The sequence below is a fragment of the Berghia stephanieae genome, chromosome 1 (assembly GCF_034508935.2).
Source record: "Berghia stephanieae isolate SIO BIC M18660-M18661 chromosome 1, UCSD_Bste_1.3, whole genome shotgun sequence".
In the NCBI taxonomy this organism is placed as follows: Eukaryota; Metazoa; Mollusca; class Gastropoda; order Nudibranchia; family Aeolidiidae; genus Berghia; species Berghia stephanieae.
In genome coordinates, this window is record NC_088360.1 from 131,531,078 (window position 1) to 131,603,166 (window position 72,089).

The 72,089-nt window shown below is 35.4% G+C and overlaps 4 protein-coding genes across 11 annotated transcripts in view; 2 read left to right on the forward strand and 2 right to left on the reverse strand.

The window, feature by feature from the left end:
- LOC144962926 (peripherin-2-like) overlaps window positions 1-1,074 on the forward strand; it is a 35,152-nt gene extending 34,078 nt beyond the window's left edge. The window contains exon 8 of the mRNA XM_078896337.1: window positions 1,032-1,074. Coding sequence (XP_078752463.1) covers window positions 1,032-1,074 — 43 coding nt within the window. The remainder of the gene's footprint in view (window positions 1-1,031) is intronic.
- LOC144963191 (signal recognition particle 14 kDa protein-like) overlaps window positions 1-11,201 on the reverse strand; it is a 12,165-nt gene extending 964 nt beyond the window's left edge. The window contains exons 1-5 of the mRNA XM_078896921.1: window positions 11,051-11,201; window positions 8,077-8,149; window positions 3,444-3,550; window positions 2,181-2,213; window positions 1-1,435 (exon numbers count right to left, since the gene is read on the reverse strand). The exon at window positions 1-1,435 is cut by the window's left edge and continues 964 nt beyond it. Of these exons, the coding sequence (XP_078753047.1) occupies window positions 1,340-1,435; window positions 2,181-2,213; window positions 3,444-3,550; window positions 8,077-8,149; window positions 11,051-11,071 (330 nt within the window). The 5' untranslated portion in view covers window positions 11,072-11,201 and the 3' untranslated portion in view covers window positions 1-1,339. The remainder of the gene's footprint in view (window positions 1,436-2,180; window positions 2,214-3,443; window positions 3,551-8,076; window positions 8,150-11,050) is intronic.
- Window positions 11,202-23,243: 12,042 nt separating this feature from the next.
- On the reverse strand, window positions 23,244-54,214 carry LOC144963192 (cytochrome P450 2D9-like). Of its 3 annotated transcripts, none has more exons than XM_078896924.1 (11): window positions 54,195-54,214; window positions 38,307-38,640; window positions 37,511-37,674; window positions 35,383-35,495; window positions 33,085-33,252; window positions 31,629-31,750; window positions 29,270-29,382; window positions 28,119-28,234; window positions 27,055-27,182; window positions 24,971-25,167; window positions 23,244-24,107 (listed from the first exon to the last, which is right to left on the reverse strand). In XM_078896924.1, exons 2-11 carry the CDS (start codon window positions 38,519-38,521, stop codon window positions 23,908-23,910), a joined length of 1,536 nt encoding a protein of 511 aa, XP_078753050.1. In that variant the 5' UTR covers window positions 38,522-38,640; window positions 54,195-54,214; the 3' UTR covers window positions 23,244-23,907. The 3 variants fall into 3 exon arrangements, with proteins under 3 accessions (XP_078753050.1, XP_078753049.1, XP_078753048.1); XM_078896923.1 differs by having other exon boundaries at window positions 53,680-54,208; XM_078896922.1 differs by lacking the exon at window positions 54,195-54,214 and adding an exon at window positions 40,661-41,141.
- Window positions 54,215-70,500: 16,286 nt separating this feature from the next.
- The window catches only part of LOC144963193 (cytochrome P450 2D15-like), a 19,826-nt gene continuing 18,237 nt past the window's right edge, over window positions 70,501-72,089 (forward strand). Inside the window, exon 1 of one of the 6 annotated variants that reach the window (XM_078896929.1) lies at window positions 70,501-70,603. The gene's annotated coding sequence lies outside the window, so the exon portion shown is untranslated. Of the gene's footprint in view, window positions 70,710-72,089 lie in introns of all 6 variants that reach the window. The other 5 variants (XM_078896926.1, XM_078896932.1, XM_078896928.1 and 2 more) reach the window with 5 other exon arrangements.

The following is a 72,089-nucleotide window of genomic DNA, read 5'->3' on the forward strand; positions in this document are numbered from 1 at the left end:
ACCATTTGATTGTAGGAAAAAGGCAGGGAAAATATAAATTCCTAGAAATTTCAAATAGAATTTAAAGATGAACAAATAGCACAGAGGTAAGTCAATCGCAAATGGATTGATAGTTTGTTGGAATGGAACTCCATGGAGACACAAGGTTTTCTCATGACTTCCCATGTTAAAGACAAGCCCCAAACAAACCTACTGAAATTGGAGGTGCTATCAATAAAACCAAACACTTAGAACTAATCTTTAAAAACATATGAAGGAGAAGATTCACCTTTTAATAGAAGAATAATGAAAAAAAAGAAATATCATAAATGCATAAAACACAAAAGACATGAGAGGCTGGCTTTACACTTCAGAAAAATTAATGGCTCTCCAAAATCAACAATGCAATTCATATGATTGAAAAAATATAAGTTGAAAAAAGAAAAAGAATAGAAAATAGTTCAATCAGATACATTTCATGAATGTCATAAGCTTACACAAAAACAAAAAACTTGTGTTGTAAAATCATAATAATCTGACGAAGTTAACTCTCTCGAGTTCACCACAGTTGGAAATTGAACGAATCTGTTTGATTTTCCATTCATATGAACTCGAGAGAGTTAATAGAGAAAAATGCTCTATCCCGACGGATTCCAGTTGCATAATTTTATGATTAGACCCATTAATCATATTATTTCCAGTCTCTTCCTATTAAATGTAAAGAATTTTTTTAAAAAATAATTCTTTTCATGACAGTCATTTCTTTCCTGGAGCAAATTTGATAAAGCAGTAAAATCGACTTTACAAAAGAATTGAGCAGAAATTGCCTTGGTGCTTGTTTGAAAGTAATATGTTTCCATACGATGGTGGTTAGAAATTACATTAATAATTGAAAGATAGCACCGAGCTGCAGGTCAGTAGATAAAGTAAATCAAGCATTATAAAATGCTGTCAACAGAGCTGCCTACTTGAAATTTCAAATATTCAGTTTCCAAGGAAAACAATGAAAAGGTCACAATAAACAGCATTACTAATCAATTATTTGCCCTCAGAATGATCACAGATGCTCCAAAGTCCAAAATGTACAGTTTCTAAGCAACTAAAATCTCCTTTTCAACAAGATTTATTGAATCAAAAACGTCTATGCAGTTCTGTAGATGAGACCAAAAATTCATAATTCTACAAGTCTGGCTGTCAATATCAAAGAATGCCATTATCAAGTTGACTATCAATTTCACATCCTGAGTCTTACAAGTCCTGAGTATCGTATAAATAGTGTAAGCAAAGATTTATTTTAAGTTCAGAAGTCTAAATAAAATATTTAAAATTTGAACAGCACATTGCATGTCATGGGAATATTCTATTGAGTTGCTTTGGCCTTCTTCCGTGCACTTGTACCTTTTTTGTCTTTTTTCTTGAGGCCGTCCATCCTTGCTTTCAAAAGGTTACCGTAGGCCTGCAAAATAACACAATACATGTGTCAATGAATGACATAATCAGTCAGAAGGTGAACATTTTGGATTTGCATTCTTTTGCATTTTCTGAAAGAACTTGCTACCCAGAGCATTTTAATCTTTATTTGAAGTAAATCGGGTGATTTTTCATGAAGTTATGGTCAGAGCATACAATTGATATGATTGGTTTGAGATCACGTAAAAGTCTCATCCAGACACAAGCACAGGATCCCACAAAGGGGAATATATTCAAATGTTTATAAAATACATTCCAAACACAAACTTGGGGAACAGTACACAACAGCAGGGTTGCCAACCTTAAAAGAAAGAAAAAGTGTTAGACTGCCTGTCAAAAAAAAAGTAAGATTTGGATTCACGATGCTGGGTAACATTGGAGATAATTAATTCTTGTATCAATTTTGTGAGAGTGAAAAAAAATGTCAGGAACTTCAGGAAAACTTGAAAATAAAATCATGAAGCAATGAAAATAAATCCCTAAATTGATCAAAGAACAATTAATTGTTGGATAGGACGCTAGTCAATTGAAAAGTACTTTCCACCAGATCTAACAGACCCAGCTAACCAATCATTGTTGGATGGACAGAGGGGTAAGAAAAAAAATATTGACTGCACCAGTCCCATTGCATGTGAAGCGAGTGCTCTACCAACTGAGCGATCGGGACCCCCACCTTGACAGTAAGATCTATAAGTATAGATAGATGATATCCATCAACATTTTCAACTCACCATTTGAAACTTTGTCACGTCTTTATGATTAACCTGCAAAACAAAAGTGTCAAAATAATTAATTGAAATTGTCTGTGTGTTTTAAGTTTTAAGGGTTTTACAGTGCTTTTTACTACACATTGAGGTCATATCAGCGCCAGTAAAAAGGAAGGAAATTGGATAATAAAACATACTAGAGGTACAATTAAAAGAACTTGAAGAAAAAGTAAGACAAAGGGAAATTAGTTTAAATAGAGAACAGATGTAGATTCCAGTGTACTGAGTTTGAGATCACCCAAAAATCTCACATAGACACCAGCACAAGATCCCACTTTGAGTTAGAGGAATACACTGAAATGGTTACAAATCATATGTTAAAAAAAAAAAAAACATAACAGAGAGATGACCTACAAGGAAAAAAATATCATCTCCCAAAACCATACTATACATTCGACTGTTTCCCTCCCAGCCAAGGACTCAGGATAAAACTAAGTAATCTCATTCCAAGACAAAGACAGAAAGCAACTGGAAAACATGTATAGTGGTATACAAGACACAGCAAGTACCTCCCTGCCCACTATGGGAGGTCAGGAACCCAACCCAGGAAATTATCTGTTTAAAAGGAAAGTAAGTCGCATCCCAAATGTTAAAAAAAGGGAACATTGGCAGTGATGAGATCCAAAACTGCTATAAAGCAAATCATACATTGTTAGAATTATATTGTATAAATTATACCCACAATGCAAACTGACACCAGCTGACAAATTAGTAAGGCGCTAACCAGCAGCTTAATAAGCTTGTCAATTGACAGAGGTAAAAATATGTGTAGCATTATTATTGTAGTTGTAGATAAGATTGTAGTTACAGAAGAAGAAAAGATGAAAGAATACTAGAAACAACACTTTTCTTTGTGTGTCAGTGGCTATGTGACCCGAGATTGCTTCCCCTGGGCAGTAGAAACACATAATTAAAAAGAAAAACTTATTGCCTTACTCTACAGTTTTCAGATGCGAACCGACACCTTCATGTGATTTCATTTTGTTATATTTTTATATCTTAAGTTATTAATTAATTTTTTTTTAAGGTAGCATCAAATAGCACAAGCTCATCTACTTTAGATAAGACTAGCCTCCGGTCCATAAGGTAACGAGCAAATGTTGATGGTTGTTTCACACGAACCAAAGCTGGATAAAGTCTGGCTCCATGAGCCTTATGGCTTGGAAAGACTTTTTTTTCTTCATATACCTTTTAAAAAAGGCAAAATAAAAGACGAAATGATCGTACCACTGTTGATATTTTTCTGTTTCCTAGAGAAGCTCTAATCAAGCATTTGTATTCATTTGGCTCAGGGACTTTTCCTGTTCTTGGTTTGGGTTTAGTTCTTCCATCATCTGAAAATTTGTAAAAACAAAACCAGAAAAAGATGTTAAAGTTAAAGTTAAAGACTATTTAATTTGGCCTTTGAAAAATATAGATAATTGTTAATTAATATTAAAAAAAAAAAAAGATTACCCATTCAGCATTAAACAGCCAACAACAACAACAACAACAATATAAATCAATATAAATAATAATAATAATAATAATAATAATAATAAATAATAATAATAATAATAATAATAATAATAATAATAATAATGAAAAAAATACTATACAACTACTAATAATAAAAATAATATATATCTAAAAGGCCACTCCTATTCAAATGACAACTCTAGGCACATATAAATGGACAATTAATGTTTTGGTCCACAGCTTGTTATGCTACATCATAATATGCTGAATAACACAGTGTTGAATAGGCGAGCTTTTAGTTCTCTACCTGCGCCGCGGTCAATAGGTCATTCACTCCATCAAATTCCCAACCAGTGCACCGGGTTATCTCCCGCGATACTTAACAGAATTGTTACTGACTGGTTAAATTACAATCGCTTTTGCACAACCACAGTCAATTTTACCAATTTAAACAAATTGGCAACACATTGAGAAAACTTTGATCTGTATTTTGGTACCAAACACTCAATCCTTAAAATTACTGTCTTCGAGATATTTTGCATTAAGATATCAGCACAATTTTGATTATAGTTTGTTAAATTTAATTTATTGATTGCATTATTAGAAGCAAACAAACTGATAGAAACTTTCAAAACTTGCTCTAACCGATGGAGGAATAAAGTAACCTTTCATTCATTCCCTCACAATTTGTGCGTCACTCTTAGTTCTTTGATGATATGCGATAACATCTCGGTGCAGCTGTCCGATTTGTTACGCTTTGATCACTGCTGGTTCAGAGGGTTATGAATTCTGGTCATTGATTCTTCATTCCACAAATTATATTCAACAGATGGTCACACGAGTTTAGCTTAATATTATATGAACACGATTATGCCAGTTTTCCGTTCCACTAGTTACAAACGTGGTCAACTAAGAACACTAGAATAAAGTCCGAGTGGTTTCATATTTCAGTTGTATATATTTGAAATTTACTTCCCAGGTTAAAATATTGTTTCAGTACTTTGTGGGTAAAAAAGAAACCTTGTATAGTTTGTAATTATCTTGCTGCAATGATCAATATATGATTAATTAAGGGTGATCATTTTAAGCATTCTTGATACAAACACGACTTAACGAAGGGACAAAGGATAAATAGTAACCATGTCATAAAGAAATATATATATATATATATATATATATATATATATATATATATATATATATATATATATATATATATATATATATTGTGTGTGTTGTGTGTTGTGTGTTTGTGTGATAGTGTGTGTGTGTGGTGGGAGAGAGAGAGAAAGGGAAGAAGAGAAGATAGAAGAAGAGAGAGAGAGGAGAGGAGAGAGAGAGAGAGAGAAGAGAGAAGAGGAGAGAGAGAGAGGAGAGAGAGAGAGGAGAAAAGAGAGAGAGAGGAGAGAGAGAGAGAGAGAGAGAGAGAGAGAGAGAGAGAGAGAGAAGAGAGAGAGAGAGAGAGAGAGAGAGAGGAGAGGAGGAGAGGAGAAGAGGAAGAGAGAGGAGAAGGAGATGAGAGAGAGAGAGAGAGAGAGAAGGATGGGAGGAGAGAGGAGGAGAGAGAGAGAGAGAGAAGAGAGAAGAGAGAGGGAGAGAGAGAGAGAGAAAGAGAGAGAGAGAGAAGAGGAGAGAGAAGGAGGAGAGGAGAGAGAGGAGAGAGAGAGAGAGAGAGAGAGAGAGAGAGAGAGAGAGAGAGAGAGAGAGAGAGAGAGAGAGAGAGAGATGGTCCGACCCGATGGATGGACTGATCGTCTGATGAAGAGGACAGAGGAGGGTATGGATGAATATATGGATGGATCGATAAATAGATGTTTGCAATGGTGGATGGATGAATGGATAGATAGATGAATGGATAGATAGATGAGAGAGAGAGAGAGAGAGAGAGAGAGAGAGAGAGAGGGAGAGAGAGAGAGAGAGAGAGAGAGAGAGAGAGATTTTCATTTCATTAATGAAGGACAAAGACATTTAATTGGTTTATAAATATGTAAAAGTCACTCTGTTGCCTCCATAGCCCCGTGATTTACACGTGACATAGTTTGTGCTATTTCCATACTTTTACATAACGCGGCTGCAAATGTAGACCTGTTGCTGTTCTTTATTATTTTTGTGATTTTCAAAAAGGTTGAGCAAACATTGCAATCACTGATTTATTTTTATCTTATTTCGACAAGATGTGGTGACTGTGCATGAAGAGTTGTGGTTGTCAGTGCTTTCCCTCATCTTTGTTTTTAATCCCGTTGTCTCTGTCGGAAAAAAATATGTAATATCGCCTAGAAGGCATCATGTCCAGTTCTATATGTTACGCGTTGCCGTTGGTCAGGGACCCTATTTAAAGCGTTTCAAGCACGTCTAGTGAAAATTGCGCTTAATAAAAAAGCTGAAAATCTCAACATTACGTAGTCTGTCATGTCACGTGTAGCGCATAGTTTTGAGGACTTTTTAGCACTGTCTTTGTCAATGTCCACATTAAGGGGGGGGGGGGGGATACATTAAAAATTATGAATTTTGACCCAGTTTGCTAAAATTAGATTTTGGTGGGATGTTGTCATGTGACCATTTGTCTGCATAAAAAATTGAATGAGAACTTCATCTCCAGTTTTTTTCGACTCAAAATAACGTATTTTGTGACCCATATTATGGTTAAATCCTGCCCATTTTTAGTTTCAGTGGACTGATTTCATGAAATAATATCAAAGAGTCTTTATAACTAAATAAAGGCAAAAACATATCAATGAAAAGTAGAAACTCTTCTCTATCTTCAACAACCAATCACTTTGTTCTTAATTAATTATGTCATGTGGTCACAATCCAATCAGAGAGTGAGAGGAGAGTTTTTCCCTAACTCGTTTACTTTGACTTTTAAATGCATTTTTCTCAAAACTGCAATTTTCGTCACTAAAAACTTCCCTCAGTTTTCAACCAAACTTCTTCAAACTTTCTACAAATGAGTATCATACAAATATGCAGGTCCTCTAGGAGCCGGATTTTGGAAAAAAAAAAATTTTTTATGAGTAATTTGAAATTATGTAACTTTTTTCGAGGGGAATAATCGAGTAATAACTTTGAACTTAATTTTTAAAGTTTCTAATTTAAAAAATTAAAAATCGGGCTTCTAGAGCCTCTTTATTTTCCTTTTTTCTATCTCTGACCAAAATATTATGGCAATCGGTTGATAAACAAAAAAGCCTTTGACTTTTTAAGATTTGTTGTTTATTTTCCAATATGGCGTCATTTCCATAGCAACGGGCAACTTTTTTCGAAAAAAATTATATGCAATCATCCTTCCCAAACATATACATTATGACTGTGCATAGAAGTTTAGGAAATTTCATCAAATATAAAAATGATCCTTTAGTGTCGCTCACCCCTCTTAAAGATGAGATAAATATCTGGTTTAAAAGATTAATATCTGGTTTTAAATCCTGAAACAATTATGTTTTGAGATTCGTTTTCTTTTCTTCTCTGTTTCTTGACTTTTCTACAAAGCCTACACAGTTCATTCAAATGTTTATCATGAATTTCTTGAGTGTGCTCCATGACTAAATGAAATTTTTAAAAATCATAATAAATTCAATTTTGTTGACGCACAGATGGAATTTTAGCAACTTACAGTTCAATTATAATAGATTCTATTTGTGAAAGAATAGATTTGTTCTATGTTTCTGTTAGAAGAATTTAATTTTTTATTGGAAAAATTAATGCATTTTAAATTACAGAAAAACAGTCTATTTAGGATTGAAATATCACGATCATTATATACAGCACTGGCATAAAATACATATGAATGGAAACAGGAAATCTTGATAAATATTACAGATTAAAGAAATTTGTGTTTAAGCTCACTGTGAAGCGATAACAAAGAGATGAAAGTGAACATAAATCGACTGATATCACCCGATATCACCGTAATTGAACTCACTAGGGGATTCCCCGTAATTTGGCAGGCGTGACCCCGGTCAACCTCGGGTCATTCCTTGAACTAAGTTACCGCTCAGGAGATATTTTCGTTACTGTGATAAAACAATTATATTATATAACAAAAACAGGGTACAATGAGGGTTATCATTCAGAATATGTGCGGCTATGTGGTCAAGTGGTATGACACTCGCTTTTGGATCGAAAGGTCCTGAGTTCGAGCCTCGTTCGGCGCATAGTTGAGTCTTTGGAAAAGGCTCTTTACTCACATTCTCTCACCGTACTCAGGTGTAAAATGAGTACCTGGCCGTTAACAGAGTTGTCTCTGTCCGGAAAAAATTGTAATATCGCCTGACAGGCGTCATGTCTCGTTCTCCATGTTACGTGTTGTGTTGGTCAAGGACCCCTTGTAAAGCGCTTTGAACACATTTAGTGGATTTTGCGCCATATAAAAGCTCAATTTAAAAAAAAAAAGAATACTTACATCGTTTCATTGTTAGAACAACTGATCCAGACGATTTTGCTCTTTCAAACATTCTTGTGAGCTCTGAAAGAAACTGGAGATTAAAAAAAAAATTAATACCGTTAACAGTAACAACGAGATTTAGGCACAGTTTTCTCTGTTTTGTTATTTTAATCTCCTTGAGATATCCGTTACTTTATCGTACATACCTCACTTCTTTCCCCATTTCATATTTGTCTCACTTTTCTTAAAATTAATGGTGATTCAGAAAAAGGACATCTTCTGTGTGATTATGTGGCCTTTTGGTATGACACCCGCCTTCAGATCAGTAGGTCCAGGGTTCGAGTCCCGCTCTGATTGCTGTATAAAATTGAGTCCTTAGAAAAAACACTAAATATGATACCTTACTTAAAACATAAAAATAAAATAAAATTTCCTTTATTCATCCCATCGGAGAAATTTTTCTCTAGGGTCTATTCCAAGGGAAGACTGGAATAACTCAGATGTCAGCCGCAGTGCAGTGCCGCAAATTGAGCCACGGCGAAGTGACTTGCTGAAGGCCACACAGCGCAGCAGTGGGTGATCGAACTTGGTACCTTCTGGGTACGTTGTAAAGACCGTATCACTGAGCAACAATATGATGAAATATCTAGATGAGCTTTCTTTCATTTTTTTGCAATCCCAATTTTGAAAAAAATTACAATAGTTTTTAAAATAATTTTTGATAGAACGTGCCTACATTGATGTCAATCATACCGAAAGAAAGTTCGATCTATACTCTTTACTTAAAAATTATACTAGCCAAACAAAACCGTTAAAATACTTCAAGTTACTGTGAAGAATAATGCAACAGTTATTTATGTGAAATTTAGTTATTCAAATTTTAACCTAAACAAACGCTTCACTTTGTCTGACTGATAAAACTGACACTGACAATAAAAAATTATCTTAAATTGGAAAGTGAAAGAAGATTTAACTTTTTCAAGTCAGAAAAGACATTGGAATGGGGAAAAGTCATGTTTTTCCTCCTACCCTACTCTACTAACTAACGGTTGGCGTTGGCTTTGGCAAATTCAAACAAACAATAATTTAATTCAATAAAACGGGAGTGGGCCCTGGTTCATCTATCTGGTCTTCTTCTTCTCTTACCAGTGATTACCAATCAGGGGTGAGAATGACTGGTCACAAAAAAGGAGGAAATTTTTCATCGTGGAGATCATGACCCATCCATGCCACCATAACCTATAAATTTGAATTTCACAAAAATTTACTGAGATGCGATCCAAAATTTGTCTTGCAGCAATTTCTGACACAACTCGGTGGAATGTCAAAAGTTGAAAGTGTAGTAATTACAACATTTGGTGGTTGTAGTCTGGATGATGATGTGGTGGTGGTTGTAGTAATAGCAGTGGTAGGGATGATGTGGTATTGATTGTAGTAGTTGTAGTAGTATGGATGATTGTGTGGTGGTGATTGTAGGAGCTGTGGTAGGAATGATGATTTGGTGGTAGTTGTAGTGGTAGGCACTTTGATAACTCCAGTCCAGTGGCCGCCGATAGGCTCACTGTAAGGTGAAACTCGTTTTTTGGAACTTTATTTTTGACCCTTTACTGTTTTGGTCACCATGGCGTTATTTGTGAACCTATGTGACTAACTTTGATATCATTATAAAGGGCACAAAACAAGCTTTCTAACGGTGTATTTAATTCTTAATTCCTGATTGTATTTCTCAGAAACTTATGTAATAAAAATTTATAAATTTTCGAATTATAAGAACTTTTTAAATTATGGATACATTTTAATTATACTTCATACATCGATAGACAATTAATTGAAGAATATCTCTGCTAAATTTCATCAAAATTGATACACTCGCTCATTATTTTATTTTTTCCGCCATCAACCCCACTTTTTAGGACAAAAACCTCATATTTTTTCCCCTTTTCATTTATCCTTAATTCTTTACATACTTTCCATCCATAAAAATGATTTATATGAAAATAAAGCTTATTTTCTGACCATTAAAATGATACCTAACACTTGCCAATTATTTTTTAATTGAAACAAAATTACTGAAAACAATAAGTGGGCCATGTTGACTGTAAAACTCAAAATTTCCCAATCGCCGCGAGATGCTGGTTTTGAGGCAGCAGTGAGATCACAGATTCTCTCTGTAAAATTGACAAAAAATTTCAATAGAAAAATATAAATAACTCTGGAACCGTAGGTCGTAGAGAAACAAATAAGGTATCAAATTTTATGTTTTTTCAAGTCCCATCCCCCTGACTGAGTCAAATCAAGATATTTTGAGTTTGAAAATTTTATCAAAGTGCCTAAGTGGTGGTAGGGATGATGGTGTTGTGGTGGTTGTAGTAGTAGTGGTGGTAGGGATGATGGTTTGGTGGTGGTTGTAGTAGTGGTGGTTGAAGTAGTGGTAGTAGGGTTGATGATGTGGTGGTGGTTGTAGTAGTAGTTGTGGTAGGAATGATGTCCCTCCCCTTCCCCTTCAACCATCAACTAACTAATCAAAGAACACTACTGGCTACTGGCTGGTCTTCTGTGTCAATTGTGACATTTGGTGCCATACTGTCTGGCCCAACTGGTCACTTAATTTCACGAGACTGAGCACAGGTGTCCAAATATGACATAAGACATAGTGGTGATTTTGTGGTTTTGAGGAAAATGTTTGCATTGACTACGGCAAATTTGAAAAAAAAAGGAGGAATAGGAAATGTGATTGTGATGGGATGGGCGGAGATACACTACCATTTAGGCGGAAGATTCTCAGCCCTGCCAATACCAGATAGTGCAGGTAGTCAGTAAATGTAGGAACCGTGAGCAAGTATAATTATAATGAAATAAGGAGGTGAGGACTGAGAATGAGACAGACCGAGGAGTTATGTTGTCACAATTGTTGAGGGAATTGTAACAGTATAAAAATCCTTTTATAAGATTTTTTAAAATTCCCAATACTGAAAGATGAGTAGCTACTTACTGGGTCATTTTCGAGAAGCATTTTGTTGCTATTTAATTGGAATCAAAGTAGTAAGAGTAAAACAGCTGCTTTTCTTTTCCACAAACAGTCGTTTTTTCACTTTCAGGGAGAAATCACGGTGATGTTGGATGGAGCTCTCAAGCTCCTGAAATAAAAATGGTCCCGTCTATAAAATTTTAGAGACCCGTAGACACGGTGATCACAAAAGATTTCGGAATGCGTACGGAATACCATTTGTCCTGTTGTTTTAAGAAAAAAAAAAAAAAACAAAAAAAAAAAAAACAAAAAAAAAAAAACAAAAAAAAAAAAACAACAAACAAACAAACAAAAAAAAACGTTTATTTTTGGTGTTTTTGTTTGACTGGGTTTTTGTTGTTGTGAATTCTCTTTTCACTTTACGCATGTCTTATGGAATAAAGACGATTACAACTTCTTCAAAAATAAAAAAATAAAATTAACAAGGAACAATTTGGGTTCAATACCCTAGTTCAGCCAAGGAAGTATTCAGTTAAAATTGTACAAAACCTAAAGTGGATGTTTAATCGCGCCGTGTGAAGATGAACGATGTAGATTAATGGGGGTATAATTAAATCATATTATTATTTCATTCCCCGTTGACTCAAGAAGGGTTTCGAACCTGAAAATTTTCTTGCTTAGAATTTTTCACCCTCTTTGCGAAAAGTAAAAGACCCTTGATTGTCCATCACTGCAACTTTACACACACGCACACACACACACACACACACACACACACACACACACAAGTATATGGGTAACCTCCACTAAACTTGAGCTTTAAAAAAAATAAACAACGAAAAACTAGAGCTTTTATATAGAGCTATATCCACTAAACGTGCTCAAAGCGCTTTACAAAGGATCCCTGACGTAACATGTAGAACGATGCCTGTTAGGCGATATTACATTTTTTTTTTCGACAGAGACGACCAGGTACTCATTTCACACCTGAGTATGGATAGAGAATGTGAGTAAAGAGGGTTTTTTTTTCCAATGACTCAATTATGCACCGAGCGAGGCTCGAACCCAGGACGTTCCGATTTGAAAGTGGGTGTCATACCACAAGACATGAAGACCTGATCAGAGCACTTTTCGAAGGGTCCCGAGCAAAGCTCTCTATAGATAGAATGCGCTTGGCCAAGGAGTTCACAACGTTGCCATCCGGAAATATAACGGACCAACACACAAACTCTGTGTAACCATGAACTTGTATAGTCTGGTTAATACAGTTTAGTGAGAACAACTCACAAACGCGGATGGCAAAAACAATAACAAAGGCCTGAGTGACGTCATCTTCGAACTATCTATTAGCCACTCCCACGCCTCGTTCTGAAAAAAGTCCGCGAAATTAAAGGGGAGGCAAGAGAAAATCAGCTGATCGTTAAAATAGTAACAGAAAAGTGGAGGTGCTCGGCAATGAATGCAAGAAAGACATTTAAAACGCCGTAAAAATGTTTAAAAATCACTTAATGTTATAATTACCATCCATAACAACCTGTCAAATTCACATATGTAAGATGTCAAGCCAAAATTAATAATAAAATAATAAAGAACACGATTGACCGGTGGTCCGTTGACTACACATGCATACGAGTACCAGAAATATTTTGTAAACAATGTAACACAATATAATGTGTAAGTTTCAAAGCAAATGCAACCACAAATAACATCAAAGAACAATGTTTTAATTTCATAAAACCAAACGTATATTTTCTGCCCCCGATATTGAACGTGTAGTTAGTATGTATCGTACAAACAACATTCGTTTAGACAGGTAGTCGGGATTCTAGCGCCAGTTTTATTTGGGCAACCATGATTGGGATTTCACTCAATGCACTTATTATTATTAATTATTATTATTATTATTATTATTATTATTATTATTATTATTATTATTATTATTATTATTATTATTATTATTATTATTATTATTATTATTATTATTATTATTATTATTATTATTATTATTATTATTATTATTATCATATAATAATAATAATAATAATAATAATAATAATAATAATAATAATAATAATAATAATATAATAATAATAATAATAATAATAATAATAATAATAATAATAATAATAATAATAATAATAAGCAGTTGAAAGGATATAGTCTTTGGTGTATAAGTGCATATGTACAATATTTCTTATAATAAATGCTTCAAAACAAAACAAAACTAAAAAAAATAAATAAAGAATAAATGAATAAAAATATCTATTTGGGCATTTACTTACATTAATAGTCTTGAAAATCACAATCACAATCCATGAAAATTAAATATCCCAAAATCCGAAGAAGACATGAATTTAATCCAAAATCCAACACAGGAATGTATTTTAATAGGAGACAGATATCCTATTAAAACCATAGCATTACTTGCAAACAACAATACCCCACTCTGTGTTTAACGGGCTTGTGGCCGTCACATTGTAAATTGTGGCCGCATTAGGGTAATCGGTGTCCTAAAGACTGACATACTGACATACAATCAATGAGAACTATAAAGAATCCATTCTAGAATTCAACTACAAACTGAAAAGCATGATAAATATCACTCTCTCAAATAATTTCCTTTGCTCAGGTTCACTCACACTCTCCTTTATTGCAAAACATTGATAAGTGAGATAAAGTTTGTATTTCAATTATAAACTTAATCACATAACCTAAATGATGGAGAATAAAAACAGCTAATTATAAAAATAATTCACAGATCAAATTATCTATTTGAACTCCGCATATTTAGCTTAATTACTCATTGACCATATATTTTTTTAAATGGCATTGTTTCATTTAAACAAGACCATGACGCTTATGCCTGGACCGGGTATTCACAAATTCTGCTTTTGTGTTCCACTTTTCGAATCGAATATATCTCTATCTTATCCGTTTATTTGCAAATTTTCTGCACTTTATAAATAAGACCATAACGCTTATGTCTGGACCGGTTGTTCGCAAATTCTGCCTTTGTGTTCCACTGTTCGATTAGAATTAATCTCTATTTTTTCCGTTTATTTGCAAAGTTTCTGCACTTTATAAATAAGACCATAGCGCTTATGTCTGGACCGGGCATTCGCAAATTCTGCTTTTGTGTTCCACTTTTTGAATCGAATTAATCTCTATTTTATCCGTCTATTTGCAAAGATTCTGCACTTTATAAATAGGACTATGACGCTTATGTCTGGACTGGGTATTCGCAAATTTTCCTTTTGTGTTCCACTTTTCGAATCGAAATAACATCTAGTCTATCCGTTTATTTGCAAAGTTTCTGCACTTTATAAATAAGACCATAACGCTTATGTCTGGACCGGGCATTCGCAGATTCTGCTTTTGTGTTCCACTTTTCGAATCGAATGAATCTCTATCTTATCCGTTTATTTGCAAAGTTTCTGCACTTTATAAATAAGACCATAGCGCTTATGTCTGGACCGGGCATTCGCAAATTCTGCTTTTGTGTTCCACTTTTCGAATCGAATGAATCTCTATCTTATCCGTTTATTTGCAAAGTTTCTGCACTTTATAAATAAGACCATAGCGCTTATGTCTGGACCGGGCATTCGCAAATTCTGCTTTTGTGTTCCACTTTTCGAATCGAATGAATCTCTATCTTATCCGTTTATTTGCAAAGTTTCTGCATTTTATAAATAAGACCATAACGCTTATGTCTGGACCGGGCATTCGCAAATTCTGCTTTTGTGTTCCACTTTTCGAATCGAATGAATCTCTATCTTATCCGTTTATTTGCAAAGTTTCTGCACTTTATAAATAAGACCATAACGCTTATGTCTGGACCGGGCATTCGCAAATTCTGCTTTTGTGTTCCACTTTTCGAATCGAATGAATCTCTATCTTGTCCGTTTATTTTCAAAGTTTCTAGATTTTATAAATAAGACCATAACACTTATGTCTGGACCGGGCATTCGCAAATTCTGCTTTTGTGTTCCACTTTTCGAATCGAATTAATCTCTATTTTATCCGTTTATTTGCAAAGATTCTGCACTTTATAAATAAGACCATGACGCTTATGTCTGGACCGGGTATTCGCAAATTCTCCTTTTGTGTTTCACTTTTCGAATCGATTTAATATCTAGTCTATCGGTTTATTTGCAAAGTTTCTGCATTTTATAAATAATAATAATTGTTCAAAATTTTACCTTACACCCGATATTACAAGTACAAGTGAGCCAGGTGAAGAAGATTGTCAAACAGTGTGACAGATGAAATAGGAAGAGAGAGAGAGAGAGGAAGAGAGAGAAGAGAGAGAGAGAGGAGTGAGAGAGAGAGAGAGAGGAGAGGAGAGAGGCAAGAGAGAGAGGAGAGAGGGTAAGAGAGAGAGAGATATTCGTTTTTTGTTCAAAATCTCTCTCTCTCTCTATCTCTCATTGCACAAGGTTGTGCTATTTACTACTATTTATCAAGAACAGCCAAGCTGGCAACCCAGTCTCTGTATAAACTAAGCAAGATGGCAACAGGGACCTCGCTCCTTATCCAATGCCGAAGCTTTAGTTTGAGTCAAACGGTTTTGTTAAAAAAACCCACCCAAAATAAGTTAGTGTCGTAAGTGATGGAAGTTGAAGTCGGCTTATTATAAAATCGTTTTTATGGTCTGTTTGGATTACCCTTTTAAATAGAAAAAGTGAATATATCATAAACTTGAAGAATAGGCAAGCTAAATGAAATTTAAATTGACTGATTAAATGAGTACGCGAGGCTGAGTTGCGAACGACTACTGTGTTCCGACATTCCGATCCCAGTGTCATTCATGTTCACCGTACCGTGTTACTGTCTACACACTACACTGCATTGTTAGTGACTGGTCATGTCTTTTTTGTTTGTATGTTTACGCAAGCTTAATAAAAATTAAATTGACTGATTAAATGAATACGTGAGGCAGAGTTGCGAACGACTCATGGTTCCGACATTCCGATCCCAGTGTCAGTCATGTTCACCGTACTGTGTTACTGTCTACACACTACACGGCATTGTTAGTGACTGGTCATGCCTGTTTTGTTTGTATGTTTCTTTTAATATGGGTCAATTTACAAAGAATAATAATAAAATGTTCAAAACAAAAACTAGATTCACTATTACGTGCCTGTAATGAAGTGCTTTCCACAAACCGTGAGCGAGAATGATGGTGGAGGTAATGGCAACCATGTGGGTTTGTTATTGTTTCCTACCTCCGTCAACCCGCGCATCCGGTTGCGCACCCACGCTGATTCTGACCAATACATGCCGACTTGCCGGGGATGTGGCGTGGAAACTAGAAGGCCCACGAGTCTGGCTGATAGCACTCTCTCTCTCTCTCTCTCTCTCTCTTCTCTCTCTCTCTCTCTCTCTCCTCTCTCTCTCGCTCTCTCTCTCTCTCTCTCTCGTCTCTCTCTCTCTCTCTAGATTGCTATTGTGTAGAGTCAACAGTAGCACAAAACATGTAGGACGGAGCATGCAGGCGATATGTAAACACCTCCCTCCCCCTCCCCCCCCCCCCCCCCCCCACAGCTATTCGTTTTTCTAGATTATTTTATGCTGTGAGTTTTGTGAGTGTCCGTGTTTCCATGGCCATAGAGCAGGATGGGACAATACCAGAAGATCTGATAATTTTAACCTTGATACAAAATGAATGTTTGCTTTTCCCTATTGCTGCTAAGTTATTGTCATGGAATGCTGTTTGCCATTCCAAAATTCTAGCTTCCACTTCACATGATACATGTATGGGTGTGGTACGTATCATGTTTTGTTTGTTTTTGTTTTTAATGGTTATATGGCACTTGAAACACTTTTAGGTCATATCAGCCGCCAGTAAAAAGGAAGGGCAATTGGGTAAAGGAAAAAATTGGGCTAATAAAAACATTCTAGAATGTACAATTAAAAGGGACCTTGAGGAAAACAAAAAGTAAGACATCACCAAGCGGTGTGGTTCACAATAGGGGACAGATGTCTGTCGATTTCAAGATCAGTTTTTTACTTAGTTTGCGACACCTAAAAGTCTCACCTGGACACCAGCACGATTTCAAAATCAGAGGAATACACCTAAATGTTTACAAATTCAATGTTAAATAATAAAACAACCAAAAAAAACAAACAAATAAGGGGGAAAAATAAATACTGTTTAAGGTTTTTTTTTTTAAGGGTTTACGACCGCTTGCAACAATTTAGGTTATATCAGCTCCAAATTAAAAAGGAAAGGAAGAAAATGGGATAATTAATAAAAATGTTCTATAATTACAATTCAAGCACCCCCAAGAAAAGATTCTGCTTTTGTGTTCCACTTTTCGAATCGAATGAATCTCTATCTTATCCGTTTATTTGCAAAGTTTCTGCACTTTATAAATAAGACCATAGCGCTTATGTCTGGACCGGGCATTCGCAAATTCTGCTTTTGTGTTCCACTTTTCGAATCGAATGAATCTCTATCTTATCCGTTTATTTGCAAAGTTTCTGCACTTTATAAATAAGACCATAGCGCTTATGTCTGGACCGGGCATTCGCAAATTCTGCTTTTGTGTTCCACTTTTCGAATCGAATGAATCTCTATCTTATCCGTTTATTTGCAAAGTTTCTGCATTTTATAAATAAGACCATAACGCTTATGTCTGGACCGGGCATTCGCAAATTCTGCTTTTGTGTTCCACTTTTCGAATCGAATGAATCTCTATCTTATCCGTTTATTTGCAAAGTTTCTGCACTTTATAAATAAGACCATAACGCTTATGTCTGGACCGGGCATTCGCAAATTCTGCTTTTGTGTTCCACTTTTCGAATCGAATGAATCTCTATCTTGTCCGTTTATTTTCAAAGTTTCTAGATTTTATAAATAAGACCATAACACTTATGTCTGGACCGGGCATTCGCAAATTCTGCTTTTGTGTTCCACTTTTCGAATCGAATTAATCTCTATTTTATCCGTTTATTTGCAAAGATTCTGCACTTTATAAATAAGACCATGACGCTTATGTCTGGACCGGGTATTCGCAAATTCTCCTTTTGTGTTTCACTTTTCGAATCGATTTAATATCTAGTCTATCGGTTTATTTGCAAAGTTTCTGCATTTTATAAATAATAATAATTGTTCAAAATTTTACCTTACACCCGATATTACAAGTACAAGTGAGCCAGGTGAAGAAGATTGTCAAACAGTGTGACAGATGAAATAGGAAGAGAGAGAGAGAGAGGGAGAGAGAGAGAGAGAGAGAGAGAGAGAGAGAGAGAGAGAGAGAGGGGGCAAGAGAGAGAGAGAGAGGGTAAGAGAGAGAGAGATATTCGTTTTTTGTTCAAAATCTCTCTCTCTCTCTATCTCTCATTGCACAAGGTTGTGCTATTTACTACTATTTATCAAGAACAGCCAAGCTGGCAACCCAGTCTCTGTATAAACTAAGCAAGATGGCAACAGGGACCTCGCTCCTTATCCAATGCCGAAGCTTTAGTTTGAGTCAAACGGTTTTGTTAAAAAAAACCCACCCAAAATAAGTTAGTGTCGTAAGTGATGGAAGTTGAAGTCGGCTTATTATAAAATCGTTTTTATGGTCTGTTTGGATTACCCTTTTTAAATAGAAAAAGTGAATATATCATAAACTTGAAGAATAGGCAAGCTAAATGAAATTTAAATTGACTGATTAAATGAGTACGCGAGGCTGAGTTGCGAACGACTACTGTGTTCCGACATTCCGATCCCAGTGTCATTCATGTTCACCGTACCGTGTTACTGTCTACACACTACACTGCATTGTTAGTGACTGGTCATGTCTTTTTGTTTGTATGTTTTACGCAAGCTTAATAAAAATTAAATTGACTGATTAAATGAATACGTGAGGCAGAGTTGCGAACGACTCATGGGTTCCGACATTCCGATCCCAGTGTCAGTCATGTTCACCGTACTGTGTTACTGTCTACACACTACACGGCATTGTTAGTGACTGGTCATGCCTGTTTTGTTTGTATGTTTCTTTTAATATGGGTCAATTTACAAAGAATAATAATAGAAATGTTCAAAACAAAAACTAGATTCACTATTACGTGCCTGTAATGAAGTGCTTTCCACAAACCGTGAGCGAGAATGATGGTGGAGGTAATGGCAACCATGTGGGTTTGTTATTGTTTCCTACCTCCGTCAACCCGCGCATCCGGTTGCGCACCCACGCTGATTCTGACCAATACATGCCGACTTGCCGGGGATGTGGCGTGGAAACTAGAAGGCCCACGAGTCTGGCTGATAGCACTCTCTCTCTCTCTCTCTCTCTCTCTCTCTCTCTCTCTCTCTCTCTCTCTCTCTCTCTCTCTCTCTCTCTCTCTCTCTCTCTTTCTCTCTCTAGATTGCTATGGTGTAGAGTCAACAGTAGCACAAAACATGTAGGACGGAGCATGCAGGCGATATGTAAACACCTCCCTCCCCCCCCCCCCCCCCCCCCCCCCTCTCTCTCTCTCTCCGGACGCTGTTAACGGCCAGGTACTCATTAAAATTTTTATACATGAGCACGGTGTAAGAATGTAAGTGAAGAGCGTTTTCCAAGGATTGAACCATGCGCCGCTCAGAGCGGGATTCGAACCCCCGGACCTTTCAGTCCGAAGACGAAGGTCATACCACCTGACCACATTACCGCAAAGAAATCAACCTCTCTCATCCGCTAGCATGGCAGGGACTGATTGAAATTTATTTACTTACTTACTTTGTCATTCTTGATCTCCCCCCACTTCTCTTCCCTTCTGTATTTCATTCAACATCGGTTTTCTTTATCATGCTCTCTTTTCGCTTGGAACATTTTACAAAAGACGTAATGAACAAACATGAATATAACTATAACAGCTTCAAAAATGAACAAAATACCAAATATGGATCTTTCAGGTTCAAAACCCCTTCTCCGCCAACAACAAAAATACATTCCAATATCTTATTTACTACAGAAAGAACGTGCTTAATTTTTTTCTCTGTCATCTATCTGGGCTTTAAAGTAATGTATTTAGGTTTTAATCTGTTTTTGGTATTGTTGGCTGAAGAAGGCTTTTGAGCCCGAAGCGTGCTGTGTTAAGTATATTGTTATCTTTTGAAGCTGTTATATTAATTTTGTATCACTCTTTTATGTTGTATTGCCATAGTTTTTTTTTTTCTCTCTTCCTCTTCTCCTCTGTCCCTATACAATACCCTGCATGACAGTCTTGTACAGATTATCATGGCGGACAAATATGTGTCCGAACCACGACAATTTCCTTCTTTTGACAATTGACAACAGTGGGTCCTATACCTCTTCTAAAATATCCTTTTTTGTCATGTGCTCCAAATATGGAACTCTCAGGATTTTCCGATAGCTCTTATTTTGAAAAGCACAGATATTCGTTTTTCTAGATATATATGCTGTGAGTGTCCGTGTTTCACAGCCATAGAGCAGGATGGACAATACCAGAGATCTGTATAATTTTAACTTGAGACCAAAATGAATGTTGCTTTTCCCTATGCTGCTAAGTATTGTCATGGATGCTGTTGCCATTCCAATTCTAGCTTCCACTTCACATGATGTATGTGTGTACGTCTCATGTTTTGTTTGTTTTTGTTTTTAAAGGTTATATGGCACTTGAAACACTTTTAGGTCATATCAGCGCCAGTAAAAAGGAAGGAAATTGGGTAATAAAAACATTCTAGATGTACAATTAAAAGGGACTTGAGGAAAAAGTAAGACAAAAGGGTGTGGTTCAAATAGGGGACAGATGTCGATTTCAAGATCAGTGTACTTAGTTTGAGATCACCTAAAAGTCTCACCTGGACACCAGCACGATTTCAACTCAGAGGAATACACTCAAATGTTTACAAATCAAATGTTAAATAAAACAACAAAAAAAAAAAACAAATAAGAAAAATAAAAACTGTTTAAGTTTTTAAGGGTTTTACGACGCTTGCAACACATTTAGGTTATATCAGCTCCAAATAAAAAGGAAGAAAATGGGATAATAAAAAGTTCTAGAATTACAATTCAAGCACCCCCAAGAAAAAGTAAAACATAAGGGGACTGGGAACAAATAGGGATCAGATGTAGATTCCAAGAGTATACCACCAATGCACTTAGTTTGAAATCACATATAAGTCTCATCCGGACAAAAGCACAAAATCCAACAAAGAGGAATACACTCAAATGCTTACATTATACATTCAAAATAACAAATATAATAATACATAACAGAGAGATGATTTACAAGGAAAAATATATCATCTCCCAAAACAATAACTATGAATTTGACTGTTTTCCTCCCAGCTAGGACTCCGGCCAGGGCCAATACAAAACCAAGTAATCTCATTCCAAGACAAAGACAGAAAGCATGTTGGAAAACAGATATAAGGGGATAGAAGACACAGTAAGTAACTCCCTGCCCACTATGGGAGATCAGGAACCCCACCCAGAATAACAACTGTACACAAACAGAGAGATGATATACAATGAAAAACAAATATCATCTTCCAAAACTATAAATATTCATTCGACTGTTTTCCTTCCAGTCAAGGACTCCGGCCAGGGCCAGGATAAAACTTAGTAATCTCATTCCAAGACAAAGACAGAAAGCAATTGGAAAATAGAAGACACAGAAGACACAGTAAGTACCTCCCTGCCCACTATGAGAGGTGGGACCCCCACCCAACTTTCTTCCGATTAACATTATAATTCAAGCCTGTCATTTTAAACCAAAACAAACGACCAATGCCTTACAATTAATACAGTTTTATTTTGTATGAAAATATATTATGTGATCCTATCTTTATAACTTCCTTCCAGCAACAAGGGGATATATGATAAAGAACTGAATAAGTGTGTATGAAAGGTGTCAGAAAAAGCAAAAAAGAAGAATATGAGGGAAAAAAAACTATCCTAAAAAATCAGTTGACCTCAACTGGGGATCGAACCTCAGACCTTCTGATCACCGGTCAGTCGTAAAAAATCTGACCGGTAATAAGAAGGTCTGAGGTTCGATCCCCAGTCGAGTTAGACTTATTTTTTTAAGACAGTTTTTTTCCTTTTAGTTTTGTTTCTTACTTTGTCTGGCACTTTCATACACAGTTGTTTAGTTTTTTATCTTATACCGATGACTGTTCCTTAATTTCATAATTTAACAAGGATTATCCTGTTTGGCAATCGTCTCGATAAATACGATCTTTTTTCTCAGTTAAATTAAAAAACAAACTAAAACTACCAATAATAACAACAACAAAAATCACAACAAAGCAAACTAAAACAAGCAATCAAAACTACAAACAAAACAAAACATAGTTGTATGTAAAGCCACTTAAGGCACGTTGTTGTACATTATGGAGAAAAGACATCCCCCCCCCCCCTTATAATAATAACAACAGCGGCAACAGCAACAACAATAACAACAACAACAACAACAACAACAATAATATAAATAATAATAATAATATAATAATAATAATAATAATAATAATTAATAAATAATAATATAATAATAAATAATGTAATAATAATTAATAATAATATATTATTAATATTATATATTATTATTATTATTATTATTATTATTATTATTATTATTATTATTATTATTATTATTATTATTATTATTATTATAATTATTATTATTATTATAATTATTATTTTATTATTATTATTATTATTATTATTATTATATTATTATATATTAATATATATATATATATACTATATACTATATACTATACTACTATACTACTACTACTACTACTACTAATAATAATAATAATAATAATAATATATAATAATAATAATAATAATAATAATAATAATAATAATAATAATAATAATATATAATAATAATAATATAATAATAATAATATATAATTATATATAATAATAATATATAATAATAATAATTAATAATAATAATAATAATAATAATATAATATAAAATACGAAGAAGGAAGAAAAGAAGAAGAAGAAGAAGAAAAGAAGAAGAAGAAGAAGAAAAAAGAAGAAGAAGAATATAATATATATATAATAATAATATATAATAATAATAATATATAATAATAATAATAATAATAATAATAATAATAATAATAATAATAATAATAATAATAATAATAATAATAATAATAATAATAATGTAATAATATAATAATTATAATAATAATAATAATAATAATGATAATAATAATAATAATAATAATAATAATAATAATAATAATAATAATAATAATAATAATAATAATAATAATAATAATTCTGTCTTACACTAGAGCAAAAAACATTTATTGTAAAGCTATCATCCCACCACTGGGATCTGGCGCACATTGATGATGATGGTGGTGATGATGATGATGATGATGATGATGATGATGATGATGATGATGATGATGATGATGAAGATGGATGATGACGATGATGACACGGTTTTTTATTAGTTATTTGAGCAAAAGGAAATCTAGAGTACAGAGATTAATATTTATAACTAACAACAAAATTAAAAAAAAAAACAAAAAAAAAATAAATAAATAAACCCAACAAAAAACAAACCCTGAATATTTTGTGATCTACAAAATAAACCGGAATAGGATAATTGTTGTCTGTATTGTATTATTTTTATATGTGATGATTTTCCCATGGTTGGTAAGGAGAGGGTTAAAGTATAATATTTGTTCATAAAGGGTTAAGAGGAAGGGAAAGCATTAATCAGTTAAGTGCCATACTCTGGAAAGACACCCCTTTAAAAATTGGGCTAGAAAAGTCGTCCCTCAAATATTATTGATCATTTAAATCAATCGATATTTGAAGGACGAAATTGTTAACAAGGTAGATCATTCACAACAATGTATGTCATAGAAAAAAAATATGGCGATTTATCCAATAAAAATGTCGGCATTGTTATTGAGCTGCTCTTTCTTCTTCTCTGTCTACCAGTCTTATTTTGAAGGCTTTCGGGGCGCAAGTTATGCCGAATATTCGCTCAAGGGGAGGTAGATTGTCTGGATCCTCTGGGAGAATATGGAATCGTTGGATGAGACATGTGATGAAGAGGAATAGCTCCATTTTGGCAAGCGCTTCACCCATGCAGTAGCGACGACCTAGAGATAGGATAAAGGGGAGAAAATGTGAATGTCGATTAAATCAAAACCGGCGTCAAAAATAAATAAATAAATAAATAAATAAATAAATAAATAAATAAATAAATAAATAAATAAATACATAAATATATTAATAAGTAAAATAAACAACCCCCCCCCCCCCCCAAAATCAAACAGAACAATAAATAGATAAATGAATAAATCAACGTGGTGGAAGGCATCGACTGTAGAGCGTCATTCTGTCGGAGCTGTCGTATCAGTAAGGTCGTGGGTTCGAGTCTCCATCGCCGAGAAATTTTTTTTATTTTCTATTGTCTTCTGGCACTTTTCTACTCGCTTCATTTTCTGTTTTTATCAACATACGTGCCTGCTCCACTCACTTTTCTGAACTTGTATTGATACCTTTGTAATTTTCGTATCTTTTATAGATGTTCAGTCTATCTTTGGATATTACAAAAATTGAAGGTTCGTATATTTCATTATTTTAGTTTTAAAATATTTGGAGGGCTCTGGTACATCCTGGCATAATACCGGATGGCAATGGTGGGTCACATTTCAGCTTTTTTTAAAAGCGCAATATCCACTAAACGTGCTCAAAGTGCTTTACAAAGGGTCCTTGACCAACAGCAACACATTTTAGGCGATATTACAATTTGTTTCCAACAAAGACAACGCTGTTAGCTGCCAGGTATTCATTTTACACCTGAGTACGGTGAGAGAATGTGAGTAAAGAGCATTTTCCAAGGACTCAACTATGCGCAGAGCGAGTCTCGAACCCAGGACCTTCCAATCCGAAAGCGAGTGTCATACCACAAGACCACATAACCGTCATGATATGATATTATGTGACAGAAACAACTCACCAATAGAAAAGGGAATGAAATGATCAGGCACGATGACCTTGTTGTCCGCATCCAGGAAACGTTCAGGTCTGAAGACTAATGGGTCTCCCCAGGTCTGTTCGTCCATGAAAACCTCATCAAGGTTTGGGATGATTGGAGTTCCTGCTGGAATCGTGTATCCACCAATTTCTGTGGTTTTCGTACAATAATGTGAAAGGCTAGAGGGAAAGGAGAATAACAATTTAAAAAAAAATCAATTCTATGATATGAGAGATTTTAGCGACAGAACCAAACTCCAATCTCCTGAAAAGTTTAAAGGGAGAATTATTTGAAATCAATGGCATCTTTGGAGCGAACTTACGATCTTATTGAAAATTGTCGTGGAGCATGATTCAGATGGTTTGGAAGCTATTTGAAACTATGTCACTAGAACTAGTCACCCTCGTTGCACTAGTATTATTGTTACAAGCTCTGTCAGGTAATCATTCTATCCGAGTCAGGTGTTGTAATGTGTGTTAAGTGTCCTTTTCCAAGAATGCGATCCTGACGCCACTGCTATATCATCGAATCTAGTAACTAACCGTGCTCAACATTGCTTGTTTTTTTTTTTTTTTTGTTGTTAAATGATGAGATTCTGTACTATTGAGTCGCTGGGTATTAAGATTTGAAGTAATAAATTGGTCTGGCTAATAAAAACAAATCTATTCTTTAAAAAAATAGGGTTGGGGATCAGAATTGTTCTGGACATCCAATTGTGATTTTTTTTTTAATGTCAACAAACACAGAATTACTGGCATCTCAAAAATTTACAAAACTATTTTTTACAGATTGATAAACGAGTAAATTGTATTTTTTTTTTAATTGATGGAAATTCTAGCATATGTTGACTCAAATGGTTTACAGAAAATCTGCTAGGGCGTTATGGTAGATCTTAATATGACGTTGGGAATCGCCATCTGGCCACCCTGATGCCAGATTCATTTGCGTGCACCTACCGCACCGCTTTTTGATCGTTGATATCTCCACAGATTCGTTTCGATCTAATGTTAATTTCCACAATACAGTAGTATGCTGATTAAAACAGATGACTCTCTATTCGTAACGGCCTAAATTATTTATCCGCAAATATGGCGGGTTCTCCACTAGTAATACAAAAAGGAAACAAAAATAAAAATAAACTAGATAATCAGTCCCAGGCAGTCGATATTTAACGATTTCATCAATACTACAATCACGGTCACTATATAATAACAATTTCAAAAAGAACTATAAAAACGACAACAAAAACAACAGCAATTGCAAAAACAACAGCAAAAACAATGGCAACAACAACAAAACAAACAGCAAAAACAATGGCAACAACAACAAAACCAACAGCAAAAACAACAAGAAAAACAACAGCAAAAACAATAACAAAAACAACAGCAAAAAACAACGGCAACCACCACCACAACAACAACAACAACAACAACAACAACAGCAAGTTTGGTTAATAAGCCTGATAGATGCTTCTATCTGTTTTAAATGGAAATTTGGTCGGTATTTATATCAGTTGTAATTTGTTGTTATCTCGACACAGAATTTGTTTACTAAGATTGAGGGAAAGTAATGACGTTTTGCATGGCGATATCAATATCAGCATTGCATGATATCACAACCATCTACAAATTCCCCCCCCCCCCAAAAAAAAAAAAAATAACAAATAAAAAAAACACACACAAAAAAAACAAACAAACAACAAACAAACAAACAAAAAAACTAGAGTATTTATATGAGGCAATAACCACTAAACGTGCTCGCAGCGCTTTATAAGGGGTTCCTAGCCAACCGCAACACTAAACATGTAGGAGGAAACATGACGCCTTTTAGGTGATATTGCATTACTTTTTCCCGACAGTAACAATGTTGCTAACGGCAATGTACTCGTTTGACACCAGAGTATGGTGTAGAGAATGTGAGTAAAGATCCTTTTTCCAAAGACTCAACTATGCGCTGCTCAGAGCGGGTCTTAGACACTGTACCATCCGATCCGAAAGCGAGAGTCATACCACTAGACCACATAGCCGCACAATGCATGGAGAATGCAACACCTCTTTTCAACGAACCTGAGAGGGACAATACTTCCGAGTCTTTGAGTCTCCATGATGAAGGCGTTGACGTAATTCATCTTGGACCTGTCTAACATGTTGGGTTGTCTATCCGTGCCGATAGTCTCTACAATCTCTTGATAAAACTGGGGAATTATAATATAAGGATATACGGTTAATGATGATGATGATGATGATGATGATGATGATGATGATGATGATGATGATGATGATGATGACGATGATGATGATGATAGTGATGATGATGTTAATGATGATGATAGTGACAATGATGATGATGATGAGTACGGTGAGAGAATGCAAGTATTGAGCCTTTTTCAAGGACTCAACTATCCGCTAAGAGTGGCTCGAACCCAGGACCTTCCGATCCGAAAGCGAGAGTCATACCACAAGACCACATTGCCTCACAATCCAGTTTTGATAGGGTGACTGTGTCTGTTCTTTATGGCTCTTAAGTACTACATTTTCTCTCTCTCAAACTCAGAGACAAATCTATTTTAATATGGGGGCAGAACGTAGCCATCGTTAACTTATAGCCTGACACTGGGAACCACTAAGACGTATCTTTTGACGTCATTTTTTTAGGTTTGTGCACCTCCGAGTGAGTGTCGTTAGTTGAGCTCAAGGAAATAACAGATCCTATTGGTTTAACTATTGAATACAACTCGATATTTTTTTTTTCTTTTTTATAGTTGAGCTTTTATATAGCGCAATATCCACTAAACGTGCTCAAAGCGCTTTGCAAAGGCTACCTGACCAACAGCAACACGTAACATGTAGAATGAGACATGTCGCAGGCTATAGGCGATATTACAATTTTTTCCGACAAAGACAACGCTGTTAACGGCCAGATACTCATTTTATACTTGAGTACAGTGAGAGAATGTGAGTAAAGAGCCTTTTCCAAGGATTCAAATATGCGCCGATCGAGGCTTGAACCCAGGACCTTCCGATCCAAAAGCGAGTGTCATATCACAAGGCCACATAGCCGTCACGTGATATGGTGCCCTTGCCAAAGAGAATATTTTTTTTAAAAATCCAGGTAAGAAAGTGAGGCTCGCCTTTTCTTGGGCTTTTGGGTGATGGATGGAATACATCAACGCCCACAGAATGGTCGTACTCGTTGTCTCGCTTCCGGCAATAAAGAGATTTGACATCACAGTCTTGAGATTTGGTTCTGGAAATAATAATTTAAATAAATGTTGCTGCTCGAAGCTCGAGGAAATTAAATTATAACAATGTGAAATTGAATATAAGCTTCAATTTAATAAATGGAAACAGATAATGTGGACGTTTCAATCACATTATCACATTCGTCTGTAGTGTTTTATTCATATTGTTTTGTTGATAAAGGAGAAACCCGAAACGTCCACATTATTTTCGTTTATTAAAATGAAGCGTACATTCAATTTCACATGGAAATAAAAAGTAAAATAATAAGAACCATTGCACAATATTTTAGGCATCAATTCTTCGTCTTAACCTTTCATTTGCGTCGTCGTAGTCATCATCATCATCATCATCATCATCATCATCATCATCATCATCATCATCATCATCATCATCATCATCATCATCATCACCATCATTATCATCATAATTATAATAATAATCATTTACCATCTTATCGGGGGTTTCCAGAGCTCAAAAGGTAGAGCACTCGCTTCACAATCAAAGGGACCCCCCCCCCCCTCCCTGTCCACCCAGTAGTGATTCGTTTTCTGGGTCAGTTAGATCTGGCGGAAAGTACTTTGCGATAGACTGGCGTCCTATCCAAAGGGTAGCAAGCAATTGCTATTGTCCTATTGTTACAGAAGCTGGGATAAAACTCCAACTTGGTGGGCCTAATGGCTCTGAAGGACTACTTTTTTATTTTACCATCCTATCACCAACAATAACGTCATGGCCATTGACAAAAACATCATCATCACCATTTATATCATTAAAATAACCCGTATTCGTTACCTTGTAACATTCATTAAAAAAATAATAAAAAGATATATAAATAAAATTCCCTTTATTCATCCCCAAGGGAAGGCTGGAATAACCGCCGCAAAGTGAGCTAGGGCGAGGCGACTTGCACAAGGCCACACAATGAGGCGGGTAGTCGAACTTGGTACCTTTTGGGTACGAAGCAAAGACCGTACCGCTGACCCACGCTGCCCCTCGCTGTATAAAACCTTCTAAAGCAGATAATATAGAAAAAACTGACCGTCTAAATACGTCTGGACACCCGATTGTTTTTTCTTGTTTACTTCGTCCAAGTAAGATCCGATGAAATTATTCATAGTGCCGTTCTCTTTTGCTTCTTGTAAGAATTTGACACTAAAAATTTTTAAAAGAGAGAGAGAGAGAGAGAAACTCATGGGATAAGAATATTGTTTGTTTTGTCTTTAAGGGTATTACGGCGCTTACAGCACATTAAGGTTATATCAGCGCCAGTAAAAAGGATGAAATTGGGATAGTAAAAAGGTCTAGAATTACAATTAAAGCACCCAAGAAAAGATAAGACAAAGGGGAATTGGTTCAAATAGGAAACAGATGTAGATTCCAAAACCACAATATTAGTGTATCATCATCATCATCATCATCATCATCATCATCATCATCATCATCATCTTTATCATCACCACCATCATCTCATCATCATCATCATCATCCTCATCATCATTTTCATCATCATCATCATCATCATCATCATCATCATCATCATCATCATCATCAACATCATCATCATCATCATCATCATCATCATCATCATCTTAGTCGCCATTCTTGACGTAATGAAATTCTATATTATAACTATCTTGCTGTCATTTAATAACTATGATTATTGATATATTGTTATCATTTAATCTGCACGAGTTGAGGTGATAATTCGATAAGGCAACATACTAGCACATTCAAAACACACCAAATCTTCTCCTTGTTTCACACTATGTGAGTCAGTAGATATAAAATTATCCTAGTACGACAGTAAAAAGGAAGAAACTGGGGTAGTGGAAAAAAAAAGAATTGAACTTTTATATAGAACATATCCACTAAACGTGCTCAGAGCGCTTTACAGCGGGTTCCTGAATAACAGCAACACTTAAAATGTAGGACGGACATGACACCTGTTAGGCGATATTACATTTTTTTCGGATAGAGACAACGCTGTTAAAGGCCAGGTACTCATTTTACACCTGAGTACAGTGAAAGAAAGTGAGTGAAGAGTCTTTTCCAACGACTCAACTATGCGCTAACGAGTATAGATTCCAGGATCTTCCAATCCGAAAGCGAGTGTCATACCACAAGACCACATAGCCACAGATTTGAACACACTCAAATGTCTACAGAATATATCCCAAACAGCAAACATAACCACTCACTTTCGGATCGGAAGATCCAGGATTCGAATCCCAAGCAGCGCATAGTTGAGTCCTTGGACACGGCTCTTTACTCGCATTCTCTCACCGTAGTTAATTGTAAACTATTATCTGGCCGGTGACAGCGTGGTCACTGGCTGAAATAAAATGTAATATCGCATAACAGGCGTCATGTCTCGTCCTACATGTGAAGTGTTGCTGTCGGCCAAGAACCCCTTGTCAAGCGTGTTGAGTACTATTAGTGGACTTCCAATGAATAGCATTGAAGTTGACGTCACTCAGGTCTTTGTTATTGCTTTTTGCCATCCGCGTTTATAAATAATTATCACTAAACTGTATTAACCAGACTATAAACGTTCAAGGTTACCCAGTTTTGTGTGTTGGTCCAATATACTTCCGGATGGCAATGTTGTGAGCTTCTTAGCCAAGCGCATACTGTCAATACTTTCTATAGATAGTATGCGCTTGGCTAAGAAGCTCAACACATTGCCATCCGGAAGTATAACGGACCAACACACAAAACTATGAGTAACCATGAACTTTTATAGTCTGGTTAATACAGTTTAGTGAGAATCACTCACAAATGCGGATGGCAAAATACAATAATAATTGCTTGAGCGACGTCATCTTTGAACTATCTATAGATAGTATGCGCTTGGCTAAGAAGCTCATAAAATTGCCATCCGGAAGTGTAACGGACCAACACACAAAATTGTGTGTATCCATGAACGTTTATAGTCTGGTTAATACAGTTCAGTTAGCAGTTTGGTCTATATATATATATATATATATATATATATATATATCTATCTATCTATATATATATAGAATATAGATAGATAGATAGATAGATAGATAGATAGATAGATATATAGATAGTATGCTCTTGGCTAAGAAGCTGATAACATTGCCATCCGGAAGTATAACGGACCAACACACAAAACTGTGTGTATCCATGAACGTTTATAGTCGGGTTAATACAGTTCAGTGAGCATTACTACTCATAAACGCGGATGGAAAAAAACAATAACAAAGACCTGAGTGACGTCATCTTCGAACTATCTATCTATCTATCTATCTATCTATCTATCTATCTATATATATATATATATATATAATATATATATATATATATATATCTATCTATCTATATATATATATAAAAAGCTCAAGCCAGGTGTAAAATGATACAAACTTACAAACCTAAAAAGATCTAGGATCGCAGCCTGGTTGTATGCCACTTTTTTGATTTTGAAGAAATCTCCAGGTAGATACTGTAGTATTGGAAATGTGTTGACGGCGTTCAATTGTTGTGCCAGGACAACCTGGGGACAGTAAAATAAATGGGAATCAGCGTTGCTCGGCGGTACAGTCTTTACGTCTACAAAGTCGTTATCTACCTGCTTCATATACTACCTACTATCTACTAACTACTACTACTACTACTACTACTACTACTACTACTACTACTACTACTACATAACTGCTACTACTACTACTGCTACTACCTACTACTACTACTACTACTACTACTACTACTACTAACTACTACTACACTACTACTACTACGACACTACTACTACTACTACTACATACTACTACTACTACTACTACTACTACTACTACTACTACTACTACTACTACTACTACTACTACTACTACTACGACTACTACTACTACGACCACTACTACTACTACTACTACTACTACTACTACTACTACTACTACTACACTACTACTACTACTACTACTACTACTACTATTACTACTACTACTACTACTACTACTACTACTACTACTACTACTACTACTATTACTACTAGTACTACGACTACCTACTAACTACTACTACACTACTACTACTACTACTACTACTACTACTACTACTACTACTAACTACTACTACTACTACTACTACTACTACTACTACTACTACTCTTACTACTACAACTACTACTATACTATACTATACTACTACTAATACTATCTACTACTACTACTACTCTACTACTACTACTACATACTACTACTACTACTACTACTACTACTAACTACTACTACTACTACTACTACTACTATACTACTACTATTACTACTGCTACTACTACTGCAACTACTACTACTAACTACTACTACTACTACTACTACTACTACTACTAACTACTACTACTGCACTACTACTACTACTACTACTACTACTACTACTACTACTACTACTATTACTACTACTACTACTATTACTTACTAGTACTACGACTACCACTACTACTACTACTACTACTACTACTACTACTACTACTACTACTACTACTACTACAACCACTACTACTACAACACTACTACTACTACTCCCTACTACTACTACTACTACTACTACTACTACTACTACTACTGCCTACTACTACTACTACTACTACACACACTACTACTACTACTACTACTACTACTACTACTACTACTACTACTACTACTACTATTACTACTGCTACTACTACTGCAACTACTACTACTACTACTGCAACTACTACTACTACTACTACTACTACTACTACTACTACTACTACTACTACAACTACTACTACTACTACTACTACTACTACTACTACTACTACTACTACTACTACTACTACAACTTATGACCGACGAGACTCATGTTTACCTGTTCCATAAGAAGTTCAAGAAGTTGGACAAAGTGGGGATCGTCCAGTTCAAATCTTTTGCCGATAAGAAGAGCACAGATCACATTAGACACAGCAGCGTTGGTGAGAAGACGAACGTCATTGGGGTCACCCTTATACTTGGATATCGTGTCAAGATAGATCGTAATCTGTATGGACAAAAACACAAAACAAAACAAAACAGTAGTAGACTGGTTTGTAAATGTTGACAAGTATAATGCACTGACACACTCGAAGTAACGCATACATTCACGGCAAGCGTCCATGGAGACTTCACAGCCATATTCATAATGCATGTCATCTGAAATCATGATAATGAGAAGAAGATGGTACAGGCAGGCTGGAATAATTGGAGGAAGGTAACTGGAGTTATGTGTGGCAAACGTATTTTCGCAAACCTTTAGGGGATAATATATAAAACAGTTGTAAGACCAGCAATGTTATACGGACTAGAGACAGCAGCTACAATAACGAATCAAGATTAAAAAGTTGAGCTGGCAGAAATGAGGATGTTGAGATGGTCACTTGGCTGGACAAGAAAAGATACAGTGAGAAATGAACGGATTCAAAGGTTGATTGAAGTGAAGAATGTATCAATACAGATGAGAAAAGATAGATTGAAATGGTTCGCACATGTAAAGAGACGAGAGAGGGAGTACATGGGAAGGAAAGTATTGGACTTACAATTACAAGAGGAAAAAGGGACACCCAAAGACTAGATGGTTGGATAAGGTAAAGGATGATATGAAAGAACTAAGCATGGAGGAAGATGATGCTATGAACCGAGATGCATGGAGATGTTGCATTCATTATGGCAACCCTGCAAAATGCGAGATGAGCTGAAAGAAGAAAAAGAAAGTCTGAAATCATGATAATTTATCAGAGACTTATTTATGAGGTGTCAGCGTGGCTCAGCGGTACCGTCTTTGCTTCGTACCCGAAATGAACCGAGTTCGAACGCCCGCCGCTGCGCTGTGCGGGCTTTAGCAAGTCACCTCGCCCTAGCTCAATTTGCGGTGATGCACTGCGGCTGACGCCTGGGTTATTCCAATCTTCCCTTGAGAAACATTTCCCTATAGGATGAATAAAGGGAATTTTATTTAATGATTTAAAAAAATATATTATCGTTTTTGCTTTCGTGATTATTGTTATCATTAATATTTCATTATACTATGAACTTTATATGACTCTTTCGATGATGAACAATTTTCAATTACTTCATTATTCTATGATAGTCATTTTCGACTTTACATTGTCGTATTGAAATACGTATTTTTCCTTACATTCAAAGTTGTGTAAAACTGTCTGTGAATGATAAAATGCAAGCTATATGAGATTTTGTAATTATAAACTATTGTGTAAAGCATTTAAAGGATAATTCCTATATTCAGTCTTTAGTAAGATAAGATAAGATAAGATTAGATAAGAAAGAATGAAATTGATGTCGCTCAGCTCTTTGTTATCATTTTAGCCAGCCATTTCTATGAGTAGTTCTCACTAAATTCTTTCAATCAGACAATACACGTTCGAGGTTACACGTAGTTTTGAATGTAAGTACGTTATATCCGACTGGCAGATGTTGTGAGCATTCAAGCTAAACACACAGCATCAATTCTTAATGGCGAGTTTTTTCAGAACACGCATTCTGATCTCACGGCTGAAAGATGACCAGACTTTGTCCTGGCCAAATTTGACTTTAAAAGTTACGAAATTGAAACTTATAAGCCCAAACAATACTAACACTCTAACCTCTTAAAACTTCATTGATTTTAATCAACAACAAAAAATCAACTAAATTTGTAAAAAAAATTGTGACTGCCAAAAAAAATAAAAAGTAAAAAAAGGGAAATAAAAATATTTTAAAAATTAAAAATTAATAATAATAGAAACACCATTTTCTGTATTTCCAATTTTGGCTTTATTGGCCACGCAAGTGGTCATCTGGCATCCCTGTTCCGGATTTAAGTTGATAGTTTTGATAATACATTGACAAGGAAATGTAATGTTAATAGTCATCTTATTTTATCAACGACGTTGAAGAAGAAGATGAAGGAGGGGGGGGGGTGATGTGGAAGGAAAGGGAGGAGACGAAGAAGAAGAAGAAGAAGAAGAAGAAGAAGAAGAAGAAGAAGAAGAAGAAGAAGAAGAAGAAGAAGAAGAAGAAGAAGAAGAAGAAGAAGAAGAAGAAGAAGAAGAAGAAGAAGAAGAAAAAGACGAAGAAGGAGGAGGAGGAGGAGGAAAAGGAGGCGGAGGAGGAGAATAAGAATCTAAGTTGTTACCTCTTCAGTAATTTTTTCGGCAAGCCAATTCTTTCCCAGTCCGAAGTCCTTGAGAATTTGCATGGAAACACTTCGCTGTTCCTTCCACTGAGCGCCATTGTTTCCAAGGATACCTAACAAAATAAAATGGGCACCAGATTAGAAATTCAATTCAAATCTGTATTTTAGGCCATTGGCCAATAGTCAAAACATCTGTCTGAACAAATTATTCTTAGAAGTTGTTTGCTAAAAAACCGCAAGCCAAAAAATATATTGTCTTTTTCTGTTAAATATGTAGCCATATTTAAACAGATCTGAATAAAACATGAACAAGAATATTTAAATAATCAAAAATCAAACAATAATTAAAAAGGTTATGATATTTCCTATTTATTGAAATCAACGTGTACTTAGTTACAAGACCCGACGTGCACTTATTTGCAGGTCTGATAACACAATTCATTATGGGCTCATTGTTGTAATGGACATTTTTTAAAAATTACGCAAAATATTGTCCATTACAACAATGTTAAACTAGGCCCATAAGTGGATTTGGATGTCAGACCTTCATATATGTACACGTCGGCAAGACCCAAATTATTATGGACTCATTGTTGTAATGGAATCACTGTCAAACCAACCCAAAACACTCTCCATTACAACATTGTTATAACAGGCCCATAATCACGTCCGCCTACCAGACCTGTTACCACTATATGCACCTTGATTACAATCCAAAATGAATTGGTTACAATTCAATAAGGTCATGTTTCGTAGTTTTTATTTTTTAAGAAGCAAAAATAAAAATATCTCCTACAGGGCATCTCCATGTATATATATATCATATATATATATATATATATTATATATATATATATTATATAATATATATATATATATAATATATACAATATGCGGCTATGTGGTCTATTGGTATGACACTCGCTTTCAGATCGGAAGGTCCTGGGTTCGAGCTTCGCGCTCGGCGCATAGTTGAGTCCTTAAAAAGGCTCTTTACTCACATTCTCTCACCGTACTCAGGTGAAAAATGAGTACCTGGCCATTAACAGCATTGTCATTGTCCGAAAAATTGTAATATGGCCTAACAGGTGTCATGTCCCGTCCTACATGTTAAATGTTGCTGTTGACCAGGTGTGGCGTAGTTGCACACATATGTAATGGCGTGTGATCCTATAGTGGTTTTTTGGTAGATAGTAATATCATCCTTTGCGTTGTGTTGTAGATGTTAATAATGTAAAGAGTTCAAGGATCGGTGATGATAATTGAATGCACAACATCAAGACATTCAAATAAAAGTCCAGATTCCAAGTTTCATTTCTTACAGTTTTATTTGTTGTGATAAACTCCAAATCCAAATCAAATAGCATGGTCATAATTCAATCAGTTTCATAAGTTCCAAATCCGTAAAATCAATCCAAATGTAAGTCATTTTGCCTAAGTAACCATTTTCAATATACGTGAAATATTTCTAAGTCCGTAGAAGCAAATAAATGACGGTGAGCACAAAAGGTTTAAAGTGTGCAGCTCATAGCGAAGTAGAATGCAGAATCATAATGTAGAATCTAGAATGTAGAATAATCTAGAATGTCTAACAACGCTATGTTTTTCTCCTATTGTAAATTTTACCCATCATTCCTCAAATCACGCCTCCTTGTAGTTTCGACAGTTCCTTGACAGTCTAAATTCCACCCCCTAAGAGTAAGACCAAATCATATCAAACCTGAAACGTCAATTCCTACATATTGATGTTAAACCCCGCCTTTTATGATATAACGTGATTTTAATAAATGCCCTTTTCACCTGTTCCAACATCCCTAAACCAAATTAAGAATGATTGATTAAATAGTACTCAACACGATAACCTGTCCAGTAACTTGGGCGCAAAAACTGCCCAAACGTATCATGCACTGACTAAGTTTAACTGATATGCCTGCATTATGTACTCACTAAACCCATTTGCTATATAATTGACAATTTTGCACAAAAATTCTTAGATAACCTTTTGCATAGGCTTACTCTCTTACACAGGGACCCCTTGCAAAGCGCGTTGAGCACATATAGTGGATATTGCGCTATATAAAGCTCAAGTTAAAAAAAAAATGAAGCTCAATTTTTTATATATATATACCTTTCAATCCTCCATTTTTAATTTGTCTCCGAGCCAATATGCTATGGGACGGCCGATCCGAGAAGTAGTCCCCATTCTTGATAAACGCCTCTTTCATCAGTTCATAGTTGTTGAAGACGACGACCAGACGCGATCCTAGCATCATACTGAAAATGTCCCCCGTCCTGGAAAAGTAACACAACCATTTCATTGTTTAAAAAAACATGAGTTTTTAATATATCTAGCGCAATATCCACCAAAAGTGCTCAAAGCGATTTACAATGGGTCCATGGCCAAAAGCAACACGTATCATAGAACGACGCATGACGCCTTTTAGGCGATACACATTTTTTCCCCCGAGACAACGCTGTTAACGGCCATGTACTCATTTTACACCTGAGTACGGTGAGAGAATGTGAGTAAAGAGCCTTTTCCAAGGACTCCACTGTGCGTCGAGCGAGGCTCGAACCCAGGACCTTCCGATCCGAAAGTGAGTGTCATACCACAAGACCACATGGCCGAACAATAAATACTTACAAAAATAGTCAACTTGCCATAAACTTTTCATTTCCAGCTTTAACGTTTAACAAACAGCTCAAACATCTTCCCTCCTCCAAACCCCAATACTGGCGTAGCCTACTCTGGAAAAAAAAAAACATATTAAAAAATTTGGCCAGAAAACTCATCCTTCAAATATCGATCGATTTAAATGTCCCTCATCTTGGCAAAAACTCTCAAACTTGGGACTTCGCGAAGGGAGGGGGGGGGGAGGGGAAGGGGGGGGGGGGTCACATTTTTTGAAGATGTTAATACTTACTGCTTCCTCCATTCCTTGAAGACGTCTAGAATAGGACGAGATCTGATCACAGTAATGTGTCCCAGGATTGGGTATGGTCTGACGGCGAATGGAGGGATGTTATCCGGGAGACGCTTCCTGACCTTCAAGTACCACACAGCGGCCAGGCCGACCACAGCATACAACAGGGGAGGTAATTTGGTCAATCGCGAATATATTTCGGATATGATCGTCATCGTTGTCCTTTCTCTCCTTGGTTATATTATGGTCTTTTTCAACGGCAAGAGACAATCAGAGTGTATCTAATTTGCTCCACGAGCTGTTTCAAACTGAAGCTGGTTGTTTTTCAGGTTATCTGTGGATTACATGAGCAAATCAGATGAAAAACAAAAATTAGACAAAATAGATTATTTTAATCGGATAACATTGACCAATGACTCCCAACGCGTCGCGTGGACATCGGAGACTGTCTTTTGGTGATATGCATTTGGGTAAAATATTTACAAGACCCGTCGGCCGGACATATCGCACATACACATACGACTATTTTGTGCAACCTTGAACGTTTATAGTCTGTTTAGTGAGAACTATTCATAAAACTGGCTGTCTAAAAACAATAAAAAATACACGAGTGCCGTCAATTTCTTTCCTTCCATATCATATTATACAGTGAGTTCCAAAAGAAGCTACTTTACCTTTATATTTTCCAACCATACCGGGACCACTGGGTTTTAAATCATGGTGTAACATTATAAGTTTTAAAAGCTTACTCTACTTATGTTTATATTTGATCCATTCTGCGCAAGTTTCTTCAATTGATGATTTTGTGCCAACATCGAGCGCATAACATATATCCACCCACCAACTAAAAAAGTTTCCATCCCTACACAATATTATAACTTTTAAAAGCAAACTCTACTTATGTTTATATTTGGTGCGTGTTTCATCAATCTAGTTGGAAAGTATATTTCAATGAAAATTGGTCGACTAAAAAAATCCAACAACAACAAACAAAGACCATATTATGGCAATGTAAAGTCAATACATACTAACTGAAGGTATAGAAAATAATAATAATAATAATAATAATAATAATAATAATAATAATAATAATAATAATAATAATAATAATAATAAAAAAATTAATAATAATAATAATAATAATAATAATAATAATAATAATAATAATAATAATAATAATAATAATAATAAATGATATTGGTATAGCGCCTTACTCCGATTTCATCAGGGTATTGAAAACTGTTAATGATAAAATCAAAACTGTACAAAGCTTATAATTTAATGAAAATAAAATCATACATACAATTTTTTTCGTCGTTAATTTCACGCATTATGGTAAGCGACAAGTGTCACGTGCTATCATACAGGCAATAAGATTTTTTTAAAAGTATCAACAGAGTGGATAGAAATGAAGTATTTTCCATACAAACGTATGCGTTAAAAACATGATATGTCTCTAAACCACTGGTTATTTCCAGTTGGTTTTATAAAATACATACAAAATATTATAGATATAATATTTTATGCATTAACCTGTTAAAAGCCAGTGGTATTTAAACATTTGCCCAGAAAACTCGTTCTTCAAATATCGATCGATTTAAAATGACCCTTGGCAAAAACTCCAAAACCTGGGATTCGCGAACCCCCAAGTTTGAGAGATTTTTGCCAAGGTGAGGGTCATTTAAATCGATCGATATTTGAAGGACGAGTTTTTTGGCCAAATTATTAAATACGTGTTTTTCTAGAGTACGACAGTTTACTGGTTAAAGTAAATGTCAGTTTCAAGAATACGTGAAATAATCAGCAACGATTTCTCTCCAGAGACAAAATCATCAATTAGGTAATAGGGAAGAAAAGTTGTGACGTCAAACCCTCCACTCTTTTGGTTCCTAAATCCTTGGGAGTGTGTATGAAACCAGACCTTTGGAGTACTAATAATGAATAAGTTATACAAATGTGACATAATTATATTCAGTAGCAGGAAGTATAAAGGCAGATTCTTAGGGCTAACCTTGACTCCGACGACCCGGCACTGCCGTCTTCCGGATAAAGGCGTCGGGCACGGACAAAATACTAAGAATAATGAGAAGAGCCGCTAGTGCTACCCATACCAAACTCAAAAATAAACGGCAGAGGACGTCGGGTGCTTGGAATTGGTATGTATAGCAGCTCTTCTCTTGATTCTTGGTATTTTGTCCGTGCCCGACGTTTTTAACCGGAAGACGGCTGAGGACGGCAGTACTGGTCGTCGGAGTCCGTCTCCGGTGTGGGATTACCCTTAGGATTACGAGACGTAAAAGAGCGAGGATTGATGATCTTTATTGATAATATATTTAAACTAGAAAATAAGATACCTTCAATCTCAAACCAGAAGATGAATTACACAAAGTATGTATCCAGTCCTCCAGAAGAGTGGGTATACACTTCCAATGAAAAGGAAACCCGTTTTTTTTACACCACACTTTTCTTCCAAATGTGTAAAGTTTTAGTCACCGTATCACAAATTATAGTTTGAAAAAATCATTAGTGTTGGCCTATATCATTTCTTGCCATAACCTGCTTTATATAGAGCCATTCAAGTGAAGATAAAGAAAGGCATCAGGTTTCCGTGTCGTAGTGTTAATGTCAGACGGTTGACCTACTTATTTCACAGAGAAATTTTATTAAGTATTCAAGAAACAGTTAATCGTAATAAATTATGTTCACAACACAACAATTCCATCCAAAGAAAAGAAAATATTTGAAACCTTCTTTTCGGTGAGGTACATTTAACAAGGAATACGAGACAAGCCTTTCATTCCAAAGAACCAGCCAAGTGTGTCAACTGTGCCACAACACACTATACGTTCAGGAATAAACACATATCTATGCATAATATCACTCAATACTTATATATACACTTATCCATATAATAAGATTGTGCTAGTAGGGAAAATTAGGCTAAAACCGTGCAAATTCGGGTTGAAAGCATGAACATTTGCATACAGGCTACAAAGACCCATAAAAAAAAATGTTATAGAGCCACTCTGGTAATCAATCATAACGTTTCGGTTTAAGGCCTTAGATTTTCCCTATTACAGCTATATTAAACAAGGGTAATAAACGAGTAAATACATATATTTTCTTCATAAATATTCATTGTACAGTAGTAGGAGGAATAAGGCTAAAACCGTGCACATTCGGATTGAAAGCATGAAAATTGGCATACATGAAGCTAAGACCCATATAAATAACACCTGCTATAGAACGTAGCCATCATTAACTTTACGATGGCTACGTATAGAACCACTCTCACAATTTATTATAACAGTGCGTTTTTAGCACTTTTATTTATATCTATATAGCATTACTTATCCATGAAAAATAACCAAGAGAATAAAATGTGCCTTCAAAAATTTTAATACATTGTTGACCACTTACAGTAGCTAACAAAAGGCTTCGGGCGGGAACAGTACAGAAACAATGGACGTTTCGAGTACAACCCCTTCGTCAGCAAAAGGAACGTTGAAAACAAAAACAAAATGTAGTAAGAATTATAGCGTTTTTATTCCTGGGTGGTTGAAGCAAGAATGAGACGTTAGCGTGGTGTTATCTAGTTGACATATTAAATTAAAAACTTATTATTATTATTATTATTATTATTATTATTATTATTATTATTATTATTATTATTATTATTATTATTATTATCATCATCATCATCATCATTATTATTGTCATTACGTTAGGACCAAAAAGCAAGACGTGATAAGTAGAAATATCTCGCCCTCGTCACGGACATATGACATGACCCCCCCCCCCCCTTCCCATGACCTCATCAAGGTACGAGGTCAAATGATAAAATTCTAAAACAGATAGTGTGTTTGATATAATAGAGGCTGACCCTACCATGATGCTACGTGACCAGGTGTTGATGTCACCAGGGCCCGTTCTCATGAACGTGGACCAGCGCAAAGTCCATGTCTTCAGTCAAGGACATGAAAATAATATTATAGATAGAATGAAGTTGACGTCACTCAGGTCGTTGTTATTGCTTTTTGCCATCCGGGTCTATGAGTAATTGTCATTAAACTGTATTAACCAGACTATAAACGTTCAAGTTTACACAAAGTTTTGTGTGTTGGTCCGTTATGCGAAGTTGCACACATATGTAATGGCTTATGATCGTATAGTAGCTTTTTGATAGATGGTAATGATATTCCTTTGCATTGTGTTGGAGATATTAATAATGACGAAAGAGTTCAAGGGCCGGTGATGATAATTGAATGCAAACATCAAGACATTCAAATAAAAGTCCAGATTCCAAGTTTCATTTCTTACTATTTTATTTGTTGTGATAAATTCCAATTCCAAATCCAATAGCATGGTCATAATTTAATCAGTTTCATAAATTCCAAATCCGTAAAATCAATCCAAATGTGAAGTTATTTTGTCTACGTAACCATTTTCAACATATGTGGAATATTTCTAAGTCCGTAAAATAAAGATTCTTAGTAGAATGCTAGAACTTGCATCATACAAGAAAAGTGAGCTCATAGTGAAGTAGAGTAGGATCGAATGTAGAGTAGAATCAGAAACACTGTTTTATTTCCTATTGTAAACTATTCCCACAATTCTTCTGACAACTTCTCCTAATGATTTTGACCTCCCACATTAATATTCAAAACCTGACACTTAAAAGTAAAAGCGAATCATACACAACTTGTATATTAAAAACAACAAGAATTTTCCCGAATATCACTATCACACCCCGCTTCTTATGACATAAAAGTACATTGATAAATGACCTCATTTTATGCATAACAACCAAAAATAGCATCAATCTGTTACTGATATCCGCTGAGTTTTATTACCTATTCCCCCGAGTTTTATATGTATCGCCTGAGTTGCAACGACAGTGTTTTGTGGACACAACCGAGAATAAATGCAATCTCCTGCAGCTACCCCCATGCTTCTTTCTAATATCTGCCGTGTTTTATTGTCATGTTTTATCAAAATTCTTGCCTAAACTTCTTGCATAAGCTTACTCTCTTACAACCGTTCTCTGGTGTAAAATGAGTACCTGGCCGCTAACAGCGTTGTCTCTGTCGGAAAAAAAAATGTATTATGCCTAACAGGCGTCATGTCTCGTTCTACATGTTACGTGTTGCTGTTGGTCAGGAACCCTATGTAAAACGCTTTGAGCACATTTAGTAGATATTGCGCTCTATAAAAGCTCAATGTTTAGAAAAAGTCTGAGACTAGTTACTAGGAACATCATAGCTTAAGAAGATAGCAGCTATTGTGATATTGAGAGTGCTTCATTCGATTCGGAAGGAAAATACGTCGGTTACGAATGACAGTGTCCTGTTGCTGTTGACACTGGCCTTTTAAAAAAAACTGCAAGAAACGTACAGATCGTCGAAAGTACACATTTTCGTGAGTAAAAATAAAAAAGATACCGAATCTAATCGGGGTCGCGAATGAACGGAGACTCGAAGTCGAAGAGTTCACTTCGAAGAACAAAAAACAAAACAAAACAAACGATTCGAAAGTATAATGGAGACAAAAGTTATTCTGCTGGCAATGTAACTGACTGAAAAAAAAAGTGAAATTTGTGTGGTTGATTAGAACTCACTTTCTGTTTTGTTTGTATATTTGTTAGTTTTTGTTTTTTGTTTTTTTTTTTTTTGGTAATAGGCTTAGTAACTTTGTAAATATCGGAACAATGGCGGACGCCCTTATGAAATACTTCTCCGACGAGCTGAAAAGTGTATCCAGAGGAGAAAAACACTATAAAACCGATCATGATTTGACTTTTATACATTCTGATCTAGTCAACATGAAGAATAAAAAGTACCGATTTTCTTTGTTTAGAACCAAGCTTCTGGTTGCTAGGCGGACGTGACATCAGACTATTGAATCATATTGACAGTCAATATCACGTGACTTGATTCATCATGTGGCTATGACAAAATTAAGTTCAAATACGAAATGAAACGCAATATATATAACGGATGTGTTGATAACTTCTTCTTTGGAAATCTTTTGCGTTGAAAAGTATGAAGATTGTTATCTTACTTGTCATCGTGTACTAGACAGCTTGATGTTACCAGCACAAAATAACCGAAGTCGTCAACGTCCTTACCACGCTCTGCTCTAGGCAAAAACCGACTTGGTCAGAGACTATAAAACGCTGATAAGAACTTATTTTGCAGTCACATGCTTCGCCCAGGCTTAAGACAAGCGTGTCTAATACTCGACTGGTAAATGACTGAATCTAGTCACCTTAATTGAAAATGGGCCCTGAACAGTGGAGTTTAAACTGTATTTCTGGAAAATTTCATTATATTAAACTGATTACAAAGCCTCACATAGCACGGAAACGGCATTACTTAAAGTTTTTAATGATATTGTAAATGATATAGATAGTAAAAGTGCTGCGATGCTTGTTTTACTAGATTTAAGTGCGGCATTCGACACTATCGATCAAAATTTACTTTTGACTAGACTACGGGATCAATTTCATATCAGTGGCACAGCTTTGGACTGGTTAAAGGAATATTTGTTTGAAAGAACTCAATCGGTAATTATAGAAAACCATGTATCAACTCCATACATATTAACGTGTGGAGTGCCTCAGGGATCTATTCTCGGCCCCGTCCAGCAACCAGCAGCTTGGTTTTAAACAAAGAAAGTCGGTACTTTTTATTCTTCATACTGGCTAGAACTTTTTCACATGTCATGTGATCAGAATGTATAAAAGTCAAAACATGATCAGATTGATAATGTTTTTCTCCTCTGGATACATTTTCATGCTCGTCGGAGAAGTATTTAATTAGGGTGATGGAGATAATGGCGTCAGCCATTGTTCCAATAGTTTAGAACCAGTTACTATGCGTCATTACGAGTGAAGTGACGTCACGACTGTTGAACCCGACATGGGTGGCCTGCCTTTATATTTCTTGTGCCCAGATGGGATGAAATATTATTATTCGTCGCGTTATTAGTGTTGGCCTGGCATATCTTTATTTCTAATATGTCCTAAACGTCGTCATTTTCCCGCTAGGAATTGAACAGATAGTGGTCTTTCATTGCACTTTTCGTACAGTGTTTTGTTGAATAATTTACGGTGTTTTGTTGATTATTAATAAACTTTTTAGAAGGAACGAACTTCGTGTTACTCAGCTCTTTGTTATTATTCCTAGACAGCCAATTGGGTGATTAGTTCTCACTAAATTATATTAATCAGACTATGAACGTTAAAGATTAAATAACGTTTTGTGTCTTGGTATTATATTTCATCCGGCTGGCGGATGTTGTGAGTGTTTTACCTAAACGCATAGCATCACTACTGTAAGAGAGTAAGCTTATGCAAGAAATTTACTCAGGAGTTTTGAGAAAAACATGATCATAAAACACGGTCGGTTGTTGTTCATTAAACATGATTAATATTCAAGCAAAGTTAACGACGCTAGGATTTCAATGGAAATATGGTAAATACTAAATGAGTTGAGGACAGTTTTATGTTTCAAGTGAAGGACTTGTCGTTGTGTTAAGTAGTAGAAAATTACTTTCGTTGATTAGTCTCAATTGGTATATGGTAATGAAGACAACATATTGTAATGGATTTTTGTTATTTGGGTGTGAGTACCAAAATAATATTAGGAAGTGGTTATTCAGTATCAGATACTGAATAGTGCTTTGCCACTATTCAGTATCCATAAGGAACTCTTTTATTACAGAGAGAGTGAAAAGTGCGACAATCTCAGTTGAATGTAAATAAACTGCTGACCTACTACCAGAATGAACACGTGCAGTAACTGACAGCCCGATTCAAAGTTGTAGAAATATTTTGATCGTTATTTTTAAATTTCTGCTATTGTGTAATTAACATAGTTCAAAATATCCAAATAAAAGTGGCATTCAAATACATTTTTTAATGTATTAATAGACATGATGAAATGTCACTAAAAGTTCAGTGACACCTTGGTGGATAAGCTGTTTGACTCTGAACTTAAGGTTCGAGAGTTCAAATCCCGGCAGGGTTAACTTTTATTTTCCCCCAATATTTTTGTTTTAATCATTTTATTTGCTTGTAATATATTTTAATGTTTATATTATACTACTACTACTATTATTATTATTATTATATTATTATTATTATTATTATTATTATTATTATTATTATTATTATTATTATTATTATTATTATTATTATTATTATTATTATTTCTACTTACTATTATTATTGTTGTTGTTGTAATCGTCATCATCATCATCATTATTATGATTATGATTTTTAATTCAAGTAGTAGGAGTTATTTAATCAGTTATCGATTTATTACGAATATCTTTTATGTGTTATAATCTCGTTGTTGTTTTTCATTGATGTGCTCTTCTATTGTTCATTACTTTTTAAAATCTTGCTTTTTTCTGTTTGTCACAATTGTTGTTGTTGTTGTTATTGTTGTTGTTTTTGTTTGTTTGTTGGTTTTGTCATCTAAGACAATCCCGATTCATTATAAATATGTGGCCAGACTTTCTGCCATTTTTAATTGAATGATGTACTTCCGTGAATTAATTGCAGTATTATATTAAAATTTACGTGATAATAATAATAATAATAATAATAATAATAATAATAATAATAATAATAATAATAATAATAATAATAATAAAAATAATAATAATAATAATAGTAATAATAATAATAATAATAATAATAATAATAATAATAATAATAATAATAATAATAATAATAATAATAATAATAATAATAAATAATAGACGTCTAATAATAATAATAATAATAATAATAATAATAATAATAATAATAATAATAATAATAATAATAATAATAATAATAATAATAATAATAATAATAATTTAAACAGATACTGAATATTAGACTACAATTGACATCTATTTACTGAATACACGTGGTATTTTTAGGGTGTTTCTTTTTTTACGAAACCTGAAACCTGCCGAAACACGCCGAAACCTGACAAAGTTAGGGGAAGCAGGCAGCAGTGGGGAGTGAACCTGGGACTCATGGAAGTGTACGCCATTGGGAGTGAACCTTGGACTGGGTTTCGTAAAAAAAAAGCAATTACTTTTTTACGAAACCCAACAATATCCAACAAAGTTATGGAAAGAAAGTAGGCAACAGTGGGGGAGTGAACCTGAGACTCAGGGAAGTGTACACTATTGGGGAGTAAACCTCAGTCTATGGTTTTTCGGTGGGTTTTGGCGGGTTTCGTAAAAAAGTAATTGCTTCACTCTCGTCTGGTACCCAACTCCCATAGTCCCAGGTTCATTTCCACTGATATCCTCTTCTCACAGTCCCAGGTTCACTCTCAACCAGTGTGCACTTCCCTGAGTCCCGGTTCATTGCCCAATGGTGCCCACTTCCCATAACTTTTGATAATTTCGGTAGGTTTCGAAATAAAAGTACATTCTGAGCTCACTGTCCACTGGTATCAGCCTCTCGCAGTCCCAGGTTCAATCCTCATCTGTGTCCAAATCCCAGATTCACTCCCCACTGCTGCCTGCTTCCCATAACTTTGTCGGATTTTGGCGGGTTTCGTAAAACAGTAATTCCCCCTCCCCCTTGGTATTGTCTTTTTACAATATCCAGAGTCCCAGGTTCACTCCCCACAAGTGTACACTTCCCTGAATCTCAGGTTCACCCCCCACTGTTGCCTACTTCAATAACTTTGTCGGATATTGCCAGGTTTCGTCGGGTTTCGTAAAAAAGTAATTGCTTTTATGTGAAACTCGCTGAAACCCGCCAAATACCATAGTCTCAGGTTCACTTCCCACTGGTGTACACTTCTCTGAGTCTCAGGTTGACTCCCCACTGTTTTCCTACTTTCAATAACTTTCGGATATTGCCGGGTTTCGTAAAAAAGTAATAGTTTTTATGTGAAACTCGCTGAAAACCGCCGAAAACCATAGTCTCAGGTTCACTCCCCACTGGTGTACACTTCCCTGAGTCTCAGTTTCACTCCCCACTGTTGCCTACTTCCCATAACTTTGTCGGATATTGCCGGGTTTCGTATAAAAGTAATTGCATTTATGTGAAACTCGCTGAAAACCGCCGAAAACCATAGTCTCAGGTTCACTCCCCACATGTGTATACTTCCATGAATCTCAGGTTCACCCCCCACTATTGCCTACTTCAATAACTTTGTCGGATATTGCCAGGTTTCGTCGGGTTTCATAAAAAAGTAATTGCTTATATATGAAACTCGCTGAAATTCGCCTAAACCCAGAGTCTCAGGTTCACTCCTTACTGGTGTACACTTCCCTGAGTCTCAGGTTCAGTCCCCATTATTTGCCTACTTTCCATAACTTTGCCCCAATTTGGTGGCATTTGGCGCATTTCGTAAACAAAAAGTAATTGCTTTTTTAAAATAACAAAATCCGCCGAAACCCAGTCCCAGGTTCACTCCCCACTGGTGTACACTTCCCCGAATCTCAGGTTCACTCCCCACTGTTGCCTACTACCCATAACTTTCTTGGATATTGCAAGGTTTTGTCGGGTTTGTAAAAAAGTAATTGATTTTATATGAAACTAGCTGAAGCTCGCCGAAAACCATAGTCTCAGGTTCACTCCCCACTGGTGTACACTTCACTGAGTCCCAGGTTCACTCCCCACGCGTTGCCTACTTTCCACTTCTTTGCCGCATATTGTCGGGTTTCGTACAAAAGTAATTCCCCCCCCCCCCCCCCATTTGTTATTGCTTTTTTATAAAACCCAGAGTCCCAGGTTCACTCCCCACTGGTGTACACTTCCCTGAATCTCAGGTTCACCCCCTCCTTTCCCCCCCCCCCCTCAGCCTCTACACACACACACACACACACACGCTGCTGCCTACGTCCCATAACTTTGTCGGATATTGCCAGGTGTCGTCCGGCTTTTTATTACGAAACCCGCTGAAACCCAGTCCCAGGTTCACTCCCCACTGTTGTACACTTCTCTGAGTCCGAGATTCACTCCCACAGCTGCCCTCTTCCCATAACTTTGTCGGGTTTCGGAAAAAAAACACCGTATTATAGTGCAAAACCACTATTCAGTGTCAGATACTGAATAGTGCAAAACCACTATTCAGTATCAGATACTGAATAGTGCTAGCCATAATATTATATCATAAAAGGCGGGGTTTAACATTAATCAGTAACAGATTGACGCTATTTTTGGTTATTATGCATAAGATGCGTCATTTATCAAAGTACTTTTATGTCATAAGAGGCGGGGTTTGATAGTAATGTTCGAGAAAATTCTTGTTATTTTTAACATACAAGTTGAGCATGATTCGCTATTACTTGAAAGAGGCAGGTTTTGGATATTAATTTGGGATGTCAAAGATCAGTAGGAGTGGTCAAAAGGAATTGTGGGACAGTTTACGATAGGGTTAAAAACAGGGTGTTTCTATTCTATAGGTCATTCTATTATTCTGCATTTGAGATGAGCTGCATGTCTTAACTTTGGTGCTCACCACCATTGACTATACATTTTTTGGACTTAGCATTATTTTTGCTGAAATAAAGAAACTATATCGAAGATGTGAGTTACATTTTTATAAGAACAAATAAAACCACTAAATCCTGGTCACGGACAATGAATGATATTAACTTCAACTTGAATTTTAAAATGATGATTAAGATATTATTATGATTTATTTTAAAATATTTTCTTCATTACTTATCGATTTATAATCCTTCATATATGGATTTAGATGTCTATAATATGTTATTTGCACCACATATTATACGTTGGGATTAATTTAATAATATTGTTTAAATGGAATCATGCAATATAAGGAAATACAAGGTATTGGTTTGGATATAACCGTAAATGATATGTACATGGAAGCTGAGACTATCGCCCATGTCATAAAGAGTTGAAATTGAGATTGAATAAAACAATGTGAGTGTATCACATATGGGATTTGAACCATCCTTTTTCAAGGCAGAAAATGGATATGCGGTAGAATATAGCGAGAATTTAAAACTGCCTAAATTTAGATCACTAGCCTTTATGTATGTGCGCACTACGCCACACTACATCTCGTATATTGACAACGATTTATTTTTTAAAAAATTAAAAAATAAAATTCCCTTTATTCATCCCCATAGGAAAATTTGTCTTTAGGGTCTATGCCAAGGGAAGACTTGAATAACCCAGGCGTCAGCCGCAGTGCAGCGCCGCAAAGTGAGCGAGGGCGAGGTGACTTGCTCAAGGCCACACAGCGCGGCGGGTGATCGAACTCGATACCTTTCGTGTAAGAAGCAAAGACCGTACCGCTTAGCCACGCTGTCCCCCGAAATTACCAGAAATGAATATTTATAAAGCGACTTCTAACGGATTCACCATGCTCAATTAGCAGCATAATGCATTATTAATTACCTCAGCAGGCCGCATGGAACACAAATTCCACTCAATACAGTCCTTGTCGCCTGTTATGCGTCTTTTTTCGTAAAGCACTTATACTGTAACATCCGTTTCAGCTTAAAGCTATTTATTCCTTCACACTTGAGTTAAGTGAGATAACGCATGTAACGGACAGAAAATCCGAAGCCACAGTTTTCAAATAATTGCTCACACCCGGTCATTGACCAACATGAACATCGTTCGAACATACAAGACAATACACACTAATTGCTCGGCCAGAGGTTCGACATGTAAATGTTCAATCAACAACGAGAAAATAAAGAGGGCACTCATGAATTATTCGTTCATGAAAACGAAATGCGATCTCTTCTCATTAGAATGAAAAGTCATTTGTAATAAAGATTATGTGCGCTTGGCTAAGAAACTCACAACATTGCCATCCGGAAATAAAACTGACCAACACACAAAACTATGCGTAACCTTGAACGTTTATAGTCCGGTTAATACAGTTCAGTGAGAATTACTCATAAAGATGGATGGCAAAAAAAATAAACAATAGGGGACAGCGTGACACAGAAATACGGTCTGTGCTTTGTACCCAAAAGGTATTGAGTTCGATCACCTGCCGCTGCGCTGTGTGGCCTTGAGCAAGTCACCTCGCCCTAGCTCAATTTGCGGCGCTGTACTGCGACTGACACTTGTGTTATTCCTGTCTTCCCTTGGAATAGACCCTAGAGACAAATTTTCCCTATGGGGTGAATAAAGGGAATTTTATTTCTATTATTTGTTATTAATAACAAAGACCTGAGAGAGGTCAACTTTGGAACTAATTTGAAATGGGTTGGTGATTGAATGGTCATTACATTGCATATCAGGACATGAGGGTGCTTCAGTTCTCAATGGTATCACTTAGTCATTTTGTATGAATTAATTATGGATTAAAATGGTAATTTAAATTCAAACAATAATTTATCTGTAGTCATAACAACGATTAATACTATAATAGTAATGGTATCGGAAGTGGTGGTGATGGTGGTGGTGGTGGTGGTGGTAGTAGTAGTAGTAGTAGTAGTAGTAGTAGTAGTAGTAGTAGTAGTAGTAGTAGTAGTAGTAGTAGTAGTAGTAGTAGTAGTAGTAGTAGTAGTAGTAGTAGTAGTAGTAGTAGTAGTAGAAGTAGTAGTAGTAGTAGTAGTAGTAGTAGTAGTAGTAGTAGTAGTAGTGGTGGTGGTGGTAGTCGTAGTAGTAGTAGTAGTAGTAGTAGTAGTAGTAGTAGTAGTAGTAGTAGTAGTAGTAGTAATAATAATAGTAGTAGTAGTAGTAATAGTAGTAGTAGTAGTAGTAGTAGTAGTAGTAGTAGTAGTAGTAGTAGTAGTAGTAGTAGTAGTAGTAGTAGTAGTAGTAGTAGTAGTAGTAGTAGTAGTAGTAGTAGTAGTAGTAGTAGTAGAAGTGGTAGTAGCAGTAGTAGTAGTTGTTGTTGTTGTAGTTGTTGTTGTTGTTGTTGTTGTTGTAGTAGTAGTAGTAAGAAGAAGAAGAAGAAGAAGAAGAAGAAGAAGAAGAAGAAGAAGAAGAAGAAGAAGAAAGAAAGAAGAAGAAAGAAGAAGAAGAAGAAGAAGAAGAAGAGAAGAAGAGAAAAGAAAGAAGAAGAAGAGAGAAGAAGAAAAGAGAAGAAGAAAGAAGAAGAAGAAGAAGAAAGAGAGAAGAAGAAGAAGAAGAAGAAGAAGAAGAAGAAGAGAAGAAAAGAGGAAGAAGAAACGAAGAAGAAGAATGAGAGAGAGAAGAAGAAGAAGAAGAAGAGAAGAAGAAGAAGAAGAAGAAGAAGAAGAAGAAAGAAGAAGAAGAAGAAAGAAGAAAGAAGAAGAAGAAGAAGAAGAAGAAGAAGAAGAAGAAGAAGAAGAAGAAGAAGAAGAAGAAGAAGAAGAAGAAGAAGAAGGGGAAGAAGAAACGAAGAAGAAAGATGAGAAGAAGAAGAAGAAGAAGAGAAGAAGAAGAAGAAGAAGAAGAAGAAGAAGAAGAAGAAGAAGAAAGAAGAAGAAGAAGAAAAGAAGAAAGAAAGAAGAAGAAGAAGAAAGAAGAAGAAGAAAGGAAGAGAGAAGAGAGAAGAAGAAGAAGAAGAAGGAAGAAAGAAGAAGGAAGAAGAAGAAGAAGATAGAGAAGAAAGAAGAGAAAGAAGAGAAGAAGAAGAAAAGAAGAAGAAGAAGAAAGAAGAAGAAGAAGAAGAAGAAAAGAGAAGAAGAAGAAGAAGAAGAAAGAAGAGAAGAAGAAGAAGAAAAGAAGAAGAAGAGAAGAAGAAGAAGAAGAAGAAGAAGAAGAAGAAGAAAAGAAGAAAAGAAGAAGAAGAAGAAGAAGAAAGAAGAAGAAGAAGATGGGAAAAGAGAAGAAGAAGAAAGAAGAAGAAGAAGAAGAAGAAGAGAGAAGAAGAAAGAAGAAGAAGAAGAAGAAGAAGAAGAAGAAGAAGAAGAAGAGAGAAGAAAAGAAGAAGAAGAAGAAAACGGAAGAAAAAGAAAAAAGAAGAAACGGAAGAGAGAGAAGAAGAAGAAGAAGAAGAAGAAGAAGAAGAAGAAGAAGAAGAAGAAGAAGAAGAGAAGAAGAAAGAAGAAGAGAGAAGAAGAAGAAGAAGAGAGAAGAAGAAGAGAAGAAGAAGAAGAAGAAAGAAGAAGAAAGAAGAAGAAGAAAGGGAAGAAGAAAGAAGAAGAAGAAGAAGAAGAAGAAGAAGAAGAAGAAGAAGAAGAAGAAGAAGAAGAAGAAGAAGAAGAAGAAGAAGAAGAAGAAGTTGTATAAGATTAACTACTCGTAAAATAAAGGAAAGGTGAGGAGGAAGAGAAGTTCTGGCTTGTACATGATATCATGTCATAAACTATAACACCGATGATAACAACACATCCAAAAACTGCTTTTATCCGGACACTCGTGTCCCCTTCGCGACAAAGACTATCAACGGTCAAATAATATGAGGAAATATTTCACGATGAAGATTTGCACACGACTTATACTTACCCAACACCAACACGCTTGTTTATTGTCCTAAGCGGTAACACATAAGACATCCATTACAGGAACGAAATTGACGTCACTCAGCTCTTTTTATTGTCTTTAGACAGCCATTAACGCGATACTAAATTAATACTAGACTATAGATAGTATGCGCTTGGCTAACAAGTTCACAACATTGCCATCCGGAAGTATAATGGGCCAACACACAAAACTGTGTGTAATAATGAACGTTTATAGTCTGGTTAATACAGTTTAGTGGGAATTACTCATAAACGCGGATTGCAAAAAACAATAATAAAGACCCGAGTGACGTCAACTTCGAACTATCTATAAACGTTCAAGGCTACACCTAATTAATTTAGTGTGTTGGTACGTTATATCCAGCTGGCGAATGTTGTGAGTGTTTTACCTTAACACAAAGTATCAATATTCTAAGAAAGCTAACCTCGTGACTTTAATATCGCGTTTGAGAAATAAAGTAATGTCTATTAATCTAACGAGTATTTACACATTGAAACCTTTTCAGAATGACAAGTAGCCAGCTTTCCGTGTTTCACAATTGCAACAAAAGCATATATATATATATATATATATATATATATATATATATACTTATTTACGACTCGCGACGTAAAACAAACTTAACACATTAACACACTAGGCTCGATTGTCAATGTCAACACTCTAAGGTAAAAGGTCAGAGTTCACATGAGTTCACGATATTTCCAATGGTTAAGCTGAAGAAGGACACATTATCCCAAATGGTATTTTTTTCAGTCGACAGAGATAACTGTAACCTGTAGATTTATTTTTTATCGCACAATTCGAGATAACACGCCAACGTCTAGTTATTTGCAGGTCTGATCACCCAAATTGTTGTGGTATCATTGTTGTAATGGATATAATATAATCTCAAACCAACACAAAATATTGTCTATTACATCAACAGGCCCATAATTGTGTTCGGCATCAGATCTGCGAATATGTGCACCCGGTAATAATCAATTTATAAACAAAAACACTGTTGTTGGCTGAAGAGGGTTTTGTGTCGGAAACGTTCCGTATTTGGTATTTTGTTCTTTTGTTTTAAAGCTGATAAATCCATTTTTGTTTATGGCCTTTTGCTCATGATAACAATTTTATATATAAAATATATATATATATATAATATATATATATATATATATATATATATATATATATATATATATATATATATTATATATATAATATATATATATATATATATATATATTATATATCAACCGGTCAACAGGGAGAAAGTTAAAAGATTTGAAACAATTCCAACTTTGATTATTTGAACGAATTCACATCCACTGAACGTGTTAACCTAATTTATGAACCTTGGTACTGGTTATGTTAACCCGTTAACTGCCGTAGTCTGGGGAAAATCTTATTTAAAAGTTTGGCCAGAAAATTCGTCCTTCAGAAATCGATCGTTTTAAATTACCCTCATCTTGGCCAGAAAAAAAATCCCGTTCAAACCAGTTCCCATTTTCATGAACGCGGACTAGATTTAATTGTTTACTCGTCTAGTAAATGACTTGCTAGTCATAAGCCTAAGCAAAGTTAGTGACTAAAAACATTGGATTTCATGAACGCGTTCTAGTCTCTGACTAGCTGGTCTCTTGCCTAGAAGTGGGCGTTGTAAGGACGGTGAATAATTCACCTTTTTGGGGCTGGTAACATCACGCGCTCTAGTACACGATTTCAGGTAAGATACACCCGCCTTTATACTTACAACGCAAAAGATTTCCAAAGAAGAAATTAGCAACATCCGGTATAGATACTATTTCGTTCTTTTTTGTATTTGAACTTACTTTTGCTTGATGAATTAAATCACGTAATATTGACTTTAGACTGATCAATTACATTGATGTCCATCATAGTCGATTGTCAATTCTATATTTAGACCAATGAAAGTTTCATTGAAACTCAAACAAATTGAACAAATAAAAGAAACAAAACAAAAGAAACAAAAAACAACAACAACGAAATTCAAAAGCAAAGCGTGTTCTATGAATCCTTATTTCAGTCGTTACGTGACAGCAGAATAACTTTTGTCTCACATACTTCTATATTTTCTTGTTGTTTTTCTTTGATGCAAACCCTTCGATTTCGATTCTCCGTTCACTTGCAACTCGCGAGCCGATTAGATTCAGTTTTTAAAAAGTTTTTACTCCCAAAATAATGTGTACTTTCGACGATCTGCACTTATCTTATAGTTTTTTAAGCCATTGTCAATAGCAATAGGACACTTTTTGACTGTCATTCGTAACCGACGTATTTTCCTTCGATAGCTCTTTCAATCTAAAAAAATAGTGCTATCTGTCGACGCTTGATATTCCAGTAATAGTTCAGATAAGCATTGAAGTCCTGCCCAGCATTGATTAAAACTTGTCAAACTTGGGTCCGAAGGTGCCGTGATTTAGCCCGGACTTGCTTGTCGCTTACATGAATCGATTTTTCAAGTCTTACTAATCACAGACAGCAGAGACTAAGCCTATTCGCTCTGAACGGCCGGTTTGAGGGTTTTGAAATATTATAGTCATTTAAATAGATCTATACTTGAAGGTCATTTTCTTGCCAATTTTAAATTTATGATTTTTCCAGAGTACGCAACAAAGGGTTAATTCATGGGTATGACTCTATAATGCGTGAGAAAATAAGCAAGTTACTTAACATTATAACTTACGATATTATCTATTTGATGTGATATGGTACAATTCCTTATAATCGATTTACAGCTACATTCGTTACTCTGTCAATCGTGCCATATATGGTTGTTGGGTAACAAAAAGCACATACTCATAATTTATTCGATCACGCATCAAATACTGTCCAGATATTTATATTTTATGAACATTATGGTAATGTATTATCAAATACTGTCGTTCTCTTTTGACCACGTTAAAGTTATTATTAATTAAGACGCTTGTGTGAATAACATAGACTTTTGACCTGATTTTCAGAATAAGTTAGCATATATAATGAATTTAACTACATAACATTTATTTGTGCATGTTTGTTTCACTAAAAGTGTATTATCTACAATTAAACAACAATCACCGGAGACCTATTTTTGCAAACTTTTCCGGGCTTCTAAAGTTTCTATCAGCAGCCTCGACCGAAACCAAACGATCCAAACGTTTAAATTTCGTTTTGGGTTTGTAATTATATCGATTGTAATGATTTTGTTCTATGTTAACCGTAACTAACCGTAGATATGACCTATCAAAACATGCATTATGGCATACCTTTCACATGTTCTCGGACAAATATAGGTTTTTTTAAACAATAACCTGAATGAATCGACTCTCTCTGATGTTATTATTGTTCTTATACCGCCAAATGGTGACTAGTTATCACACGATTTTCTCGCTCGGATTATAAATGCTTAACTTTTATATAAAGTTTCTTGTTGGTTCTAATGATCAAGTGATGGGCAGTGGTATTTACTTAGAACATTATCCTTCATAGTTAAACATGTGCATTCGCTGTGTTTACCGATCACTGCCATTGTTTACATAATGACGACGTGCCGAGAGGCGTGGTTATCTAGGTATCTCAAGCACGTTCGGGTCATTTGCATTAATATCTGGTCAGGTTTGACTGCTCATCATACTTATGTTCTATAGATAGAATCGCTTGGCCAAGGAGTTCACAACATTGCATCGGAAGTATAACGGACCAACCCAACTCTGTGTAACCATGAACTTTTATAGTGGTTATACAGTTAAGTGAGAACTACTCACAAACCGGATGGCAAAATTCAATAACAAAGGCCTGAGTGACGCCATCTGCATACTATCTTTAATACAGTTTCGTGAGAACAACTCACAAACGCGGATGGCAAAACATAACAAAGGCTGAGTGAACGTCATCTGCATTTATTATAGATCGCGTTTTGAGTTGTCTCACTAAACTGTTAAACCAGACTATAAAGGTCATGGTTAACAGATTTGTGTTGGTCGTTATCTTCCGATGCAATGTTGTAACTCCTTGTCACGCATTCTATCTATAATATCGAAGATGACGTCACTAGTCTTGTTATTGGTTTGTGCCATCCGCTTTATGGTAATGCTCACTGAACTGTATTACCCGATATAAATGTTATGGATACCCGTTTTGTGTGTGGCCGTTATACTTCCGGATGCACATGTTATGCTTCTTAGCCAAGCGCATACTATCTAAACGAAGAAGACGAGTTAGCCACGCAATGCGTGTCTATATTATGTAGAAATCACCAACGTTTAATAATATAATCTCACATTTGCTCAGGTCACATAAGATAGAAGCAACCCACTCCAATTCTAAGGAACCATCGTACGCTCATGGGCACAAAATCTTGAGGGTAATAAATCTATCTCTGTCTCTGTCTCTCTAATAATATAAAACTAAATAATATAAATTTTTTACCACTATTATTATCTATTATCTACTATCTATCTATCTATCATCTATTATCTATTATCTGTCTGTATAATCTATCTATCTATCTAATATCTATTATCTATCTATTATCTATCTATATCTAGACAAATCTACATCATCTTCATCTGTATCTATTATCTGTCTATTATCTCTCTTTCTATACATTCATTATCTATTATCATACACTATCTATTATATCACTATTACTACTACTATCTATATGCTCTCTATCTATCTACTCTCTATTAAAGATCTGTCTACATCTTCTACTATCTATCTATCTATCTATCTATCATCTATCTATTATCTTCTATCAGTAGTTACGTGACGACAAGCAGAATATACAAAAACTTTAGTTATCACACCTTTTGGTGAAGATATCTGTTAGATGAAGGAAACCTATATTACCGTATAGAAGGAACGCAAATGACGTCACTCTGCTCTTTGTTATTAGTATTTAATTGCACTTTATATTAGTCACTAAATCTATTAATCAGACTTCAACGTTCAATAAGGTTCATCAAGTTGTGTATGATACGTTATATCGGCTGGACGACTTGGAGCATTTAATAGCAATGCATCAATGATTTTGAATCAGTATACTCGGAAAGGACCGAGACTTCACAGACCTTGGATTGAGAACCACTGATCTAAATCATACAGACCTTATGTCATGTTAACACTGGTGTTTACAGAATTAAAATTTAGCTTTAAAAATTGAGCTTTCTTTGCGAATATCACTAAGCAGCTAAACGCTTTACAAGGGCGCCTGGCCAACCTCACATTCATACTTAGGATCGGGAAAAACTGTTAGACGATTACATTTTTTTTCGACGAGACAACGTTGTTAATGGCAGGTACTCATTTACACCTGAGTACGTGAGAGAATGTGTTAAAGATATTCAATGACTCATCACTCGCCGAACTCAAAAACTTCGTCGGCAGTGATACCACAAATACAGAAGTTTCCACTACCGACTTTGTGATAAAAAATATGAAATTGAAGGTATTATTACTTTTGTTCACGAGACGAATGTTGATCTGTTCTCTGTATAGGAGTATCGCTTGGCTATAAGTCATAACATCCCATCGAAGTATAAAGGCCAAACAAAACTGTGTGTATCCATGACATTTATAGTCGGTTAAACAGTTCGTGGATTATCATAAACGCGGATGGCAAAAACAATACAAAGACTGAGTGCGTCATCTTGAATATCTATAGAAGGTCGAGTGGAGTATACTCGTCTTTGTGATCAATCTTAGATATCCTGTTTATCGTCTCGATTACAATTTAACTCACTTTTGCTTCGGTGCAATGAGTGAAATTAGACCTGCCAGAAAAGGGCGAATGACAAAAGCCTTTTGATTTTAGAAATTCGATTGCAGGGATATTATTTGGACCATCGTCAAAGGGTTTTGATGCTAAAAGCCGATTTAATGTGAAATGGACAAAACTATAAAATGTTGCATTAGCACCAAATATTGTTGCATTCCTCAATAACTCACATAAACTCAACACAAGTCATATTTCTGGCTATAAATTCAATTTTCAACATATTAACCAACCCGACTTAATACCGTATTGAGGCGAAGGGTCACATTTGCAGGTCTGATAGCCCACATTGTTGTGGTCTCTTTTTTTCGATTGAAATACTTTCAAATCGGCGTGTACAAATAAGCAGGTCTGACATACGGACCCACTTATGGGCCTTGTTTTAATATTGTTGTAATGGACAGTATTCTGCGTCATTAAAAAAAAAAAAATTTTTTTGGAGATTTCCGTTTGAGCCCATATGGAATTGGGTTATCAGACCTGCAAATATGTGCACGTCGTCTCAATACAAACAAAATTTTCTCCATTAATCCTACAACGATGTTAAAACATGTCTATATATAGTATGCTAAGAAGCTCACAACATTACCATCCGGAAGTATAACGGACCAACAAACAAAACTATATGTAACCATGAACGTTTATAGTCTGGTTTATACAGTTTAGTGAGAGTCAATCATAAACGCGTATGGCAAAAAAAAATGTTAAAAAAAAACAATAACAAAACCCCGAATGGCGTCAATTTCATTCTATCTATATTTGCGTCCGGATACCAGACCTGCAAATATGTTCAGATTGATGTGTAGGCTATTTGAATTCACAGTTTTTGTGACAATTGACTGTTCCTACGTGACCCTTTGTTGCTATGGCTGCCAAGCTATTAACATGGATGCATTTTTGCTATTTTGGCTGAGCTTTTATATAGCGTAATATCCACTAAACGTGCTCAAAGCGCTTTACAAGAGGTCCGTGACCAACAACAACTGTTAACCTGTAAGACGTGACATGAAGCCTGTTAGGCGATATTACAATTTCTTTCAGACAGAGACAACGCTGTTAACGGCCAAATACTCATTTTACACATGAGTACGGTGAGATAATGTGAGTAAAGAGCCTTTTACGTGGACTCAACTATGCGCCGAACGAGGCTCGAACCCAGGACCTTCCGATCCGAAAGCGAGTGTCATACAACAAGACCACATGTGGTTTAGTGGCATGATACTCGCTTTCGGATCGGAAGGTCCTGGGTTCGAGCCTCGCTCGGCGCATAGCTGAGTCCTTGGAAAAGGCACTTTACTCACATTCTCTTCAACGTATTCAAGTGTAAAATGAGTACCTAGCCATTAACAGCGCTGTCTCGGTCAGAAAAAAAATTGAAGTAGGCGTCATGTTTCGACTACACGTTACGTGTTGCTGCTGGCCAGGGACCCCTTGTAAGGCGCTTTAAGCACATTTAGTGGATATTGCTCTATGTAAAGGCCCAATTTTACCATAGTTAGCGATGGAATTAAACTTGACCGGAAATAGATCGTCAAGGGGACGGGACGGACTAAATGACAAGGACTGTTCTAATTGGTTAGTGCTTTATGACGTTGAAACCATCAATTATAACTCATTGATTTTTACAGTCCTATCAAATTACAAGTTTAAAATTTCAATTAACTTTTTAAAAATATTAAGACGAAGAACGAAAAATGATCACTGGCGATCGGACTCACAATTCCACGGAAACATATGTCTGTTGCAACAATTAACAACCCGAATCATACTTTAAACTTAACAATTGGATTCAGTAGTCTGATGTCACGCCACCCGGCATCTTGGTACCAAACAAAGAAAATCATTACTTTTTATTCTTCATGCTGGCTAGAACTTTTCATATGCCTTGTGATCAGAGTGTGTAAAAGTCAAAACATGATCAAATTTATGGGGTTTTTTCCCTGTGGATACGCTTTTATGCTCGCCGGAGAAATATTTCATACGGCCGTCCGCCATTGTTCCGATAGTTTAGAGCCAGTGTTACTAAGTTACCATGCGTCATTAGGAAAGAAGTGACGTTACGACTGTTGAAGAGTATTATGTTACACAATGGAACAAAATTTTTATCTATTTCCGGTTTTCATGATTGTGTCAGGTTTTCAAGACGGTTTCCGGTTTTCATCATTGTTTCCCGTGATTATTATTATTATTATTATTATTATTATTATTATTATTATTATTATTATTATTATTATTATTATTATTATTATTTATTATTATTATTATTATTATTATTATTATTATTATTATTATCATCATCATTATTATTATTATTATTATTATTGTCAAACATGACAACCAGATACTTTTAGAAAACATGAATCAAAGGAAGGTTGATTGAAGTTTGAAGTCGTATAACAGCAAGGAAAAGGTAAAATATGAAGTCTTTTAAACCGAAGAGATTTAAAGACAGTGGACATTTCGGGTACTCCTCTTCATCAGCACCATCAAAGTTGTTTACCTACTTATAATCACAAGCGTCCATCTTCACGCTTTTAAGTTGAGATCGTATTAATTTATTGTTATAAACTCGTATTGTTGAAGTTAGGATTGTATCCGAAACAAACCTTGATTCTTATTTCAGTTTGGAGCAATTTATAATTATATCATTTATTGAACCGTTTACACCATGCATGACTTGGAGATTTTGTTTCTGATATTTCCGTTGGTCATGATTGCAAACTGCCAAAATTATACTGCGATTTCATCTAATTTCTTCAACAATGGAATATTATGTGATTTAGGAGATAGGTTGTCGAGACGATGCTCTCACGCAATCGCGGGTACTCGAAATTTTCTGAAATGTGTATCGCTTTGTGAATTGGAAAGTTCTTGTGTAGGAAGTAGCATGGACCAGACGGGTATGTGCTTTCTTCACAAAGAATGTCCCTTTATCTCTGGTTGTAAACATGAAAGTAAAACCCATCGCTTTATGAGGAAACATTGCGCGCATGGGACATGGGACATGGAGACACGAAAATGCAATTGCGTGGATGGATTCTACGGTGAACGCTGTAATCAATGTTATAAAACATGCGTAGATCTTATTCATAAAGCAGGATACAGTGATGGATTTCACAGAATCTTTTTGGATCCCGAGAACAACGGGCAAAACCCGTTTCCTGCCATATGCTATCTACATTCAAAGAGCAATCATAGCTTATTTATAATATTCCAAAATCGGGGCGTGAAAACCTTCAACGAATCGTGGATAGATTATGTAAACGGATTCTATTATGATGAAATCAATCTCTGGGGCGGGTTGTACGCGTTGCATAGGGTGTCAGCGGCTGGCTGCAATAAAATGACCTTCGCTTTCAGAATTACCTCCCTCCCGGGTAAACCAACTATTTTTCAAAAATTCGATAATTTTCATGTTTCAGATGAGAAAAAGGGGTATAGTATTACTGGTGGAACTCCATTCTTCATTTCTTCGACGCCACCGTCCTTTCCAAGCGGGTCACAACTCGGCGACTGTCTGAGTCCTTTAGAAAATGTTTCATTTTCTACTTGGGACGCTGACCACGATGAAACTCCGGATGAAAACTGCGCATTGAGGGCCGGTTCGGGTTGGTGGTATCGTGGTTGTGATAATCCGTGCAATGTTCTTGGATTTGGACTCGATAATTTGAATGCCAAACCACGATACCAAGTATTCTCGCTACAAGGAATGGATGTGGGACTCATCTCCTCGAAATCCACTTTGTTCTACATGTATCTCGAATGCTTTTAATGTATTTATATCAGATTAGAGTCTGTTTATGTTTTGTTTTTGTCTATTCTAAATATGGATGTAAATTGTGGTGGACCCATCGTCCACCAGGAGAAGAAGAAGAAGAAGAAGAAGAAGAAGAAGAAGAAGAAGAAGAAGAAGAAGAAGAAGAAGAAGAAGAAGAAGAAGAAGAAGAAGAAGAAGAAGAGGAAGAAGAAGAAGAAGAAGAAGAAGAAGAAGAAGAAGAAGAAGAAGAAGAAGAAGAAGAAGAAGAAAGAAGAAGAAGAAGAAGAAGAAGAAGAAGAAGAAGAAGGAGGGGGAGGAGGAGGAGGAGGAGGAGGAGGAGGAGGAGGAGGAGGAGGAGGAGGAGGAGGAGAGGAGAGAAAGAGAGATGATGAAGAAGAAGAAGAAGAAGAAGAAGAAGAAGAAGAAGAAGAAGAAGAAGAAGAAGAAGAAGAAGAAGAAGAAGGGGAGGAGGAGGAGGAGGAGAGGAGGAGGAGGAGGAGAAGAGGAGGAGGGAGGAGGAGGAGAGAAGAAGAAGAAGAGGAGAGAAAGAAGAAGAAGAAGAAGAAGAAGAAGAAGAAGAAGAAGAAGAAGAAGAAGAAGAAGAAGAAGAAGAAGAAGAAGAAAGATGAGGAGAAGGAGCAGGAGGAGGAGGAGTAGGAGGAGGAGGAGGAGGAGTAGGAGGAGGAGGAGGAAAACAAGAAAGAGATCGGAATCGTGAAGTTAAAAATAAAACTAAAGTAATTTCATAGTGCTCAACGTTTTAAAAATACCCAGGCTATAACGTCTACATTAGAATGTTTAGAAGTTGAGTTTTCTAAATTTTATTATGTAAAAAAAAAAATAGATACAAAGAAAAATATCAGTAGTTTCTAGCATTTTATATTTCACACAAATTTAAAAGCCCACAAGCGTATACAAAACTCACACATACACACCAACATCCACACCCTACACAATAAATACTGACATACACACACTCATAAACCGAAAACACTTCGGAATATAATTTTCCCCCTCTTTGCTCTATGATTTTGAAATCGAACTCTATTCCCTGCGTGGCTTTATGTGGTCTAGTGATTAAACAATGCTCTATAGACAGTACGCGCTTGGCTAAAAAGCTCACAACATTGCCATTCGGAAGTAACGGACCATGAACTTTTATAGTCTGGATAATACAGTTTAGTGAGAATTACTCATAAACGTGGATGGCAAAATACAATAGCAAAGACTCGATTGACGCCAACTTCGTTCTATCTATATATAGAACGAACTTCAGTCCTCACATTTTGAGTATTCTGACTAGTACCAATAAATGGCCACGTTTAATATTGAATGGACGACTATGTGGTCTTGTGGTATGACACTCGCTTTCGGATCGAAAGGTCCTGGCGCATAGTTGAGTCCTTGAAAAAGGCTATTTACTCACATTCTCTCACCGTACTCATGTGTAAAATGAGTACCTGGCCGTAGACAACGTTGTCTCTGTCAGAAAAAATTGAAATATCACCTAACTTGCGTCATATTTCGTTCTACATGTTACGTATTGCTGTCGGTCAGGACTCCATGTAAAGCGCTTTGAACACATTTAGTTGATATTGCCCTGTATAAAAGCTAAATTTTGAGAATTTTGAATGTAAAAAGCTTATTTGATCTTGTTGCATATTATATCAAACTGACTAAGATCTTTGCATTGTTCTATCTTGCCTTTGTCAGATTACCATTGATGTTTGCATTGTTCTATCTTACCTTTGTCAGATAATCATAGATGCTTGCATTGTTCTATCTTGCCTTTGTCAGATTACCATTGATGTTTTCCTTGTTCTATCTTACCTGTGTCAGATAATCATAGATGCTTGCAAGGAGCTAGTGATTGACTTTAGGAGAGTGAAGGAACCGATAGAACCGTTAAAATTAAAGGACCAATTCGTCCAGCGAGTTCCTCACTACAAATACCTTGGTGTAACAATTGATGACAGGCTCAAGTGGGATGAACACTTGAAAATAATTAGGCATAAGATGTGCAGACGTACATATTTTTTATCAAAACTCTCTCAGTTTAGAATACATAAAACCCTCTGCACATTATTTTATAGAGCAGTAATCGAAAGTGTTTTGTCATTTTGTATAACAGCTTGGGGAGGCAATTGCTTAGCAGTGGAAAGGAACAAAATAAATTCAAATATTTAAAAATCCATTAAACGCTATATAAATGATGTTGACGATGTAGATCTTTTATACGAGAAATTTTATATAAATTAAATAACTAAATGACCAGTATCATCCACTAAGACCATCAGTTATTATGTCAGAAAGAAGTGGTCGCCCTTTCTCTATTTCAACGAAAACAGAGAGACACCGAAAATATTTTCTGCCGTCCAGTATTAGGCTTGATAACAACACGCAATAATCATTTTATATAATTATTTCGCATTTTTACTTTCAAAAAATGTAAATATTAATTTATTAATTTATTGTTTTGCAATCTTTTCAATTTTCAATTTATAGTGACAGTTTTAACTATTTTACAGTGTTTAAATTATTCATATTATAAAGCGCAGCTCTGGTTATGGAGCTGCTCCTTTTTTATATATACATCCTATTTCCATTGTATTTTTATCTTATTGTGTAAATTATAACACGTCTGTACAAAAAATTTCCTTTTGGGATGCAATAAAGTATTATTATTATTATTATTATTATTATTATTATTATTATTATTATTATTATTATTATTATTATTATTATTATTATTATTATTATTATTATTATTATATCATCATCATCATCATCATATATTATTATTATTATTATTATTATTATTATTATTATTATTATTATTATTATTATTATTATTATATTATTATTATATTATTATTATTATTATTATTATTATTATTATTATTATTATTATTATTGTTCTATCTTGCCTTTGTCAGATTACCATTGATGTTTGCATTGTTCTATCTTACCTTTGTCAGATAATCATAGATGCTTGCATTGTTCTATCTTACCTTTGTCAGATAATCATAGATGCTTGCATTGTTCTATCTTGCCTTTGTCAGATTACCATTGGTGTTTTTTTTGCTCTATCTTGCCTTTGTCAGATTACCATTGACACTTTTATCTCTGCCGTGATTTGAAAAAAAAAAAGTATTAAAATTTCTGGCCAGAAAAGTCGTCCTTCAACTACCGATCGATCAAAATTTTCCTCATCTTGGAAAACATAACAAATCACTCAAACCTGGGACTTCGTGGGTCATAGGTTTGATTTTTCACAGGACTTCGGATGTCCCAAGTTTGATAGCTTTTTCCCTGGGACCTCTTAGTTCCCAGGCTTGAGAGTTATTTTTGGTGTCATTTTTTGGGGTGAAATTTGAAGGACTAGTTTTCTGGCTACAATTTTAATTAGTAGCTACATTATATAGTTTTTTTTTCTAGACCACAGCAGATATGTTGAATTCGTATTGCAAAAAGCATTTAATCAACACAACTTTCGTTTCCTTTTCGATTCTAATCAAACTCATTTTTAACTTAGAATTATTTCTGTTCCCATTATTTCATTTTAATGGATTGTTTCATTGTGATACCAATTTGCTTACAACGGTTTATGACTAGATTATTATATGATGTATTATTCCTGCCCTCTCCCTAAATAGTAACGCGTAATGACATCATAGTCACAATAATAATTTGTGACGTCAGTATTAATAGTTACATTTCATTATGAATTACTAGATTCTTTAAGAAGTATCATTTAAATGTTTTTGAAGATGTCTTTTTTTTCACATATGACGAAATAGGAAATGGTTGAGGGGTAGAATTAAAGATTTCTAACACTCATGCGTTTTGGAATTCGAACTTTTTAGACTAGACACTCTAACTTGAGAAAGGAAGTAGTTTTGGTTTTATGTGAGCCATAATATTCCTGTATGGCCGTCTTCCAAAAATATATCAAAATATATTACATTATTCTACACCTCTCCCTAAATATTAGCGTAATGATATCAAGTTTATAATACTAATTTGTGACGTCAGATTACCAAACATTAAATTTCACTCAAATTCGATTTTTTAAAAAAAGAAGTATCATTAAATGATACTTCTTTTTTCAAAAATCCAATTTTAAATTTTAAATATTTTTGAAAATGACTTTTACTCAGAGCGAATCGATTGAGGGGTAAAATAAAAGATTTCTTACACTCTTGCGTTTTGGAATTTGAACTTCGCTCATGCAGCTGTTGGGAACACGTCCGGAATTCCAAAAACCAAGAGTGTAAGAATCGTATATTATCCATTGAATGATATACTTACCAATTGTTTCATTATGTGTACTTAATTTTTTGTTACACAGGGTGATCAACCAGTTAACAGCTACGCTCTAGAAAACTCGTATTTCAAAATTTGTGCAGAAAACTCGTCCTTCAAATATCGATGTTTAACTGACCATACAATTTTTCTATAAATTTGGTTATTAATGGTTGTAACCCTGGTACGTTCAATGCAACATTAGATCAATCTTAACAACTGTAAAGCTACATTGGACACGGCGTCTTTTACAGTTATAATAACCTTTGGACGATCTGTGCATACATTACTTTATTTCAAATCAATTACATGATACTATTAACATATGGCTATGTGATCCAAGTGTTATGGCATTCACCATTGGATTGGGAAGTCCATGGTTCGAGTCTCGCTGAGCAGCGCATAGTTGAATCCTAGGAAAAGGCTCTTTACTCGCATTCTCTCAACGTATTCATGTGTAAAATGCGTACTTGGCCAGTAACAGCGTTTTCTCTGTCCGAAAAAAAAAACCTCATTGAAATATCGTCTAACAGGCGTCATGTCTTATACTGAAAAAATAATATGCCTTTTGCGCCACGACATCATAAGATATCGTCGCCTAGGCATTCCACGAAGGAATATATAATATATAGATAACTCATCAAACAAGATGTCTGATGTCAACAGGAATCACCCATGTTGTCCAAGTGAGCAAAGTGAAGGTTAATAATCTTGCTCAAGGAAAAAAACGAAAGTGCCTGAAGCGGGGCTCGAACCCGGGTCGAGATATCGCCTAACATGCGTCATGTCTTATACTATAATATGTTTATTGTTGCTGTTGGCTCTTGACCCTTTGTAAACCATTTTGCGCACGTTTAGTGGGTATTGCCCTATATAAATGCTCTCTGTTAACAACGCCACTACCAGATTATCTCATTCGTCTGTAGTGTTACATTCATTCTGTTTTGTTGATAAAGGGGAAACCCGAAACGTCCATTTTATCTGTTTTCGTGTATATTATTAAATTGAAGCTTATATTCAATTTCACATTGTTATTGTTATTTATTTCTTCGAGCTTCGAGCAGCAACATTTACGACATATGGTATGAGAGCTGAATAAACAATGTATCTGATTAAACACCATAGGAAAAAGTCGTAGGAGAATAAATGTCCAGTGACCCAGGCGGGCAGGCAATCAACGCCCACACAAATATGTTTTTTTTAAAAACATTATTTGAATAAAAATCTATGTTTATGTTTTATATATCTCCATTTTTCTCCCTCTGCCTCCTCCACCCTCTCTCTCTCTCTCTCTCTCTCTCTCTCTCTCTCTCTCTCTCTATCTCTCTCTCTCTATCTCTCTCTCTATGTATCTCTCCTTCTCCTCCTCTCTCTCCCTCTCGTCTATTTGCATAGCCAGATAAAATCCAATCGTAGGATTATAAACCATCCTTTCTTTAAAAAATATAGCATTGTGGAGAACATTGTGCTTATTTGAGTCAATAAAAAAATTGATACGGCGCACAACTCTACTGAAAGATTTGAAAATTAGAAATGTATTTTTTGCAGATAGATAAACAGATAACTTGATTTCCTTTTATAATTTAAAGTCAGTTTGAAAGTTCGTTGAGTCAAACAGATAGCATAAAATATGTACCAACGACGACACTTGACTCCCAAAATCAACGAATTTTGACACTGTAAAAAGTTGTCAATTTGCGTCATCTATTTATGACATCAAGTATTATTATTACTTCCGTTGTGTTGTTGATTTAGCGGTGATCAGTGTTATGTATGTTCTAATTACGTGTGTGTGTGTGTGTGTGTGTGTGTGTGTGTGTGCGTGTGTGTGTTTGTGTTTGTGTGTGTGTGTTGTGTGTGGTGTATACATGTGTGTGTGGGTGTTGGCATTTTTCAGCAAATCGTGGCATTCATAGTGATATTATTCACTTGATCACATGAAGGTATTTCAGTCGCCATTTTGATTCTTTTTTTACTATTAGGGTTAGCTCGAGATCGAGGATATTTCTTTTTCTATTAAGGTTAGTCATAAGTCTTAGTAAAGGTGCTCGGAAGTTTGTTTTTCCATAAGTTAAGTAAAGGGGAGACATTCCGAAAGCTCCTACATCCCCAGTATTCTTTAAATTTGTATTTTCACCTTTGATCTTTTGTCAGGCGTTTATTTATTCAATTTGTCACGATTTTTTTCTATTAGGGTTAGCTCGAGATCGGATGATTTTTTTTTCCTATTAGGGTTAGTCATAAGTATTATTAAAGTGCTAGGGTGTTTGTTTTTCCCTTTATTGGGGTTAATTAAAGGTAATAGGTTTAATTTTTTCTTGGGGTTAGTTGAGGGAATATATTATTAAATATATTATTGAGCCACACAGAAAAATCAACCGAAGATATACCAAATTACACAGACAACGTTGTTTACCAATCTCCCCTCATTAAATGATGGTGAGTACAGTATCGAATGAAAATAGTTCTTTCCCCGCGAAATTGCAGGCTTTTTACTAGTTCGAACATAAAATAATAAAAAAATATTTAGTCTTTATTTTTAACTCGCCTAGTTATCTTCATTTACGATTCTAAAATGCTGTTTGCAATCTCCACTCTATCCCCCCCTCTCTCTCTCTCTCTCTCTCTCTCTCTCTCTCTCTCTCTCTCTCTCTCTCGCTCTCTCTCTCTCTATCTATCTATCTCTCTCTCTCTCAATCTCTCTCTCTCTCTCGTCTCTCATTTACTCTTCTCTCTCTCACACTCTCTCTCTCTCTCCTTTTTTCTTTCTCTTTCTCTCTCTTTCTTTATACCTCTCCTGTCTCATGACCTATATAACTTCACCAGTAAAAATAAACATCAACCGCAACAGCAACAAAACACACACGTACACACACACACACACACACACACACACACACTCGCGCGCATCTGCTTTATGAGCATAGGTAATAATGTATCAACAGAAAACAAAATCATTTCGGTGGATTTAAAGACCATATAATCATATTTAAAAAATCAAAAAATAAAAATCATATAATAAAGTTTTTGAACTGTTTTGATCCTAAGCACACATCGCGTCGAGCTTTGAACGAGAGGTTTCCCGTTTATAAAATCATTTTCAAAAATATTCAGTCTATCTAACACTATAATAGGCTATTCCACACAACAATTTGATGAACACTAACGTGTAATTGTTTGCAGGTCTTATAATAAAAAAATCTTATCGTCTCATCATTGTAATGGAAATGCTCTCAAACCAACACAAAATATTGTCCATTACAACAATGTGAAATGAAGCCCACCTAATGCACATATATATATATATATATATTATTTAAAATATTTACCACAATGTTTGGGGCAGTCTACATCGATGTTTCAGGCTTAATTTGCCATCTTCAGGACTGAGTTGTTTTGTTGACTGTTGTTGTTTCTTGAAGTGGTTCCGGTTTGAAGTTAATTAAGAGGAATTTGCGCCGATGGGGACACTTTCCGTAGATCTCATTTTTCATGTTGAGTGTGGCTTCATGAGGTTGTTTGATTATGGTATATTTTTCTTCCAGGCATAAGCTACATTGTTTTGATGTTGGTGTGTATCCTGTTGCTTTAGATAAAATTTTCCATGAAATGTTGTGGTCTATTTTGTTGTCTTTTAATTTCCAAATATGTTCGCTGAGTTTTGTGGATGTTTTTTTGTTAGTGTTTCTAAATGTTGAGGTGTGGAGGTTGTATCTTGTTTTGAAATTATTTTCTGTTAGTCCTACATATTTTTCTTGCTTGTTTGTTTTAGTTTCTGTGACTGTGGCTTGGTAAATTAAACTTGATTCTAAGCATTGTTTGTTTAGCGGGCAATGTTCTTTATTTCTGCAGTTGCATTTTCTAGTGGGTGGGTTTTGCTCTTGTCGGTGGTTTATTAATATTTTTTTGTTGTGGCTTGAAATTATTTGTTCTATGTTGCGCATACACGAGTAACACGCTAAACAAACAATGCTTAGAATCAAGTTTAATTTACCAAGCCACAGTCACAGAAACTAAAACAAACAAGCAAGAAAAATATGTAGGACTAACAGAAAATAATTTCAAAACAAGATACAACCTCCACACCTCAACATTTAGAAACACTAACAAAAAAACATCCACAAAACTCAGCGAACATATTTGGAAATTAAAAGACAACAAAATAGACCACAACATTTCATGGAAAATTTTATCTAAAGCAACAGGATACACACCAACATCAAAACAATGTAGCTTATGCCTGGAAGAAAAATATACCATAATCAAACAACCTCATGAAGCCACACTCAACATGAAAAATGAGATCTACGGAAAGTGTCCCCATCGGCGCAAATTCCTCTTAATTAACTTCAAACCGGAACCACTTCAAGAAACAACAACAGTCAACAAAACAACTCAGTCCTGAAGATGGCAAATTAAGCCTGAAACATCGATGTAGACTGCCCCAAACATTGTGGTAAATATTTTAAATAATAATTCGCTCCATTACTACATGTCGAGCACTTTTCGTACCATATTTGTATCAAACACGATTCAATATATATATATATATATATATATATA

Excerpts from the sequence above, each read along its gene's own strand:
- LOC144963192 (XM_078896924.1), bottom strand. The coding sequence starts at position 38,521 with ATGACGATCATATCCGAAATATATTCGCGATTGACCAAATTACCTCCC. Across the intron at positions 35,496-37,510 it reads TAAAAATGGAGGATTGAAAG|GTATCCTTGGAAACAATGGC; the intron begins GTATATATATAT and ends TTATTTTGTTAG. Across the intron at positions 25,168-27,054 it reads GGAAGTATTGTCCCTCTCAG|CCTTTCACATTATTGTACGA; the intron begins GTTCGTTGAAAA and ends CTTTCCCTCTAG.